This window comes from Hypomesus nipponensis, chromosome 22 (assembly GCF_054491055.1).
Source record: "Hypomesus nipponensis isolate SF chromosome 22, ASM5449105v1, whole genome shotgun sequence".
Taxonomy (NCBI): domain Eukaryota; kingdom Metazoa; phylum Chordata; class Actinopteri; order Osmeriformes; family Osmeridae; genus Hypomesus; species Hypomesus nipponensis.
The window spans coordinates 6,876,511-6,947,336 of record NC_140382.1 but is presented as its reverse complement, the minus strand read 5'-3'; the positions used below and the strand labels follow the sequence as shown (position 1 = coordinate 6,947,336).

General features: G+C 47.4%; 3 protein-coding genes across 11 annotated transcripts; 1 reads left to right on the top strand and 2 right to left on the bottom strand.

The window, feature by feature from the left end:
* The first annotated feature begins 22,879 nt into the window (after nt 1-22,879).
* Nucleotides 22,880-27,935, top strand: klf4 (Kruppel like factor 4). Of its 8 annotated transcripts, XM_084687545.1 has the most exons (6): nt 23,377-23,488; nt 23,655-24,007; nt 24,147-24,222; nt 24,532-25,375; nt 25,803-25,970; nt 26,813-27,935. In XM_084687545.1, the coding sequence occupies exons 4-6, from the start codon at nt 24,613-24,615 to the stop codon at nt 26,986-26,988; spliced, it is 1,107 nt and encodes a 368-aa protein (XP_084543671.1). In that variant the 5' UTR covers nt 23,377-23,488; nt 23,655-24,007; nt 24,147-24,222; nt 24,532-24,612; the 3' UTR covers nt 26,989-27,935. The 8 variants fall into 8 exon arrangements, with proteins under 8 accessions (XP_084543667.1, XP_084543666.1, XP_084543668.1 ...); XM_084687541.1 differs by lacking the exons at nt 23,655-24,007; nt 24,147-24,222 and adding an exon at nt 22,880-23,173; XM_084687540.1 differs by lacking the exons at nt 23,655-24,007; nt 24,147-24,222 and adding an exon at nt 22,880-23,231.
* A 1,808-nt stretch (nt 27,936-29,743) lies between these two features.
* On the bottom strand, nt 29,744-35,243 carry rad23b (RAD23 homolog B, nucleotide excision repair protein). The gene is made up of 10 exons (XM_084687414.1): nt 35,006-35,243; nt 34,017-34,098; nt 33,577-33,656; nt 32,586-32,770; nt 32,409-32,464; nt 32,153-32,280; nt 31,833-31,956; nt 31,593-31,720; nt 31,019-31,249; nt 29,744-30,394 (listed from the first exon to the last, which is right to left on the bottom strand). The coding sequence occupies exons 1-10, from the start codon at nt 35,069-35,071 to the stop codon at nt 30,281-30,283; spliced, it is 1,194 nt and encodes a 397-aa protein (XP_084543540.1). The 5' UTR covers nt 35,072-35,243; the 3' UTR covers nt 29,744-30,280.
* A 3,102-nt stretch (nt 35,244-38,345) lies between these two features.
* On the bottom strand, nt 38,346-69,679 carry znf462 (zinc finger protein 462). 2 transcript variants are annotated; one of them, XM_084686989.1, is made up of 13 exons: nt 69,553-69,679; nt 55,545-55,850; nt 50,155-55,340; nt 49,811-49,945; nt 47,566-47,960; nt 46,477-46,595; nt 44,930-45,130; nt 43,675-43,930; nt 43,359-43,495; nt 42,538-42,761; nt 42,071-42,332; nt 41,822-41,939; nt 38,346-41,560 (listed from the first exon to the last, which is right to left on the bottom strand). In XM_084686989.1, the coding sequence occupies exons 2-13, from the start codon at nt 55,810-55,812 to the stop codon at nt 41,344-41,346; spliced, it is 7,518 nt and encodes a 2,505-aa protein (XP_084543115.1). In that variant the 5' UTR covers nt 55,813-55,850; nt 69,553-69,679; the 3' UTR covers nt 38,346-41,343. The 2 variants fall into 2 exon arrangements, with proteins under 2 accessions (XP_084543115.1, XP_084543116.1); XM_084686990.1 differs by having other exon boundaries at nt 47,566-47,957.
* Between the last annotated feature and the right edge of the window lie 1,147 nt (nt 69,680-70,826).

The window sequence follows — 70,826 nt, the reverse complement described above, 5'->3', positions numbered from 1 at the left end:
CAAACTAGAAGTTTGACACACTAACAAACAATTTGCCAATATACTTAAAACTTAAAACCTAAATCTCTTTCTTGGTGTGTATTCTGGCTTCTTCTGTCTGTCTGTCTCACACACACACCCACACACACACACATAAAACACATGCCTTAGCCCATGCACCCCCTTTGTCCTATTCAAATAAATATGTAACAAGGTACCAATGAAAACAGAGGGCCTTATCTCCTCTATCAGACCAGCTCTATTTTTGTGTTCCTTGCAGTATATCACCACTGAGCTCATTCCTGTCACACACACAAGGAAACACACACAAGGAAACACTGGAGTGAATGCCTGATCACGATGCCTCAGCTCTCCTATACTCTGACTCACTATATCGCACATATGAAATAACAGGCCATATCAAAGGTTCTGACAGCCCTGCAATCCATCCCCCGGAACACCTGGACTGACGTTCGAACAGACAAAATGTCCCCTGATCTCTACTGGCCTGGGGGCAGAAAAATGACTGACCTGTTTGTTTTCTGTAAATGTCTACTGAACCACTGGACAAATGTCCAACATTTCCTAAACACTTTGTGTTTATCAGTGATCATACCATGAATGAGCACAGGAAATGGTCTTCTAATGACCACGAAGGCACTGTACCCTAACTGTGTACTAGGCTAGGCTAGCTGGCTAATGACTGGCCAGTGACAACAGGGCTTACGTGTCCGTTAGAAATGGACCTTAGCGAAGCACAGTGGAGGTGGGATGGGGGAGGCACAGGTACAGAGCTGTTCTGTCTGTCTTGACGTTTGCAAGCTCTTATAAACACACTCTGCCTCCTTGTCACCACCAAGAAGCTCATTAACCCTGATTCCCTTATCTGATTGCTCTGTACTAGCTCCACTTTCCTGATCCCAATTTCCTATCTGCAGAATCAGTTCTAAATGAAACATTTCAGGAGCTGTACTCACTGTACCCGTCTGGCTGGCAACAAGGGGTGATACGAATCAAACAGCCACTGGAACTACTTTTGGCAGGACTCGGATGAATGCTGCCTTATACTCTGATGGGACCTGTGAATAGATGAGTGGATGGATGAGTAGTTGGATGGATAGATAGATGGATGAGTGGATGAATGAGTGGATTGAAGGATGGATGGATATTTACCAATAACTGTTTCTGTAGTTAGAAATCAATAACATCCAACCACCAGCAGGAGCATGACCATCACACTGCAAAATATTGCAACTGGAGCGATTCAAAGGATTCATTTAGAGAATAAATATGGCTCAGTCATTCAGTCTCCTACATGTTTTTATGTATATAATTGATTCAATCTTGATGACAGTTATGACGTTTTGAAGCAGTGCTTATTTCTGACATAACACTACACCAAGTTCTTTTCCTGTTGGGACTGGGAGTGAACTGTCATCAGCTTCACACAGAGGATGAGAGGATGAGAACAAGGTGATGGTCTCTCTCAGGATGTGGTTTTGACAGGAATCTATGCAGCAGGATGCCAGATCAGCATTCTGGCTTTCCCCTCTTGCTCTCTGTGAGGCCACCACCTTCACTGTCCCTGTGCTCACCTGCCTCAATGTCCCTGTGGCATCCCCTCCCCACTGTCCCTGTGCACTCCCCCCCCCCCCCCCACACACACACACACACCTACATGGCAGGAAGAGAAGGAGCAGGAGGAGGAGTACCGGTAGGAGAAGGAGCAGGAGGTGGGAAACTGAAGATAATGAAGATGATGATGATGATGATGATGAAGTGGAGATGCAGTAATGGAATTCTTCATAGTGAAGTCTCCAGCAGCTGCTTACACACAGCACAGTGTGAGTCACAGGAGGGAGAGGCCTGCCCCAACACTGCTGCTGAGGGATTTGGGAAGGGGAAACAAAAGAAGTAGGTTTGACAGCCAATTACACAATCTAAACCGTGTTTGGATTGACGCAGTTAAAGTCATTTTTATCTGGTGTTGAGGAAAGGCATGCACGTGTGTGTGTGTTTGTGTGCGTGCGTGCTTACAGAGTTAGAACAGAGTGGAGAGAGAGAGAAGCCATAGCTTTGTTTTGGTATTTTTGTGGAGTCTGGGGAACAGTTTGAGGGCTATCTCATTACATGGATGAATTAAATATCCACCTCATAGAACACAGGTCATGCACCAGATGCACAACCAATTGCTAGAGGATCTCTTAATGGTTCTCTATGTAAGTTTCTCATGCTCTATCTCTCATGGGGCATTGTGTTGCTGGAACAAAAGACTGGGGCACACTGCACCATCATTTTCAAAATACTGTGTTGAGTAAGTAGTAAATATAGTTAACAAAAATCTAATGGCAAGGTTATAATCAGATCAAGAACAGTTCAAAAAGGTGACGCAATACATGCTTTTACTGGTATCTACGACTGTGTTTCAGGTGTGCGCTTCTCTCTGTATCCTGTTGTAGGTATAAGGAATTAGACAGTTGCGAGAGAAAACCCACACACATACACACCCAGACAGAGGCTATAACACACCTTAATATCCCTAACCAAGAGACATGTACTGTTCTCCTGAGAGGCCCCATCCAGACACAGGGATCCCATCCCTGAGGCAGGAGCTGAATTGAAGAGAGGAACAGGATCTTGAATCCTCCATGGTTAAGCGCTCCTGGTCCCTCCTCAAGAGTTAGAACACTATCCCAGCTCAGGAACAAAAGACCTATACAGGCCTGCTCTAAAAATAGTTTGTGTGTTTGTCTGTGTTTGTGTGTGTGTGTGCGTGTGTGTGTGTGTGTGGGTGTGTATCCATGTGTGACCTGCAGTGTTTCTTATCGCTTTGACAGAAGTGACATAGTAAACCCTGTTCTTGAAGGCATGGCACAGTGCTTGACTGTTCTACCACGTCATACTTGTCACACACACATGACCACACACACACACACACACACTACAACAGGTTCCTGCTACGTGTTTGCTTTTCACAGGAAGGAACTCCTGACTTATTTAAGACGAAAATACAAATAAAGGCTTGTGTGAATAAGTCCTTCATTGTTACCTGTGGGGCCTTTAAATAGCCCTGAAAACTGGTAACACACTGCAGAGACAATACAGCCAAGGCCTCCAACAGTCATTGAGTTTTCCAGTCAAACAGAGTTAGCGGGGGGGTGTGTGCATGTGTGTATGGCTCTCTGTGAAGTTCCATAATGTGCAGATTTAACCTCAACAAACGTCATCATATTTTCCATGGGCAAATGTCTACCCTGCACTGTATGGCTGGTGTATGTGTGTGTGTGTGTGTGTATGTGTGTGTGTGTGTGTGTGAGAGAGAGAGACAGTCCACTTTCACTTCTGTCTATGAACCTAGACCATGACAAGTAGGTCAAATACCTACAGAGACACACCTGCACTTCCATGAGTCACTAAGCCACCTGCATGGCAGCTGGGTTTGAGAACACAGAAGGTACAGAAATTATTACACACACACACACATTTAAACAAGGTGTTCATGCTCATGCACCAGCCACTAGGCTAATTGGTGCTTTCGTGGCTAACTACCCAGTCCAGGGTAATAGTGTCCCAACAGAGAACATTCTGAATACAGTCACTGATGAAGACAATCTCGGAAATTGTTTTCTTTCCACATTGGTGATGGTTAAGAAGTGGCTATTTTCTGTGTGTCCAGGCAAACACAGCGGGGTGTACACTGTGCACCGCGGTGAAGCCCAAACCTCACCGCTGCATGCAGAGCAGAAAGGAGCTGGACAGACTTTCTCCTGTAACTTTCCTTTGTCGAGACAGGAACCTGGAGCTGAGTCAGAGCAGTGTCATGCTGGCCTTAATGTTTCTAGTTTATTTACCAGGGCTCATCAAAACCACCTCTAGGCCAAAGTTAGCTGTTTAGCTCTTAGACATCTGCATTTTCTGGCCAGGAATATATTAAAAACAATACAGTGCAGCACAAACAATACAAAACAAACAATTTAAAACATTGAATTTAACAACATTTACAAACAGTACATCACACATGAAACATCATACAAAATATACAATACATGGTCTCCATGTTGGAAGATGAGTGCATGTTGGTTAACGCATGTGTGAGTACTCATACAACTATTCAAATATTGTAGAGATTTGATTTGTTTCTTATGTTACAAAAAATAGTGCTATTTCAATTGCTTTATGTGTGTGTGTGTGTGTGGGGGGGGGGGGGGGGTTAGGGCTACATTAAAGTTTGGGGTTTGGACTTAGGGAGCAGAGGTTAGGTTTAGGGTTTAGATTGGATTTTTGGGGTTAAAGTTAGAGTTAGGGTTAAGGGTTAGGGAAAACTGGATTTTGGCTGGGACTGAAATGTGAGTCCCCAGAAGAATTGCAGAGCACACTTGTGTGTGTTTGCAAAACAGATCGTGACTCGGCCAGAGGTTAGACCTAGCTGCACCCAGTTTCTTTGGTTATCACCATGATAGGGCGCAACCATACATAGCTCTTCCTGTTCCCATACAAGGAACATGTGTCTGATTGGCTGATGTGAGTGCACCTAGAGACAAATAGATTTGTAGATTTCAAACAGCGTTCTGCATAGGTACTAATACTGTTGGTTTTACATTTTAAATCAATTGACCAAATGAATACTGTAGCAACCCAGGGGACTTGAAGGCCCAATTCACAATGAAATAGGACTCGGAGACATTTAGCGTTGCCATAAATTTCCCTTTAATAACGGATGTCAGGGTAAGGTTAGTGGGACAAACTTTAAATCAGGATTCTTCCCGTCCGGGGTCTGTTTGCCTTCATGGGGTGTGGTCCTGTGGGGGTTAAAAGCAGAGTGAGAGGTCAGACTTTTCCAGCCAGTCTCTCTGCTGAACAACGCTCCTTCAGGGTTGTCTCTCTGGTTCTTTGTTCCTCCCTCTTTTTCCTCCATGTGGCCTTGGGCTGGCTCCCTTTATGCCCTCCCCTGGTCATCTGATGGGCTGCAGGTGTGACCAGTGCCATGTGGCAAGTGGCTGCAGCACTTCCACAGGCAGATGGACTCCCTCTATCACCTCCACCTAGTCTAAGCCTATGGACCCGCCCTCTGAGCTGGATTGGCTGGTCGGTTTCCCCTGGTTTGCTGCAAAACATACACACAGAATAAACTTGACTAGAGGTACACATATTTAACTTCTTTGTGATCTTCTCCTTTTACAGTTGTTATCAAGATACATTTTTCTTTGTCTCATTTCATTTGTAGTGAGCATCACTCACTCCCCTACACAACTGAATGGCTTACTCATGGTGAACTGCATTGCCTTGGCTGTCTGGCTGTCTGGTCTCTCAAAACATTCAAACTTGTCTGTTCTTCCAAACCCATTGAAAGAGGGCTGCCTCTGATAAGGACCCGTGCGTACTGTAATCAATGCCATTTTTATGCTGTGTCTCTGCAGGGGGTTTTTTCCAGGGAAACTCTCACCACACTGATGGTGAATTCGAATGAAGCATTTCTGTTTTAGATTACAGCTACATAGGCCCTGAAGCCATTATGGGCTTATTAATTGACATTGAAATTTGTTTTTTGGGGAGGTGTTTTGAAAGAGCAGTTTTAATCACAGTGGGGGTAAAAGGTTCTTTGATGTCCCTTCCAGAACATTCACAAATGAAGAGATTTTGCTGATGTGTGCAAAATATTTTCCCCAATGGTTGAAATTTCTTTGATGAGGGAAACCACATGAACCAAATATTTTGGCTAATTTGAATAACTTGTTTCACACATTTAATCCATATGTTTAATGAACCTATGATATGGGTCTGTTCATAAAGAGACTGGAAGAGATGGAAGGGAGAGAGGGGATGGTCAGAAAAAGGGAGGGAGAGAAGGAGAGAAAGGGAGATAAAGTGAGAGGGAGGGAGAGAGGGCGAGAGGAGGACATTGAAAGGAAAATTCTTGGAGTAAGGGAACTGTCGCACCTAGGCACTCAGAGAAGCCTGCTGGGATGCTTGGAGTTCATTGGTTTCACCTGTTGCTTGTTTGCTCCTTTTTATTTGGTTTTTAAAACTCTGTGTTCCCTAGTTTTGTTGCAAAGACTTACTCTTTTCTTAAAGTTTGTCTGAGCACTTGTACCCTGAGTCTAGTCCGTTCATTGTTACTGACCATTTGCCTGGCTTATGACTACTGCTATTGGATTCAATACTTTGCCCCGTTAGCTGATAATACGACCTTCTGCCTGTTTTCGGATCACAATTTTGGATGACCTCTATTAAATACCTGAATGCCGATCTCTGTCTTTTCCTGAACTACCCTGTTTCCTAATAAAACCCTCTGCACTTGGATCCCTCCTGAGTCTGGTCTGGTTTCAGGAACACTGACTTCTTGTGAGTGACATCTGCTGCAGTCTGACAGGTCTTTGACATCTTGTTGATCTTAATAGAGGACTGAGACTCGGGGAGCGTTTCCAGATGGTCCACCATGGATCCTTCCATCTCTACCTCTCTCCCTCCCTCTGTTTTAGTCATACTATTGAGCTGTGGCTTGATTAAGGTTACCAAGGTTACCACTGCAGGTCAATGGTGATTAGAGAGCACAGAGAATCGTGGCCAAGAAAGAAATCAAAAATTGAAACGTTTAACTTCCTGTACATCAGGAACTGTTCCCACGTCATACCCGATTGAAAGGAAGATGGAGAAAGAAGAAACAGAATTAAAGACACATTAAAAGAACAAGTTCTCCATTGATCTGGTAAGTGTCGTTTTCTCTGACCACGGTTTTCCAGAGTTCTCGGTGCGTTCCTCTCGGTACTTGGTGGCGTGCTTCTCATGGGTGTTTTCCCACGTTCTCCTCTCAGGACGGACGCCAGGTCTTTCCATCCAAACAGAAACATCCAAGAGCTGTACCTCACTGCAGAGCAGAGCTTAAACAAACAGCAGTGACATATCCAGCTCTGCCCCTCTCCTCCTCCACCACTCTCCCTTTACACGGAGGATTTATGAGGAGTTCCCGTTCGTCAGAGCGAGGGGAGTTCCTGCTTCGGCCCCGTCCTCGCCCCGGAGCCTGTTGATCATCCGCGCGGTGGTGAAGTCTGGGATTATTGCTCCTGACGTTGACATCTCTGGATGATTTCAGCTGATCTAGGCGTGGTTCCAGACAACCTCAGCACTGGTGACCCAAGGAGAGGGTCACACATACTGGGCTGGTCCCTGAGGAGCCGTGGGGAGGGGGGTGTCCACACCTTCCCTGGACGCACACACCAACACCCCCACCTAAATCTGATAACAATTACTACATGGAGTTTTGCAAATTATTCTACCTCCCCTTACTGGGGCCTACATCTGGAGTTCCTCAACAGAGAGAGAGAATGTATGTGTGTGTTTCGATGTGTGCATGTATTCTTTTTTTTCAAGGCCCTAAAAGATATATGTAAGGCCATAAAACCAGATGACAGACCACCACAACTGCTCTCTCATGAAGCCACCATCTTTAGAGCCAGTCACATATCAGCCAATCAACATGTCTTGTTTCCCAGTGATTAGACACACAACGAGCGAGTTGTGTGATTGTGTGTGACTCAATTGTTGTGTGATTGTGTGGGTGAGTCGTGATTCTGAGGACTAAGCTGTTGTGTGCCTGTGTGTGACAGAGTTGTGTGAAAGAGTGGGTGAGTAGTGATAGTCTGTGAGAACTGAGGTGACCCAACTATGGAGCTTGATGGTGTACATGAGCTATTAGCTGAGCTGCAGCCAAGCTGCTGTTGTGAATCACTACCCTGCTGATTGCTGGAATTACTCTGTTAAGGCACAGATTTCTGGATCCAGACACACATATACGACATCCATAAATGTACGCACGCACATATGTACGCACACAAACACTACACGCACACACACTATTGCAGGCACACAGCACACACACACACTGTACAGGATTGCAGGCACACTGTCAACAGACACACACATACGAGAATAAAGCCTATTCATACTCTTCATCTGTTCCTATAGGAACTACCCTAACACTGCTAAGATGTGGTCTCCATCCCAGAGAGCAAAATTATTCACCATGCCCCATAATGCAATGCAGTTTAATGTAGTTTGCGCCTGCCTGGCTAAAGCTTTATGGTGGACTTGTGAAACAGATTGTTTTAACGTTAAACTGCTCCAGAGATGTGGAGTTTTAATCAAAGTTTCTGTCTGTGGAACAATTGTCCCAGAGAATTTATACATTTTCCATGCATTTTCACAGTACAAAAAAAACAAACCCACACACAGGCCACTATAACATATTTTTAAACATGTATTATCTTCAATTGCCTTTGCTTAATGTTTTTTCACAAATGTTAAATAAAATAAGGTCTCATTTGTTAACTCATACATTAAGCTTTAAGGTCAATGTATCAGGTTACGTGTTTTGAATGAACACTAGAATTGGGTCAGATACTTATGGTATTTTGTGACAGAGCTGTGTAGAGGTGTGTTAGTGTAACCGGACAGGTTAAAAACGTTAGACCCTTGAATACACAACAATACCAACAATGTATTTATGAACACGGTTTTATTGGTATTAACAAAGTTTAAAACAGGAAACTGTCATCCTATAAAATACTAGCAGAGGAAATAACACAAGAAAACAACTCATCAATTCACAGTTAGAACAGGGTGGCCAGACTAGGCGCCGGCAGTGGAAATGGGTATTATCTGCAAACCTGTAAAGAGGGCTATAGTAATCTAACCGACCGTGTGGTAACCCTATAGTGGAAAACGTCAAGATGTGCAAAGTTTAAGCAGTGATCCCCACTGAGATCAGTCTGTGCAAAGCGTGTAAACAATGACACTGCAAACGTACGTGCAAAAACTGCAAACAATCTGGCACTATAATAGCATGTGCAATATGCAAACAGCTGGAGGCTAAATGAGCCAACAGGTAAGATCACCACCCAGTATGACAACACAGAGCCCCAGGTATGAAGATAATCGATATAAATATGGTGACACTGCGGGCAGCCAGTGGAAAGTCTAACCACAATTTAAAATACACAATTCCCTACTCTAACGGGGAACGGATTCGAAGGCCAATCACCGTTCGACAGTACTCACGGCCCAACCCACGGCCTAGCCAACCGAAGTCCAGGAGGAGGTTGAGGGACAGATGCGAGCCTGTCGGCCACGCCTACGAGGCACTGACGTTGTTCCCCCGTGCGTTAGCAGCCCAGCTCAGACTGGGGAAACAGGAAACTATAATCCACACCAACAATAGTTCGTCTCGGGGTAGTCGTCCACACTGCTGATGGCGTCTGCTTCTTCTGTGTGCTGGGGAAGTGCAGGAGGTGTATAATTAAACGCAACCAAATGTAACGATCACGGTTGCAGTTGTTCTTACACACATAAAGTAATAGCGGGGCTACTTCCCTTTATGGCGTGGAGTTGAGTGCGTTGAACAATCTGATGGGGCTTGGAGGCACCGTGCTGACCGATCATCCAGGACTCGGGGAAGAGGGCGGCTGGCTCCGGATCTCGCCTCCGTGTGTGGAAACCGTTGTCGTCCGTAGTCGGGTGCGAGCCCTGAGAGGAGATCTTGGTTTGTTCTTATGCCTTTACCCAGCCAATCCCGTAGGTGGTCAAATCAGCCCGCCGATAAGGAACACCTGTAGAGAGATGTCACGCAAACACCGACACAGCAAACATACAGAACGATATCGGCTGTCCCGCCCCCAAACATGTGTTCAAATGAATGACATTTGCTCCCGTTACAATTCCCCCCCACATTAACAGTGGTCGTCCCGAGCACTACTGTCTGGTTCAATCCTCAGGGCGGTACCGTGCTGGAGGTTGACCCCGATTGTGGCGAGCTGGGTACCTTGGTGGGGTACCCGTTGCGGTTCCTTGATGGTGTGTAGGGGTTGGGCCATGATCTACAGGTACATTAAGAGGAACTACTAGATCGTATACAGGGGCTTCGGGGGCCGGGGCGACTGGAGCAATGGCAGGAGGTGGCGTTGCTGTGGAGGCCGTTGGCGCTGCGGCCGGTCTCAGCGGTGCGGCTGTGGGTTCCTGCTGCTGTTGTGGCATCAGTTGGTGGCGTGCCAGTGGGATGTATGGCCAAACCGGTTCTGGTTGCCAGGTGTCGTTTCTATGTGGGTTCGCAGGGGTGTGGTTGGTTGGTGGTGGATCACCAGGACAGGATCTCAAGTTGTTACGATGGATTGTTCGAATAGGACCATCTTTACCCTCTGGCCGTATAGCAAATACTGGCCGGTCCTGGTAAGGCTGGGAGACGACTACAAAGGGTAATGGGAGCCACTGAGGGGCCAATTTACCTTGAGCCCGACGGCGAAAATTTCTGATTAGCACCCTCTCTCCAGGTAGCAGCGGCAAGGTACGGGCATTGCGGTCATACCGTTTTTGGTTCCAGTTTACACGACGCTCCGCATTTCCCCGTACTGCGTCATAAGCTTGTAGAAGTGAGTGATAGTGCGTTCGGACCCACCCGTCTAGATCAGCTCTTTGTTGAGGTGGTGCGACTTCATGTAGCATGTCCACTGGAAGCCTGGCGTGGCGGCCAAACACGACGTAGTGTGGTGTCATCCCGGTGCTAGCGTGGGAGGAATTGTTGTATGCTTGCAGGAGGGCTGGAAGATGAACTGGCCACTGGGCCTGGTGCTTAACCTCGATTGTGCTCAACAGGGACAGAAGTGTGCGGTTAAGCCTTTCGCAGGCCCCGTTGCCCTGTGGGTGGTACGGGGTAGTATGTACCTTCCTGCAGCCATACATGGCACATAGTTGTTGCATTAGGGCCGACTCGAATGCTCCCCCTCGGTCGGTGAGGATCCGTTCTGGGCAGCCAAATGGGAGGATGAGAGCAGTCCACAGTGCCTTCACCGTTGTAGCAGCCGTCTGATCCTTCGTGGGCACGGCCAGTGCGTAGCGTGAAAACAGATCCGTGATGACCAAAATATATTGGTAAGGGTCCGCGGGCCTTCCGAGTGATAAAAAGTCCAGGGCCACAGTTTCAAATGGAAAGCTGGACGGAATGGGGCACAGGGGGGCTTTTGGTTGTTGCCCCCGCTTTCCTACCACACAGGCGGTACATTCGGTGGTCCATGCCCGGGCACTTGCACTCATTCCCACCCAAAAGAACCTCCTCCTAAGCAAGGACATCATCTTGTCGCCGTGAGCGTGACCTGCCGCTCTGTGGTATTCCTCCCATATCGATCGAGCTTGGCCCTCTGGGATGACAATTTGTCTTACTGGGGCCCCAGTGTCAGGTTCAGTGACGTGCCTCACCAAGGCTCCATCTTGAAGCTCCAGATGGTCCCACTCTTGAAGCAGGCGACGGAGTTGTGGGGACAAGGCCGAACGGTTACCGGTGACTGGAGGTTCTGCCTCTAGCCTCCAGGCCTGGAGGAGTCGTAGGTCTGGATCCTCTATTTGACGCGTCGCCCATAGGTTTGAGCCAGGGCAGGGTTCTACTGACGTCGTGCACGCTGTGGCCTGTGTGGTGGTGCTGGTGGCTTCTCCTGGAAGTCGCGACAAGACATCTGCGTTTCGGTTGGCCGTCCCTGGTCGGTAGCGTACTTCGTACGAGTAGTTGGCCAGTTGGGCCACCCATCGTTGTTCGGTTGCCCCCAGTCGTGCGGTCTGCAGGTGGACTAGCGGGTTGTTGTCTGTGAACACAGTGACTTGGGCCCCCCACAAGTAGTCTTTGAATTTGTCTGTAATTGCCCACTTCAAGGCCAAGAGCTCCAGCTTGAAGGAGCTGTAATTTTTGTCGTTGCGCTCAGCCGGAGCGAGGCTACGGCTTGCGTATGCTATGACCCGCTCTTTTCCATCCTGGACTTGGGACAGGACCGCTCCTAGGCCATCCAGGCTGGCGTCTGTGTACAGCTTGAAAGGCAATTGGAAGTCCGCAAAAGCCAGTATGGGGGCACTAAGAAGAGCCTGTTTCAGGTTGTCAAAAGCAACTTGGCAGTCAGCTGTCCACTGGATTGGGGCAGAAGGTCTATTAGCCTGGCCCTGTAGGAGCTGGTGAAGTGGAGCGGCGACTTTGGAGAAAGCAGGGATAAATCGCCTGTAGTACCCCGCGAAGCCTAAAAATGACCTCACTTGCTTGACGGTCGTGGGCGCAGCCCAATCGCGGACAATGGCCGTCTTGTCTGGGTCGGTTGCCACACCCTGACTGCTAACCACATGCCCCAGGTAGACCACTTGCTTCTGGAACAGATGACACTTACGGGGTTGTAGTTTCAGGCCATGTTCTTGAAGGCGGGTAAATACCTGTTCTAGGTGTTGTAAGTGGGTGGGGAAGTCGGGCGAATAGACTATGACGTCATCGAGATAAATCAAGAGGTGATCGTACACTTGTGAGCCGAGGCAACGTTGCATTAATCTCTGAAACGTAGCTGGCGCATTGCAGAGTCCAAAAGGCATACGTTCAAAGTGGTAGAGGCCAAAGGGTGTAGTGAACGCAGTCTTCTCCTGGTCCTCTGGTGCGACATCCACTTGCCAGTATCCGCTCGCCAAGTCGAGCGTGGAGTACCATTTGGCTTGGGTTAGGCTCGTGAGGGACTCCTCAATGCGCGGCAGGGGAAAGGAGTCTTTGTGAGTCACGGAATTAAGCTTGCGGTAATCCACACAGAATCTCCACGACCCGTCTTTCTTTTTTGCCAGGACCACTGGAGCTGCCCACGGACTCGAACTTTCTTTCACCACCCCACTGTCAAGCATGCCCTGCAATAAGGCCCTCAACTCTGGGTAGAGGTTTGGAGCGACAGGGCGGTAGCGTTCTCTTATTGGGGGTGCTGTGCCAGTGGGTATCTGGTGGGTGACCACTGAGGTCCTTCCAAAATCTTCATCGTGTGCAGCGAATATGTGTGACCACTTCTGCAGGAGGGCCTTCAGTTGTGCTTGTTGATAGTCATTCAATTCCTCCCCACGTAGTGCCAGTGCCGGGTGCTCCTCGGTTGAAGTCTGCCCTACGTGCTGTACATCGACCTCAACTATCTGGGGACCAGTATTGCGCAGCACCAACTTCGACCGCCCTTGTACATCTCTGGGGTCAATCTGGGTCACTGTAGCCAGGGGGCGTCGTTGAGGTAGTTCCAGCGGGAAAGGATTAGGGTTGCAGATGCGCAGGGGGACCCTCCCACCACGGGTCCAGCTCAAAGATCTGGCCACTCTCCATTCGTGCCCATGGTCTTCTAGGTCTTCAACCAGGACCAGGCAATCCTGTAGGCCAGCTGCTTGTGGAACTTGGGCCCAGATAATAGTCTCTGTGGTAGGAGGTAACCTCACTGGGGACTGCCGCTGGAGTCTAGCCACCCCTTGTAGCTCCATCTGGCCCATCGATGTATCCGCTTTCTGGCAAGCGGCAAAAGCTGCATCCCAAGCCTTCTCTGCATGAGGAGAGAACACAGATTTAAATGCCGTCACTCCTGGGTGCCCCCTACGGAATACCTCTGTCCAACAATCCGCCACCACATTCATTCCAAGGAGGCCATATTCTGTGTTTATACAATCATCCCTCACAATAACCACACCCTTTTTCTTAATGTCTATTCCCCCAATACTAAAATCCAAGACAGCATAACCCACATAAGGAATACGAAGACCATTGGCCGCTTTCAAGGTTAGCCATGGTATACCACTGGGATCTTGTATGCACTCCCCCCCAAAATAGTGCTGGAACAGTGTTTGGCTGAACATGGTGACTTGGGAGCCAGTGTCAAGTATAAATGGAACCCGTTGCCCTTGAACAAACACTTCCACTTCAGGGCATTTGCCCACCATTGAGGGCCTTTGTGGGGGTACGATCTGGGGCCCCTCCCGGTTCACTCGCCCTGCTGTGACCGGGGATACCGAAAACCCGGCTGGTGCGGCCGTCGCCGTGGGCAAAACCTCTGAATATGCCCAGCCTCCCCGCAGTCGCGGCAAATGGCTCTCCCTTGGCCATCCCATTGGTAAGACGTATTATCCGGGGGGGCAGACCCTAGCCGCTGTCGTCTCGGGTCATGTTCTTGACGCCAAGCCTGTTGGGGGTTTGCACCCATGGCCGGCAGTGCTGTAGCACCGGTGGCTGGTATGATGTTTAAACGCCCTTGCAGCTGTTCGACGATGGATTTACTTAGGAGGCTCACCTGTTCTGTCAACTCTTGACGCAATTCGGCTCGGAGGGCTTCCTTCATTTGCTGCCAATCAGAGGTGACCGTTGAGGGCCTCTTGGATGTTGTGGCAACAGTTGGGCAAACTTGGGCTTCTTCAGTGTGGCCCAGTTCACGCTCCAATGCTTTTGCCTCTGCACAGACCTGGACAAATGTAAGCGTTGTGACCCTTCTGAGCTGTCTTTGCAGTTCTTGTTTGGCTAATCCCTGCCTCAGGCCCATGGAAAACTGGGTGCGCAGCAGTTCGTCATCCGAGCCCGCATCCTGGGGGTCTCTTGCTCTCCACCTGTGATGCAGCTCCCGCAGCCGAAGAGTGAACGTGCCCACATCCTCTCCAGGTTCTTGTTTACAGTTAAAGAACTGTACTCGCAGCAGGGCTACTGGTTGCTGGCCCCCATACAGCCTCGCCAGGGCGTCCAGAATCTTTACATCCGTATTTCGATCAGCCTCTGCCAACAGCGCCACCTCCCTTTTTGCATTCCCTTCCAATACGCTCAACAAAAAGTCTACCCGCTGTTCGTCATTTAGCCCCTGGGCCCGAATAAAAGCCTCAATTTGGGTTCGCCAATCTAGAAATTTGGATGGTTCTCCTTCCCCGCTATACTTTGGCACCCATGGCCCACTCATGAACCATGGCATCATTGTGGGCACTACTTGGGGTTGTGCCCCCGCTACCACTGGCTGCCCGCCATTATTCATATTGCTGTGTACGTCAAGGGTCCTGCCGACTACGCCAAATTTGTAACCGGACAGGTTAAAAACGTTAGACCCTTGAATACACAACAATACCAACAATGTATTTATGAACACGGTTTTATTGGTATTAACAAAGTTTAAAACAGGAAACTGTCATCCTATAAAATACTAGCAGAGGAAATAACACAAGAAAACAACTCATCAATTCACAGTTAGAACAGGGTGGCCAGACTAGGCGCCGGCAGTGGAAATGGGTATTATCTGCAAACCTGTAAAGAGGGCTATAGTAATCTAACCGACCGTGTGGTAACCCTATAGTGGAAAACGTCAAGATGTGCAAAGTTTAAGCAGTGATCCCCACTGAGATCAGTCTGTGCAAAGCGTGTAAACAATGACACTGCAAACGTACGTGCAAAAACTGCAAACAATCTGGCACTATAATAGCATGTGCAATATGCAAACAGCTGGAGGCTAAATGAGCCAACAGGTAAGATCACCACCCAGTATGACAACACAGAGCCCCAGGTATGAAGATAATCGATATAAATATGGTGACACTGCGGGCAGCCAGTGGAAAGTCTAACCACAATTTAAAATACACAATTCCCTACTCTAACGGGGAACGGATTCGAAGGCCAATCACCGTTCGACAGTACTCACGGCCCAACCCACGGCCTAGCCAACCGAAGTCCAGGAGGAGGTTGAGGGACAGATGCGAGCCTGTCGGCCACGCCTACGAGGCACTGACGTTGTTCCCCCGTGCGTTAGCAGCCCAGCTCAGACTGGGGAAACAGGAAACTATAATCCACACCAACAATAGTTCGTCTCGGGGTAGTCGTCCACACTGCTGATGGCGTCTGCTTCTTCTGTGTGCTGGGGAAGTGCAGGAGGTGTATAATTAAACGCAACCAAATGTAACGATCACGGTTGCAGTTGTTCTTACACACATAAAGTAATAGCGGGGCTACTTCCCTTTATGGCGTGGAGTTGAGTGCGTTGAACAATCTGATGGGGCTTGGAGGCACCGTGCTGACCGATCATCCAGGACTCGGGGAAGAGGGCGGCTGGCTCCGGATCTCGCCTCCGTGTGTGGAAACCGTTGTCGTCCGTAGTCGGGTGCGAGCCCTGAGAGGAGATCTTGGTTTGTTCTTATGCCTTTACCCAGCCAATCCCGTAGGTGGTCAAATCAGCCCGCCGATAAGGAACACCTGTAGAGAGATGTCACGCAAACACCGACACAGCAAACATACAGAACGATATCGGCTGTCCCGCCCCCAAACATGTGTTCAAATGAATGACATTTGCTCCCGTTACATTAGTGTCAATGGTAGAGCTATTACAAGCTAGATGTAGGAAGAGAGTGTATGAAAAAAGAAAACCTTTTTGGAGTTGATTCACTGGAGATTTCAACGTTTTTGAGAGTCTGTTCTCCGGCCGTCGTAATAGAGAGACTCTGGAGGAGGAACGTTATCCCCTCCGAACCTCATGTTTGTTCTCTCAGTCCAGAAGGACTCCAAGTTGCCTGAATTTGCACGTTATTTCATCATGTGGCTCAGAGACAGACAGGCGGATAGAGACAGAGAGAGAGGGTGTTCATGTGTGTATTTGTGTGTGAGAGACTTGTGTGCAGCTGTGAGTCTGAGGACTCTGTTCTCACAGTCAGACTAAACCCTGGTAAAGTTACTGGAGTGGGGAACCACCTGAACACAATCCAACTCTCTTCTGAAGATTAACCATCTCTCACAATCCTCAGATGAATCACCTCAAGTCCATAGGTTAACCACATTCCTTAAACGGATTGACTTAGATAAACGCATGTGTATGAGTGTACTGTATATGTATATAATGTGGTATATACAAAATTGTATGGAAAATAATTGTGTACTGTCAATACCTGTGGATAACCGTGAGCATGCTCGGACAGGCCATCAGGAGAGTCAGGAGATTTCCTGAACGGCCGGTCAAACGGTTGCGGCATAATGCAAAACAATATACATATATAATAATAATAATACACGGCTGTGGGCCTGTCTGCGTTTCAAAGTCCCGGGCCGTTTTTTCAGTCCCAGTCCAGACCTGACTGTGAGGTAAACATCCCTATGTTGTTCTGTGGGTCCATGTAGAAGTGTGTTTGGACGGGGACGGTGAGTTGGGTGTCTTAGTACCTCACTGTTCATGTGTACCTGCGATGTTAATGTGGCTCCTTCACCTCCTAACCTTCAGTAGAGCTCTATCCTGCACAGTGATGAAAGGAAACATTCTGCCTGAAAAAGAAGGGCCGTAAACTAAGTGACGACTCCAGGGCTACGTGTGTGTGTCTGTGGGTAGCTGTGTGTGTGTGTCTGTGTGTGTGTGTGTGTGTGTGTGTGTGTTTCCTTAAGACCGCCCTCATGTTTGCTCAAGACACAGTAAGATCCATGACCGGTCTTTGGATGCCCGTGTGTCCGGCTATGTGTTTGGTGCTGTGACCTGCATGGTCTCTTCTCTCTCTCCACTCAAACCAGTCCTCTCCTAACTCACTTGCTCTGAAAAGTCCTGTACGCAAGGAATGTTGTCATCAGTTTTTCCTCCATTCAATGTTCAAATTCATGTGTTGACAAGGTATTGGCTACAATAATCTAAACACAATTTCAGTATTGATCCTGTAATCTAAATGGGGTAGAGTTGAGAGTGACTTAGATCCAGCTTTCACACTCCGCTTCCAACAGTCTCTCTGTTTAAGAGATAAATGAACATGTGTTCAACATTAACAACAACTTTAATAACAAAATATTATGATCCATTCGTCATTAAATATTTCTCTGTGGGTGTATGTGTGTACTTGTATGTGTGTGTATGTCTGGAGAAGAGGGGCTTCCCATGACCTCAACCTGTGGCTGGCAACTAACATGGGTAACTCACACACACACACACACTGAGCCGGCCGGTGGGTAGTGAAGGAACCTCCCGGTACTCCAAAGCTTTTTAGAGGCTTCTAATCCTGGCGGGCCCGCTGACGTCACACACGCCCCTCGTCTGGTGATGAGTCGTACCCGCGCTCTCATTTCCTCCACGGCTCACGAACACCAATCTCCGCCCACCACCGTGTTTGTTTTGGTCCTGACGTCCAGACGGATGATTGGAACAGCCTGCCCAGTCTGAGGCTCAAGCCCACAGGCTGGGGGTTAACACTGGAGAGGAGGGAGGCAGGAGGAGGGGTAGAGAGGGAGGAAAGAGGGGGGTGGAGAGAGGGGTAGGGAGAGGACTATGTGTAAGGCAGAATGCCTGACAGCCCCCCCCCCCCCCTCCTCCTCAATGTGCTTCTCTGACTGGGCAGTTTGCCTGCCTGCCCATGTGACCAGGAAGTGTGGCTCCCATCCACTTCCCCTCCTGACTGAAGGGGAACATTGCAGCGCAGTGGGCTGGCTCCGGGCTCTGTTACGTCGTGGGTTAAAAATAACTGGCATATTTAAGGCTGTGGAGGAATCCCAGCGCAGACAGAGGCTGGACAGCCTGCCGCCCAGGAGGAGATCTCCTCTCTCTCTCTCTCTCTCTCTCTCTCTCTCTCTCTCTCTCTCTCTCTCTCTCTCTCTCTCTCCCTCTCTCTCCCTCTCTCCCTCTCTCTCTCTCTCTCTCTCTCTCTTTCCTCTGTCACTCGCTTGCTCAAACCTCGTTTTGCTCTCTTTTTCCTTTCTCTCTCCTTCTCTAAGCTCCCCTCTCTCAATCCCTTTCTTTTCTTTCCTTTCTCTCACGCACACTTTCTCTCTCTTTCCATACAAACAGAGTTCCACCGATGTGTGGAGTGTGGAGCGTCGTCAAAGCATGCATGTCGTGATCCCAGCTGGCCCAGACCCTGAACACACAGACCCCTCTGAGACACACAGCTCCTCAACCAGGCATGTCACACCACAGCCCACTCCAACCAGCCACCCATCCACCTTCTGTCTACCCACCCACCCACCCAACCAGCCAGCCGACCATCCAACTAGCCAGCCTGCCTGCCAGCCTGATGTCTGTTGTTTGTTGCTGTTTGCTGAACAGAAGCCGCTGAAACACAAGTGTGGTATTGTTTAGTGAGAGAAGCCCAATCCATCACCCTGGGGGTATATACTGCGTTGTCAGAGCACCTCTTTGCCTCTCGCACACACAGATTACTACTACTACGGACACATTACTCCCGAGCATCCACACTACACCCTAGCATCCACACTACACCCTAGCATCCACACTACACCCGAGCATCCACACTACACCCTAGCATCCACACTACACCCTAGCATCCACTGGGGCATCCCGATATACCGGTATTGACGATAACCGTGAGATTAAAAAAATGAAATATTGATATCATGTTAATAATACACATACCTAACACACATTCCGCCCCACATTGTCATAGCATATTTTAAGCGTAAGTATAATTCATTTGCAAAAAAAAGAGACAAAACACACAATAAACATAAAGTTGAATTTGACTGATAGCATTCTTATGTTGGTATTGGTTTTTCAAGGTCTAGTATTTTGTTTCCTGTCCTATGTCCTGTGTTCTGGCTGTCATTTGGTTATATTGGTTTCACCTGTTAATCGTTAGCGTGCCTATTTAAGTCGGGCCCTTTGTTTCATGTTGAGGTATTGTTTGTATTAGCGACATACTGAGCCAACAGATATTTAAATACTTGTATTAAATATGTGTATAGACCTTAGCCCTGTATTCTTTGACTTTGAATATTGCCTAGCTCTTTGGATTCATTTTTGCCTTGTGGATTACCGACCTGTTTCTGTTTGACTACGATTCTTGCCTTGTCCTTTTTGGGAGAAAAATAGACACATCCCCGTGTACTCTGTGCCTGGGTCTTCTTCCCTTTCTGGGATCGTGACAATTCTTTTACATATCTTTTTCAAATGTTCTACAGATATTGCGATAATATCGTTACTGTGAATTATTTGGGCCATGATAATCGTAGTAAAAATCTAATATCGTGACAGCCCTAGTATCCACACAATACCCTTGTATCCACATAACACCCTAGCATTCACACTACAACCTAGCATCCACACAATACCCCAGCATTCACAGGGTAAAGGGGTCAAGGATACCCAAGCAGCCAATGAATGGAGAGTCATGGAGAAACCAATAATGACACATTTGCAAATAACACTTCACAGGCCAGTGTAATAAATTATCTTTTAATGCACTTAGAGTAACAACTAACCAAACTAACCTCTCCAAAACAAACGTTTGATGACAGGGAAGTACCTCAGACAGCGAAGCAGATATCAACCGTGTTGAAGCTGAATTTACGTTTGACTGCCTTCCAGGGATGAACAAGGAGTGAAGCCACTTTTACACGCTCATAGAAAGTGGGTTACTCATACACAGATTCACACACAGTCGTCTGTTTATCCAACAGGGGGTGAAGAATATATTGTCCTATTAAATCGTTGACCTATTTCTGAGTGAGAATTTGATTTTGGATGGCGGAAGGTTGGATCAACTTAGCGCCAGGGACTTGGGGGTTCAATGAGTGTTGTATAGCAGCTGTCAAAGTTGAGTTGAGTCAAACTCAGAGTTGGGTTTTGAATATGAAACAAATGCTGTACCTTTTTTGGAGTCTTGTTAAATATGTCTGGCCTTTGACGATCGTAGCCATGGTTGTGAAGACAGGAACAGAAAGCTGTGGAGGACCTGCCACGAACAACACCTGAGCGTGCTCAGGAAGGGTTCTCCTTGTAAGGTAGCAGTGATGACATCACATCCTGTGTTCTCATCCAGCCATGGGACCGTTCCAGCAGGCCTGCCTGGCCTGGCGTGAAATCATCGTTACACTCAGTCACTCAACCACACCGGCAGAGATGAACTTGGAAAATTTGGAAATAAGTATGTTTCCCCCCTGACAGTAGTGAGCGAGGTGTGGTTAAACTGTTGTTATTGATTTTTACAATAACATTACCTCGGGTGTTTCTCCTGCCCACTCTGACGCATAAAGCCACCAAGTTGTTTTGATAGTGAAAACTTATCCAAGCCCTCATCTGCTGTCAAATTATTCCTCCAATTCATTAACTGCACCTGAAGAGCTGTGCGAGGTTCATCAATATTTAGTCACCAAAACACAGACTTGTCTTATAAATCACAGTGATATAACGCGGTGCGGGCAGCAGTTCAATAATGACTTCACTGAAAACCTGAAGCCAACCATTCTTAGGCCTCACAATGGACTCATCATCTTTCCCTCTTTTCTTTTTCCCCCTATCTACCTTTTCCCTTTCCTACCCCCCCCCCCCTCTCTCTCTCTTTCTCCAAAAGCTATCACTCTCAGATGTGAAAGTGAATCCTTCCTTTTCAGGTGCGTACACAAAGACATTGTCCTCCATCATAAAGAAAATAGCCATATTGGGATGGGCCTTTTGTAGTCCCTGATGCTAAAGGAAACTGGTCTTCAGGAAAGAGGCAGTCATGACAGACTCAACTGCAGTGGGAGCTTGATTTGCCTCACAACCCAGTACTTTTGGAGGCCTTGTCATGGGACATTTACTTTGCTTGTGTGTTTGTTTTCATTCTCTTTAATGTTACACCGCTTAGAGATATAAAGATGGTGACACCAAAGAGAAATCAAATTATGTGCAATTACACAATCGTCTTTAATGTGGATGCTTGCCTTCAGCGTGACAGTGCTTGATAGTGCTTGAGGCCTACTGCGAAAAGGTAATCTTACTGCGGCTTTACCTTATCTCTACTGGCCTCTCTTCTGGCCTCTCTACTGGCCTCCCTCCTGGCCTCTCTCCTGGCCTCTCTCCTGGCCTCTCTTCTGGCCTCTCTCCTGACCTCTCTCCTGGCCTCTCTGCTGGCCTCTCTCCTGGCCTCTCTCCTGACCTCTCTGCTGGCCTCTCTGCTGGCCTCTCTCCTGGCCTCTCTCCTGGCCTCTCTGCTGGCCTCTCTCCTGGCCTCTCTGCTGGCCTCTCTGCTGGCCTCTCTCCTGGCCTCTTTCCTGACCTCTCTCCTGGCCTCTCTTCTGGCCTCTCTCCTGACCTCTCTGCTGGCCTCTCTGCTGGCCTCTCTCCTGGCCTCTCTCCGAGGCGAGCCGCGGTGAGAGGGAGCGCCAGGTGTACGGCTGGCGAGGTGAGTGTTTAGCCCCCTCCTTGTTGACAGGGCTAACTATCTAGATCCTGATGTAACAGGATTGTCGGCTAGCATTTGTTTGTTCTGGATTCTGAGCAGTAGGAGCTGGTGTCAGCGTTTATGTTGGCTCCACACTCAGAGCAAACACTGATCAACCCACTTTAAAAAGAATGAAGAAAAAAAGATTCCCATGACTCCTGTGTTCCCATGGGATTCTCTGTTTTAAAAGGTTGGTTACAGTATGATTTCAAAGTATATCAATTGACATTTAAGACAAATTATTTTGAAATTGGCAATTTGAAATCCTACAACAAAATATAGTACCATATTACATTCATTGTCCTGGTATTGACCTGTACATCTGTCTACTATGTAACTACTTTGGTTTATATAAAGGATATTAACATCATATTTTCAATGAAAGTATTTTATTCAATAAGTGAAACCGCCATGTTGGTAGTGGCTTGCCTTTTCTCTGTGGTAGAGTTACATTTAAATCATTGCTTAACCTGTCATTGTACTATCATAAACATTTGCAAAGGCCTATAGCTACCAAGCTGTTAAAAGAAATTAGGCTGCGTAATCTTTTCAGGCAGGCACACACAATCATGTCAGATAAGCCTAAAGGTATTCCCCAGTCATGCTAGACTTTCCAGGCAGCCACTATCACTCCAGGGAACCCTTGGCCATAGACTATACTTACTGCTTTAGATTAAGAGTATTTTTTTTTTGTATGCACAAAATCTGAAGCTGTCACACAACATTTAACATGAATATGAAGCCACCGCGTGGATGAGCCTCCTGTTGCTATCGCTCTGTTTGGTAAACAGTAACAGAGGAGAGACAGCGTGCCTGTTTCTATCCCTCCCTCTTCTCTCGCTCACTCCCTCCCTCTCTCCCGTGAGCGAGCAAGCAAGCGTCAGAACTGCGCCTTTTTTTCTGTTATTCCTTAGGGTGCTGTTGTTGCTGAGCAACCAGAAGGCGTGTCCACTGGCGGATATAAGCAGTAGCTGGCTAGAATTCCCTGTTTCACCCTTTCTGTGTCATTTCAGTCTTGTACAAGTAGGGCACTGCATGGCAGCGGGGCGGATAGGGAGACGAGGGAACCCCCGTACGTTGCCTCACTCCTGATCAACTTACAACCTTACCAAGCTTGGTGTGCGTGAGTGTGTGTCTCGTATTTCGTTTGGTGCGCCCATCAACATGGCTTGGACTGAACTATAGCGCACATCCACGGACTACCAAAAAGGATACTAGAGTAGGCTACACTACCCATTAAAAACAATCGGTGTGTATTTTACTGAAAACACTGATCAAGACGAAAGAGCCAAATACTCACTGATGAGGTGCGAGGCTGTTCCGCCACTTTGAATCCTAGCGATTAGACTGTCACTGACAGACAGCGCTTGTGGAATTATCTACAACATATTAATCCAGAGGGAACTACCTTCAACAAGGATTTATTGTATTTTTTCGTATTTTTGTTTGCAGGCAGCCATCAAGTGACTTTGAAATGGCTCTAAGCGGCACCCTGTTACCTTCTATATCCACATTTGCCAGCGGCCCGACTGTCAAGAACAAATCCATGGGACCTGCAAATTTAGTGAGTATGGATAGGCTGTCTGAACTATTTATCTCACTAGAATGAGGATAGGCTGTGTTTCACAGTAGACCAAAATACAAAATAACGGTCTTCTATGGAAATTAATCTGCCTGTAAGATAAGGTGATCATCGCTCACAGTTATTTTAACAGTGCCGCACTTTTCAGGGGCGTTCACCCGCCCAGCCCCGAGCAGATTCCAGCATGGCCGGACGGAGGAGAGTATTGGATGGCTACACACTAGTAACCAGCATTGATTAATAGCTCAGCTTTGTTTTTTAGGCAATGTCAGTTGATCAAGCCATAATATTTTTATATTTGAGAAAATTATTCAAATTGATAGTCCTCATTTCAATTACGTGACCAGTACAACAACTGAAAGAATCACACAGAGTAAATATAGTAAACAAGACACATACAGTAAATATGAAACGTCACTTGATCTGTTTAAAGGGTAATTGTAATCTCCCATTTCAGTGACCCAGAGAACTGTTGGCTAATCTGTATTCAGCCCTAGGCAGGTATGTTTTGATCCAAGGACACACGCTACACACTCACATCAGCTCACTCAGAATCTCGCGGTCTCACTGACACTGCTCACTATCGTTACAATCAACTCAGATGTCTTTCTCCGTTTGTCTGTCTTACTGGGACCTGAAGGTATGTCTTCAAGACTGGTCCCAGGATGAGAAACACGACATGAATTTTCAAGCAGGATTCACGGAACAGCCTATCAGTAGGCCTATCAGAATAGATTGTATTGAAACTGCTTCCTCAGTTCTGGAGAATTCTGGAATCATCAAGACTCCAGTTCTATAATTGAGAATGACAGTCTGAAAATATAAACATTTGAAAACAGTTGTAAAATATTTTGTCTTTTTCTGTGAAATTGAATAAAAAGGTATTTGTATGTCCCGTTGTCATAAAGGGCTTTACAGTTAAAACAGATGTTATTGTTTGTGAACTATGTTTATTCTGAAATGGACCCTCTGCAAGATATATAACTGAGACTGATGTGCGTGTATGTGTGTCAACCTTCCTGCAGAGATGGAAAGAGGAGCTGGCTCATCTTAAGAGGCCCAGTGTTCCGACAGGCAGCAGTTGCACCGAACAGGACCTGGTCTCCATGATGATGGCCAAGAAAGACCCGGAAACTGACCTGGACCTGTTGGACTACGACTTCATCCTCTCCAACACCATGCTACAACAACAACAACAACAACAGCAACAACAACAGCAACAACAGGAAGCCATAGTGGGGGGACCCCAGGCCCTCCCCCCCTCCCCCAGCTCTTACTCCTCCTCCTACCCCCTGCCCTCCCCTCAGGATCCAGACCTCCTCTACACCATCCCCGACATCAGTGACGTCTCGCCCTCTGGGGGCTTCGTGGCCGAGCTGATGAGGCCGGAGCTGGACCCTGCCTACCTCCACGCCGCCACCAGCCTCCAAGGGAAGTTTGTGGTGAAGACCACCCTGGACATGGGGGACTATAGCCAGGGCGTGAGCGTGAGCAAGGCCGCCGGCACGCCGGCTACGGACTTGCCCTTTGTCTGTCCCCGGATCAAGCAGGAGACCCCCAGCACCTGCACCATCACCCAGCCCATGGACCTCCACCTGGGGCTGAACTCTCACTCACACTCCCAGCCTCGGGGCGGACCTAGGCCCCTCCTGGACCCTCACGGCTACTCACCATCAGGGCGGCCCTTGGGGGCCAACCGGCCAGCCACCTCCCCTTTGTCCACGGAGCACCCATTGGGCAGGGACCTCCAGCACCCCTCCAGCCAGGGGCTGAACCACCCCCAGTTGTCTCTGTCCACCTCGGGGTATCACCACCACCCATCCCCTGGCTACGCCCCCTTCCCCCAGCCTCCGTCCATGCAGTACCAAGGTCAGTCCCTCCCTCTAAGGCTGCTCTGACTCCATAACTGCAGGCCCCACTGCTAGGAAGCACCATGCCGTCCATCTAGGGTTAAAGAGATCAGGTGGGAGATCAGGAAGACATGTCTCATCAAGCCTAGCTGTGTGTTGGCCACAGTCTACAAACAGTCAGGCGCAGTAGAACGTGTGAGAAGTAACAGAACTATACTTCAGAGATATTGAGATGAAGGTTCATTTTGCACCCCGTTTTTGTTGTTGCACCCTCTTACTCTAAAGGGAGGATCGCTTTCTTTTTTTCGATCCATGGAAAAAAGATGAGACGTTCTTCCAGCTGAAGATAGAAGCCAGGGAGGCAGTGCGTGTGACATCTGACAGGACATGTGTAGCCTCTTCCTCATTGGTTCATTCAAATAAACTCCACCTGACTCCTCCCCCAGAACTGATGACCCCTGGACCAGAGTGTTTGCAGGAGGAGCCCAAGCCGAAGCGCGGCCGGCGCTCCTGGCCGAGGAAGCGCATCGCCACACACACGTGTGACTACGCAGGCTGTGGGAAGACCTACACCAAGAGCTCTCACCTCAAGGCTCACCACCGCACACACACAGGTCTGTACATCGCACACACACACACCTGTAGGGTGCACACACACAGGTCCGTACAGGACAGACACACACACACACCTGTACTGTGCACACAGACACACATACACACTTTATGTACATGTCGCCTGGCTTTACAATACATCCACTACTTGGTCTCCTCTGAACACAGGCACCTCAAAAACTATCCAAGTTTCAATTGATTTTAGTTAAACCTTTTGGTTTGTTTATGGTAGAAACATCTTAAAATATACATGCACATTCAGTAGTCGTCTTGAATCTGATAACGATATTTGGAAGACTGTGTGTTTGTAGGACACGTGTTTGTAGCTGGGGTAATCCATTTATTTGTTACATTGTATGGTTAGGACATCTACAGTGTGCTCTTTGGTTGTGTCAGTTCCATCAAGCTACATGACACACAATACTATAATGGTTGTATTTCCTTTCATTCGTAGATAAGCAGGGGTTCATGTGCTGTTCCGTGTTGTTAAAATCCAGTCATTTGCTACCTTTCTAGACTGGCAAGACCACTGGTCCTATGCCAGCAGTAACTTACAGTAGTGAGTCATCCTGTGCACATAGCAAGAGAGAGCGGGCTAGTTGGCAGGTGTCACCAACAGGCATTTAAACAACAGGTTGATACTGATCCCTGTTCAAATATGGCCACAGGCTGATCAGCTTTCTCTCCATGCACTGCAGGACAGGACAAACCTCTTTCTATGGTGGGAAGACAGGAGTTAGCTCTGTCCGTCTCCACCTCAGGGCGAAACCCTAACTGCTGTTTCTGGTGCTGTTTTGTCTGTCTGTCTGTGTGTGTGTGTTTTGTCGATGAATGCGTCTCGCAGGAGAGAAGCCTTATCACTGCGACTGGGAAGGTTGCGGCTGGAAGTTTGCCCGTTCGGACGAGCTGACGCGTCACTACAGGAAGCACACGGGCCATCGGCCCTTCCAGTGTCAGAAGTGCGACCGGGCCTTCTCTCGCTCAGACCACCTGGCGCTGCACATGAAGAGGCACTTATGAGACGAGCCGGACGCCGCCGACGAAAATACTTGGGAGCTATAGACTTATGATCCGAACCTGAACAAACCAAACTGTTTTTATAAAACCGTACTGCCTTCAGCCACTGTCAGGCTATAAGACAAGCTGTGTGGTTCATCACAGCAGCGAGAGCCCACTCAGAGCCGCCATCATGGACACCTCTGACTCCTCCTCCGACGGCTGTTCCTCCCCCAGCGTGTTGGGGGATCAGACCACACTCTTCAGTAACCTCGGCCACCTCTTATTCCTCTCTTGGGACCAAAACTGGAAGTAATTTTATTGACAAAACTTGGGAGGACCAGGTGCCAATGTATGACTGGAATTGTATTAGCTTCAGGGAGACGAGATACACAGAACACACACACCTAGCATCATCTCAGAGGCCTTCAATCTTATCAGCAACATTCCAATTGTTTGTTTCCCAGTCAACCAAAACACTGTTAAACATACTGTATTAGAAATGTAAGTTTATAACACCACTATAAAAGCCATGGACGTCAGGTACCAATTAATTTATATCTTACAAGATGGTGCTTTCTTACCCTAGTGTATTCAAAGGTACCAAAGATTAGAAATAAAATGAATGAATAGGTAAAACTTGTTTGAAGTGCCATATTTTTTGTCTGTTTAGTTTCTATGGAGACCTTTTTTTGAACAATTTGATGGAAAAATCAGGAAAATAATTCTCGGCATGTTAATGGTGATGGCAATCTACACTGCACTGTGGTCGCAAAGTGCAATAATTTATATGAGACATTCATATTTTTTTAAAGAAATTGGTAACTCTGAACAAAGTCTTTTTGTTTATAGTTAAAATATGTAATATAATCTTAAGTTTGTACAATTGTAAATAAAATGCTTTCTTATTGTTTTGTATTTTATGTATTTTACAATATAAAAAAAATAAATGTATTTGAAATGAGATTTTAGATTCTGTCCACTGTTGTGAATATTTGTTTCTGCATCACCATTCTGTGTTACAGTCCTGGATAATACTTTCAGACACTTCTCTCCACAGTAAAGATGATTTTACATGGTGATTTCTGCAGTCTTATCTCGTTCATCCTCCCGTCTTAATGTCACTCATCTGGATGCCTCCTATAATGATGACACCACCAGTTCTAAAACGCTCTTCATCCCTTGCCTGAAAAAAACATCCTTTATTCAGTCCACCTTTGCTTCAGTTTCATCATTTCCAGCATGGCTGAGTGCTTTGTAGACCAAACAGGGATGAGGGAGGAAAGACTCCATTTATTTAATTTATTGAAACGTATTAAATTTAAGTGTGTAGAATGCAGTCATTTATCCTATTACTAAAACACAATTCTTAAAAGTATTTTAGCCAAAAAGAAAAAAGGGGTGTTTTAATGTTCTTTGTCAGGATGCCATTCCAGGCCCTATGTATCTAGTGGATGTTGTTCTCTGCAGTCAACAGTTGCTCCTCACGCTCTTGTCACTGGTAAACACATTTAAAATTCATGAATAGCTTACAGCAGGCTCCCACAATGTCTGGCCTGAGCTGAGACTGCCGCAGGCTAGTGAAGACAATGCCACCGTTCCAAAGATAGGCCAAAAAATACACTTCTACCATGTCCTGTTTCCATGGCGTTCCCTATTCACCTGTCAGCGGGGAAGAATGAATAGGTAAGCCTAGCCTATTTGCTGGTATTCAACTCAGTTACAAAATCTGAGTTCAACTTTGAACCAGGTTGCTTGTGGTGAAGTTAGGACCATCAAGCTCGTCAGAATATAAGAAGAAGGGTGTTGAGATTGAGGAAATGATCATTCTTCCTCACTATTTAGGCATTGGTGTATAGCCTACATAAAGCTGTGATGTGCTAAACTACTTGTGGTTTAGCATAATCTCAGTGTGTGCACACTATCAATATTATTCAGTCCAACAAGGCCTCCAGGCTCTGTCACCTCTCATCTAATTCTATATGTGCTTCGTATGATTCAGCATTAGCCATAGCAAGCCAGCGTTAATTGTTATTGTGGTAGGAGTCCTGGTTCCATTACAAACATTAAAAAAATGTTTGTTGTTCAGTGGAATCCGACATCTGGGAGAATGCCAAACGACAGTCAAGTGGTTTCTATCGTTTTTATATACATTTGAGACTCGTTTGATGCCTATTATTACAGACAACCCTACCCCCCTAAATCTTGATGTCTAATACATGCAAGCATCAGTATCGAAATGATTTTTATTGCCGTACATAGATTTAGCATGCTTAACCGAATATCCCCTTGGTAAAACTTTTCAACAGTTTTGGAAAGCTAAAGAAAATGTACTATGTGGTCTGTGCTGCACTCTGCAGGACTACATAGTACATTACACTGTGATGTACATAGGAAGTACATTATGTTTATTCCTTTATTTCTGTCGGTTATCTATTAAACAGACAGGCAGGCACGCATGATTGGGCATTGCTCCGTCAGTTTAAAAGATTTTATTTTATCTGTATAAATGACAGTCGGTGAAAGTGATGGTGACTGTAAACTGTTATGAGCTAGGGTCTTCATGTACACATGCCCTTAGATGTCTGTCTGCTAGCATATGGGCCAGCTGCTTCTACTCACAATGCTGCAGTCTGTTCTGCTCCCTAGGAACATTTGTTCATTGGCTGGAATTCATGCACTTCACAAGTTGAATTTGGTTAATAAAAAATCGAAATAAATGTAAAAAAAACAAAACAAAGGATTACGCAAAACTAAAAAAGGCAAAATAACACAAGAGTTGCTTGTTTAAAATTCTTTACTGTCTTTTAAAACTGTATTTCTGCATGTCCTGGGAACCCTATGGTAGTCAGCTGAGACAGAAGACACACTCAATGCAACAATGACATCGATGTATGAATAATGACATCATAAACAAACTGCCCAATCACACGCCCATCCCTGTCCTGGCCCCTGCTTTCTACAATGGGACAGCCCTGGTCTGCGATCAACCATTTAAACCAATTTCCTCTTCCTAATGATCAAAAAATAATCACATTGGTCTCAGCTGAATACAAAAAGAGAAACAAATACAAAATAATAACAGGTTGGACACAAGTTGTGTCTGATGAACATAGTCATCTTTACTCCACCCCCACCCACTCCCCCTATATGACCAAGCTGATCCAGTGTCACCAGAGAAGATTTGTATTGGTAGTCAGATTTAGGAAACTTCACAAAACAAGGCCTGTGTTTTTATGTTTAAATCCAATGTGATGAATTGAAGAAAAAATTACGAAAAAAAAGAAAACGAAAAATGACTACGGCAGCTCCCTTCTTAATCGTCATCAAAGTTCTGTTGTAAAAGGAAGTTTGCGGCCAAGTTTTCATTCTTCTCGCAGGCGAAGTAGGCTTGTATAACAAGTCCTTCTGGGAACCCCAAGGCTTTTAGCTGCGGGAGAAGACAGACAGTCAGTGTCAGAAGACAGAGGAGATGTTCACCAGGAGAGAAGCGAAGTGAATCTTTGAGAATACATCAACCCACGTGTGGTCAACTAACAGATAGCTTCACTCCTAACCAGGCCCACAGAGGGAGCAGAGCTGTTAAGACTGGGAAACAGACTGGGAAACAGACTGGGAAACAGACTGGGAAACAGACTGGGAAACAGACTGGGAAACAGACTGGGAAACAGACTGGGAAACAGACTGGGAAACAGACTGGGAAACAGACTGGGAAACAGACTGGGAAACAGACTGGGAAACAGACTGGGAAACAGACTGGGAAACAGACTGGGAAACAGACTGGGAAACAGACTGGGAAACAGACTGGGAAACAGACTGGGAAACAGACTGGGAAACAGACTGGGAAACAGACTGGGAAACAGACTGGGAAACAGACTGGGAAACAGACTGGGAAACAGACTGGGAAACAGACTGGGAAACAGACTGGGAAACAGACTGGGAAACAGCTCTATCTTGGTTATCCAGTCTTACTGCTCCGTGGCGGCCCAGACTACTCGGCAGAAAATACTCCAGACACACTAACATGACAATCCCACCCTCTCAGTTTCCTCACCCTCTCAATGGCCTCCTTCTCCTGGGGTGTGACCTGGATGTAGTTCATGGGGTTGCCTCCTCCGGCCTCTGAGACTCCTCCTCCACCACCACCCCCACCCCCACCACCAACTCCTCCTCCTCCTCCTCCACCGCCACCACCCCCTCCTCCACCACCTCCTCCCTGGCCTCCTGCCTCTGGGGTAGGCTCATTAAGCATCTGGATGAAACGCTCCTGGTGCCGACTGATTTGCTGCAGGCAGAGGAGAGGGCAAACATCAAATTAAGACGGTAACCAAAACCACAGAGGGATTGGCATGGGGTGGGTGTAGCATGTTCCAAAGCAGCAGTGAGTCATCATGACTGCAGCAGTCTGCCATGCCAACCTTGGATGAGGGGCAGTGATGATGTCATGGGTCTTTCTACGTGTGTGTGTGTGTGTGTGTGTGTGTGTGTGTCATGGGGCAGTTGAGGTCACCATGGTACAAAATCCCAGCTCAGTGGGGCCCAGACGACCACACTGATTTGGGGGACGTCTACACGAGGCTTCCTTCACCCCTGCCCTACATGCCTCGATGCCCTTCGTCCAGCCATACCTGGAGCAGCTGAGGGTTCTCCCTGCCTATCTGCTGCAGTAGGGCAGGCAGCAGGCTGGGGTTCTGCTGGATGAGCTGCCTCATGATCAGGAACTGCGGCTGGTCGCTCAGGAACTCCAGGGGGTTGCCTAGAGACAGAGAGGGGGAGGGGGGGGTAAGTAAGAAAGGGCAGGAGTAGGTGGTGAAGAATAGAGAATACTGTCACGGTGGGGCTCAGTCCCAGTCCCAGCACCCCCTCACCTCCTGTGCTGGGGGCTGTACTGGAGGGGGAGGTGATGCTTCCGGCAGACAGCGCTGCGGTCCCTCCCCCGGGCGCTGCCACTGGCTCTGGCCCTGCGTGGCCCTCGCCCTCCGCGGGGATCCCCTGAACAACACAGGAACGCGACAACATGAGAACGACCAGAGCCCAAACACAACCTCCACCTATGGGGGTGGGGGGCATGTATGGCAAGGCTGCCCCGATGGCAAGAGGACAGGACTGGGGAGACGCAGTGTGACGGGGGGGGGGGGTGGGGGGGTGGATACGGCGTGGTTGCTGGGGCTGTGCGCGGCGTCCTCACCGTGAGCAGGTACTCCACAGCTCTGTCTGGGTTGTTGAAGCTGGCCCTGAGGGCCGCCACCACCTGCTCTCTCTCATAGCCCATCAGCATCATCTCAGTCACCATGTTCTCATAGGACTGGCCTGTCACTGGGAGGGGGCGCACACACACACACACACACAGTATTGTCATATTCCCAGTAGTTCAGAGACTCAGGAGACTGATCCAGGCCTGTGATCCTATCAAAAGAAAAGACACCAAATCTAAGACCAGTTACCCAGAGCAGATGTGGCCTCTTCGAATATGTTCACGTTTGTCAAGAGACCAGAGGAGCTGAAAAGGAAGAGCATCGACGAGATGACACACATCGTTCTCAGCATCAGCAGTCCAATCAGAGCAGGAATACTGCACACACGCACACACACACACACATACACACACACACACAGCCTACCTGGTGGGTGTGCTGGCGGGGGCAGTGGTGGCAGGGGCTTCCTCGGCTGGCTTGTCCTCCTTGGGGGCCCCCTCCGGAGTGTTGTCTGGGGCCGCCGAGGAGGCAGAGGGCGTTGTGGAAGTTGTAGTGCTGGAGGAGGAGGAGGAGGCAGCGACAGGCTGGGCAGCTGCTGGGGCCGCTTTAGGCTGCAGATAGTGGTGAGGGAGAAGGGGGGGGGTTGTTACTGACAGCAAAACACATACCTTTGACTGACAAACGAATTTCCACTTGTTCCGTGGCAGTGACAGGCTGTCATTTATCGCTTCCTAAACGCCTGGATCGATTATCAAAGCTCGGCGGTGTGCGGAGGCAGCATATTGAAAGTCTCTGTGCCACTGTGAGAGCTGCTGCTGACGCCTGGCCACTGTGGAGAGGAGAAGCAGCAACACTGTCCTCCTCAGTAACTCTGCTCAGCGGGGCTCGTCTGCTGCCTCCTGTGACAGCCTACCCAGTTGGATAATGTGACAAGTCAAAGAAATCTACGACAACCTCTCCCTGGCTTTCTCTTCCCCTCCTGGGAGAGAAGAGATGATCAACACCACACACACACATAGCAGCTGAGACACTGTCATAACACACACACAAACAAAACACAGGAGGGAGTCTCCCACTGACACAAACGTGTGCATACAAAATGTTACAGGTAGGGAGGGAGGGAGGGAGGGAAGGAGAGAGACACACACACACACACACGGGTCCATCCAATGACATAGAAAGTTAATTAACTCCATCTGTCGTCACCAGTGGTCGTCCCAGTATGCATGCCCCTCCCATGTGCATGGATGAATTAGACGGGTTTGCTTCTTGCAAATATGTTGTTGTATTCAAACCAATAGTTCTGGTGCCCTTGGCCCTAAGGTCACAGCAAGCTATTTCTAGTGCTCTGAAGGCCTAAGCACTGAGAGAACCAGTTTCTTTTTTTCTTCAGTCGAATAAACTCCTCATTCCTCACCTTGGCCACCATGACAACCACAAAATTCTTCTCGTCTATCTTGTACTCCTTGAGAGCTGTGTCATCATTTAAGATCTTGCCTGTGAAGACAACAGAGATTACATTTTACATCTACATGTATTCATTTAGCAGACACTTTTATCCAAAGCGACTTCCAAGAGAGAGCTTTAGAAAAGTGCATAGGTCACTGATCATAACATGAAGCATACATTAAGAATAACTAAATAAGTGCCAAGGGGAAGAACCATTATGGTGTTAATACTACTTCATATGAAGCTCACAAATCTAAAAGGGAATGTTTTCTGGGTGCAGTGAGATTGGTCTGTAGGCATATGGCTTAATAGGCTCTCCTGACACAAATCGGCATCTATGTTGTCAGAAGGGACTGGCATGTAATTTCGATCTTGTTTTCTTGTATATATTTTTTTACTTGACAATACCTGCATATATCAACTTTTGTCCTGCCACTGGAAAACCGTCCTTCCCTTTCTCATTCTCAATCTTCTCTTTCAAGGTTTTCACCTGTGGGGGGGAGGGGGTGGGGGACAGGAGGATACACTGGGATCAAGGTTCATTCTGAGAAACGTTTTAATAGCATACGATTTAGTTAGGTGAGATGCGATCATGCAAAATAAGTTAAATAGTTCATTAGACAACATGTGTGTACCACACATTCTGTAATTTAATTTAGTTTGTTCGCTTGCAAGCTAACTATGTCAGAAGTGCTTATCTGCATACTATTTTCTTAGCAAAATCTCTGAAAAGAATGCCGTTTTTTGTTTGCTACTTCTTCTTTTGGCTGAAAACCAGAACGACCCGTCGAAGTCAAAAGTACAGAATTTAGCTGGCTACATCACTAGCTGGAAGTAAAATAAGGACATGTTGTTCCCAAAAGTTCACATTAATTGACTATCTAGTGCTAAAATGCTGATTGGACTTATGGTCATTTGCTAGGTACTGACTAATTTTGACCAAAGTGATTAACGCTAATCAATGTACTTTACTCGGACAAAAGGCACCCCATGCCAAACCCAGATTGCGGCAGTAAAACTCGCATAGTCTACCTACTACTTAGTCTGGCATATGTCGCGTCAATACCTGAAATTAGCTAGCTACAATAGCTAAAACGTTCCATAATTAGCTAGCTAACAGCTAGAGCCATTAAGCTAGCTCACGAGTTACAGAAGTTGTTGGACAGCGTAAAGCATAGGCCAACTTGCGTGCTTTTATATTTACTGAACGATTTATTTAACACATAGAAACTACTTTATTGTTAACTTTTCTAGCTAACCAACACGCTGACGTTACTTTTGTTTGACAAAAAGCTAGCCAACGGTATATAGCTAACGATAGCATGCTAGCTTGCTGACCAACTTCTCGAAGCTCACCACCCGTTCAACTATAATGCATGGCTACAACTTGCTCTCACCGTCTCTTCTCCGTCAATGTCGATTTTAAACGTTTGTTGTTGGAGGGTTTTCAACGTAATCTGCATTTTGGCGACGTGCAATGTATCTAAGGGGTTGGAACTTGTTTCTCCCTCTATCCTATAGATAAATATACGGGAGTGGTAGCAAGAATTTTTGCTATTTTCGTTAGCTCGTCACAGACTGTCAGCCGCCATTACGCTTTCGCCTTTTTCTGCGCATAAACAAACCCAACTTCACCTAAAAAGACGCACGGGCATGCGCCAAGTGAGAAGGCGCAGACGAGATGGGAAATTGAGTGTACAGCCAAAGACGTGTAGGCTTTTCTCTCAAATTAGGGACAGTGACTAGCTCGGACGCTGAATTTGCTTTGTTAACATTTTAAATAAACTGTCATAACTGGTTAACCTGGATCATTGTGAAAGAGTAAACCATTATGTACATAGTCATTTTAAACATCCAGTGTGATGGTGCTTGTTTCAGAAGTCTGTTCAAGATTCTTACTTTTTTGCGTTAACCAAAGACTCCAGTGAGGCAACAAGCATTCTACAGAACAGAAGCTTTGTATTAATTCGGATGTGGCCCACAGCTCAGACTGACTGATGGAGAGAGATAGCGGGTTCCTGTGAAATTGGCACATATTCATGAAGCGTCTGAGGGCAAAGATGTCAGCGTGGGCAGGCCTCAGGCCAGGCCCATGGAGGAGCTTCCCTCCAAGGCTAGTGGAGAGGAAGGAAGACCTCTGACCTGGAAGGTCTGTCCAGTGACTGCAGTTATACAGGGCTGTTTCCTTGGGGACAGGGGCATCATTTTCAGCACATAGACCACACCTCTGGAAACAATTAAGACTATGACAGTTGAGTGCCTTACAGTTACATTGTTCATTGCTCTGCTTGGCACATAACTATATAATAAGAATTTATGAAAAATTGAAGCACTGCACTCTCCATGAGCTAGTCCTCTTACATTTTAAGTAATGTTTTGTAACAACTGATTTGAAATGTATAATGTGACAACACCAATGAAATATTTTACGTCCCAGAGTATGAGCACAACCTAGCACCTGCAATCCCTCTCCTTCAACACTGTGTTCTAAACCCAGGGTGGCGGTGTCACAGCTAGCCCAGCACAGCCTTGACTTTCAGAAGCCCCTGTCAAATCTGTGATAATATGATGCAGCTCAACAAGGTCACTTCCCTTGGCCTGCTACCCTCCTCTACTCTCTCTCCCTCCCCTCACTCTTCTAGACTCTCTCCTTGCCTGCTTCTCTGCTACCCCCCCCCCCCCCGCTCACCCCTATCCCCCCCTGTCTCTCACTCATACAAACACCCCCTCTCACTCCCTCTTTCATTCCATGTCTCTTTCCTTCTCGTTCTTTTTGGTCCAGTCATGACCTTGCCTTCACTCATCATGTATTCCATGTATTTCTCTGCTAGACTTCCAGCATGGCAGCTCCAGTAGCTCCAGTAGCTTCCGTCTCAAGGGATTGTCAGTCTGCCGTCGGCCCCTTCTGAAGTGCTGAGCCTGAGAGATTAGCACTGATCTCTCCCCCCACGTCTTGGAGATATTTTTAAAGATGATGTTAGACCTGTGAAATAAAGAGCATCCAATCCAGGCAGAGGAAACTAGAGCCAACCTTGACTTGGCTCTAGTAGGAGGCCAAAGGGAGACACAGTTGGAAGTGTTACAGACAAATGGCAAGTCACAAAGAAAGTACAGATGTACAGTATAAATAGATGGTGTGTACTGTTCATTACTGGTATGGATTTTGGGTTTACATGTAGTTTTATTTCATATTTTTTTGTAGGCTAGTGTGTGTGTGTGAGAGAGAGAGGGAGAAAGAGAGATGAGAGAGAGAGGAGAGAGAGAGACGCAAACACAGAGGCTTACTGTGGCTTGAAGGGTGGAACACAGACACAGGCCTCTGGGATCTCACACAGGCCTCACCCTGAAGCTATTTCCTGTGGACAAGCTGTTGTGACTATTATGGGATGACGGAAGGGCTCCACAGCAACAATCCGAGATGGCGACTTCAGCAAGAGAGAAGCAGCCATGGGAATAGGAAACAATTTTCCAAAGTAATCCTGAACACATTTATTCTAGTTAACAAAACCACCGCTATTCATCTCATTCATCACGTTAGCCTTCAGAGTTGGATGAACTTTATCCATAGCTGAATTGTCTTTATGTTAGAAAGATATTGGATCATTGTGTAGCTCAGTTTCACCAAATAATGGTGGACAGAGAAACTGTGTTCTGACATCATGTCCCCTCTCTGCCACAGTGCTGAAGGTCAAGTCTTTGTCCTTCCTCTGTCTACCTCTCAAGCCTGTGGAAAGATGCACAGAAGGGACGCGTGAGGGAGAGAGGGAGGGATGGGGGAGGAGTAAGGGAGGGAGGAGAAGTGAGGGAGGTGAGGAGGAGTGAGGGAGGTGAGGAGGAGTGAGGGAGGGAGGTGAGGAGGAGTGAGGGAGGTGAGGAGGAGTGAGGGAGGGAGGTGAGGAGGAGTGAGGGAGGTGAGGAGGAGTGAGGGAGGGAGGTGAGGAGGAGTGAGGGAGGTGAGGAGGAGTGAGGGAGGGAGGTGAGGAGGAGTGAGGGAGGTGAGGAGGAGTGCTGAACAACATACAGCCCGTCTTTGTCCTCGGGCGCCTCCCTGCCTAAACCTTTGGGTCCTTTGTCACATCCTTTTATCTGTGGTTGAGGTGAGCTCCTGAAAATGGCTCCCTGTGTCATCCTGTCCTTTGTCCTCCATCCACCAGGGAGAATCCCAGTGTTGCCGGACGATCGAAGATGAATAAAAGAGGTTTGATGAGACTGAAGATTAATGCCAACGTGTGACAACACGGCCACGGCCTCAAATGCAACCAACGGCCCCTTTAATCATCACCCACACTCCCAGAAAACCCTCAACCATTGAAAAATCACTCAAGAATAATTCACCTTATCATGTGAATGATTAGCTGTTGTGAGGGTGACATGGTATACATAAAGAAGATCCCAGGCTGGCAGCAATAACTCTGTGTTCCATCTGTACCAATCTCACCTGTCTGTCCTTGAGAAGATTTCATGTTTGCTATGCCTTGCATCCTGCTGCCCTTAAAGCTTCCCTATTTACAATTCATGACACCTGTCGTGACATGCATAATAAGCAGATATGACCAGAGCAGAGGTAGTATTTTGAGTGCCCCATCAAATGCAATGTCAAACCAACAGGGAAAAGCTGTTGAAGTTCCAAACTCTGGAGAAAAAAATGAATGTATAATTAAAAACGATACCGTGTATTCATTTTGAAGACACACATTGAATGCCTAGCTGCCTTACTGTAAGATAAACACTCAAACATTTATACCGTTATCTGATAACTTTATTAACAAGTTAAAAAAAGACAATGAATTACAATATTTACAGAATATCCAGAGATAAATGGAATAAAATTGTAAACAATCATTCTAGGCAACATCACAACCCACCATCAGGGATCAGTGTTCACGGGAGAAAAGGCAAGATGGAGAATCTATATCCAGCTATGGAGAGAACAGTCTGAAGAGAAGAGAACAGAATGGAACAAACTAAACATATATACATATATAAGTATCCAGTGTGTTGTCAGCAGGGGCTAAATTGGGGTGGGGGAAAGAGGGGGAGAGCAAACACCGTCCACCTTAGCAGGTGAGACCGCATACAGTGATCATTTTGTGGATTTCTAATGAAAAATTACCACGGGAAAAACAGCTAGTTTTGGAGGACACAACCACCACCAACATCACCTCCCAATCCACCCAACGGTTCAGAGTGGGCCTGCCTACTAACAAGCTCCCACATCAATGCTTCATAATAATAATAATAATAATATAACGTCCTTAACATTTCTCTAATGGTTTCACTGTCAAAAAGGCTAGGCTAGTCATTTCAAACGGAAAGCAGGGGGTTTAGAGATTCAGCACCAAATCACCCCCTATTTTATAAGTACAAAAGAAGAGGTGATATGGCATTACCAGACGTTGAACAACAGCTTAATAACATTGGATTAAGAGCTGAAGTGCTCTCATTGGTTCTCTTTTGATTTATTTCTTATTTTTGTTTTATCATGAGACCAACACCTAAAGGAAAAAAGGTTAAAGTATCCTTTCTGATACACCACAGTTTCAAACACTTGACAAGTAGTTGGTTTTTCTATACACAGCTGCAGACAGGCAGATTACCCATAGTGCACTTCAAGTGACTTGGGTTCTACCCATCCTTTCCTAAACATGGTTAACTGTTTTTCGGGTAAGACAATCATAGCCAACTCAATATTTTGGTTCTGAGAACTCAACTACCTTTTTGTGTTTCATTTTTGATGGCTTGTGAAAGACTGGCAGAATCACTCAGTACTGATAAATGATTCATATTGGTCTTTTTTAATCATTATATTTTGATGAAGCTTGTTTTAATTGCTATTTGTTTATCTAATAAGGCTTTGGGGTATTTGAGCAGCAACTTCCAACATTTACAATCTCTGCCTTATTTGCCAGCACAGCTCACGGCGTGGTCTAAAACAAACAGCCCACTTATAGGATCACACAGGGGGGCATCCTTACAGGAAAACACAAAACACATCATTTCACACTGGGGAAAGAAAAGACACCCCAAAGTCTTCAGTTTTCACATTGCAATCTCCTGCCCTAGCACACCTGTTGGTTCACACAAACATCAAACATCACAATTTCTCTGTCACTAATGTGAAACAGCCGCTTGGGTCACGCATACTGCTACAGTTGTTGACTTATTGAAGTTTTTAAGTTGCGTCGGATACCGAGGTTGCGTTCCAGAACACCTTGTTTAGCTTTTTACCTTGTAACTTTTTTCTGTTTTTCGAGTCACACATCACCCGGCCCAAGTGTGACGTCAGTGACATGGAACACAACCAGACTTATACAGTGACATGGAACACAACCAGACTCATACAGGTCGGTGACAACAGCAGCTCACAGATATACTGAATTCCCTTTGCTTCCTGTCCGGCATGTCTCCATGAGTGAAAGGTTTGGAGGACAAATCATGATATATAAATGTTATTGACTCATGTTGCTGGTTATCATGTTGAGGGAATAGTGAGCCAGCTGTTCAGTCTATGACTATATGAGGTTGGACAGCTTGAAAGCAACCATGAGTGGAAGTTCTGAGAGAGCCAATGGCTGAAAAAGGCATACAGGATTACTTCAAGAGAACTACACTATAGCAAACTTTGGGGCAAACATTTGTTCTAAAACAAATATATAGAAACAATAAAATTAATCATTAATAAAAGTTTGCAACATAGCTAGATAAATAAGGTGCGACTATTCCTCTAGGAATATTTATACTCAGGTAACACTAGGCTAACACAGAACAAGAAAAAGGTTGTTCAGGCCAAATCACAGAAAGCTTTTCACATTGGGCTCACTAGCCAGTGTAGAGGGGTGAGGTTAGCTTAGCTAGTCTAGTTTGCCTCTGCATGTGCTTTAGACTGCTACCATGACTACAGAGATCTGGGTCGACACTGCTGTATGACGCCAGCTTGAAGGACAGACTAGAGCACATTCAAATACAGAGCTGAGAGTTCCTGAAAGTGACGCATCTCTCAGAAGTACAGTAAGTCCACAGTAAGTGAATGGATGAGAAAGTATCTTAGCTGCTGGAGGGTTCTGAGGAGATTCACATCTAGGAAAGATGGGAACGTCGCATGGTGGCTTCTCTCACACCCTCTCTTTCTGTATTTCTCATCTCAATATAAACTCTTGTCTCAAAACTGGGATGAAACGCATGTTCCTGGGCCATCAGGGGTTACGTAGGGGTCATACGAGGTTGTATAGGGTTCATATGAGATAGGGCCTTAAATGCTTTGATGCCTTATATTCTCATGAGAAACCATGACTGGGATAATCAAGACTCAAAAGGTGCTTCAATCAATAATTGCCTTAAATCTTACTTTCAATTTAAAATAATAAACAAACATTTGAGAAAATAAATATCTTTAGGGTGGGGCTTTGACAGTGTAGGCCGCAAACATAAGCTTAAGGTCCACGTCTTTTGTTACTATTGGTTACCAATATACTGTTAACTTTTTCAGATCTGTCCTTCTAAGGGACCAGGATGCATTTTAAGGTTTAGCCATTTAAAAACATAGGATGTCACAACCTAGGATTTCTAATATGTAACACTTAAAATTTAACAAGACGATTCATGTTTGACGTTTAGTTTTCCTTTCTTTTAGTCGTCTTTAGCAGCTGAGTTTTGATACCCAACCCAACGTCAATCCAAACTGATTCATGGTTGCCTTGGCCAATGACGCGTTAGGCCACAGTAGTCCTTTTACGTTTTATTGGTCATTTTTGGTCTCAAGCATTTCTTTGTCTTTCTCGTTCAGATTGTTCAGGCTCTGTGATAGGTCTGTGGGGTGTCCTTCCCCGGATCCCATGCTGTTGCTGGATAGGTCCATGGTGCTGTCCGTCAGAGCAGCTGACCCAATAGGAGGTGGAGCTGAGGAGTGTATTGCTGGGGCAGAGCTGGGGTCTGCTTTGATGCAGTTAACAGTCCTGCAGAGGGGGGGGTAAGGTAGGCAGGGGGCATAAGTCAGGGATCCAAACAAACTTAGAAGAAATAACAGTGGGAGTGCTGGGATTGACAGAAAACGAGAGAGAGAAAGAGAGAAAGAGAGAAAGAAAGAGAAAGGGAGTTGGGCAGGGAGTGACAGAAATAGGAAGTGTAAGAAAGAGAGCGGGACCGAGTGACATAGAGATTAAACAGAGAGAGGAAGAGAGAGAGAGTGACACAGGAAGAGAAGGAGAGTGCCTCACATGCCGTGTCGAAGGACATGTCGTTCCCACTCTGTATTGTCAGTGAAGCAGCGACCACAGAACTCACAGGGCAGCTTCTTCTCCACACACTCTTGCCCACCACTGCTGCCGGGACACTCTGGGAAATAGAGTTCAATAGGACCCGTCAGCAGAGATAGGCCTAAACCTTCGAGACAAAGTAAACAGTCTCCGCCTCCGGCTCACATCAAACAACTTTGACACCCATCCATCACGTTGATCTTGAGCTACCTTGTGCCTCTAGCTTCTCCGCCTCTTCCTCGTCCTCCGCCTGCGTCTCTGGCTCCTCCTCTTCCTCCTCGGGCTCTTCCTCCATCTCCTCTCTCCCCTCTTCCTCCTCCTTCTCCGCTCCTTCCCTCTGCTGCGGGGCAGCAGCTCCTCCTTCCTCTTCCTCCTCTCTCTCCTCCTCTTCCTCTGCGCTGCTTCCCCGTTCCTTCATGGCCTCCAGCTGATCCAGGTTGACACGCCCCATCAGCTCAAAGTTCCGGGCCACCTGACCGACGACACAATCGACAACACGTTTGATAGATCCCAATCTCCCTCGAACCACCTCCTTCTGTCTCTTGCGTTTACAGCCCACATGTTCTGGGTGTTTAAATGTCTTTAAACATTCGCTTGACCCCACCCTTCGCCCACCCGCCGGCCAGGATTTGTAGTTCACAGCCTGCTGCCCTCTGGGACATATAGTCCTCACTAACCTTGTGTTCAAGACGTAGGTGCTCCTCCAGCTGGTTCCTCTGCCTGCAGTCATAGTAGCAAAGCTGGCACTGGTAGGGCTTCAGGTCGTCGTGCTTGTGCAGGTGCAGCTGCAGGGCGCGGTCGCTGGAGCAGGTGAAGGTACACTTGTGGCAGCGGAACACCAGCCCCTGTAGGTGACGGGACAGCTTGGAGCGACTCACCTCCAGGGGGGCTACGCGCTCCTCTGTGTGGGGGGGGGGGGGGGGGGGGAGGGATGGGAGGGAGGGAGGAGAGAATGAGGGCGAGCCAGAGAGACGGAGGAGTGAGGAGATCTCGAAATATGTGCACATATTATACTGCATACTGTGTGCACAGTAGCACAGCCTCCTCGACTGTGTCAACCTTACAGGACGATCCTGTCGTTAGATTAAACAAACAACGACTAGCTCAGTCCTTTACATGTGTAGAGACCATGACATGACTTGGAGAGCCCTCGGTACACAGGCACAGCCGTGTAAGGGATTCTGTCCACCAGGTCATACACACCTACACACCCTGTCAGAAGGGGTAGGATTATCGCTTCGGGAGCATGCGGTTAAGAAACCACTCAGGTACAACCAGTCTGTCGTGCCTGTTCTTTTATGTCTGTTTGTACGGTTGACTTTGCGGTGTATAGTTTTCAGTTTCGTCGTGTCCCGTGTGTGCGGCTATGAAGGCACCTTGATGGCTTCTGTGTTTGACGATGCGGTCCATCAAATTGCTGTGGGGTTTGGTGTGGTACAGGGTTAGGTGTTGGGGATCTCGTGTTGCGTGTAGTGGGGTGGTTTGGGCTGGCGAGTACCTTTGTGTAGGACGATGTGGTCGATCATATTGCTCTTGTGTTTGGTGTGGTACAGACAGAACGGACAGCGCAGGTCCTTGGGCCCCTCCTCCACCACACTGGTGTGCCCCGCCTCCACGTGGAGGGTGAAGGTCGACCTAGAAGACGCGTACACAGACACGCACACACAAAGAGAGAAAAGCACACCCCGTCACAGACAATAGAGAACAAACATACTGATGAGTCATGAGAGTAAATGACGTCATGTGCTCGTTTCGCATCCATCCAGCTCTCCACCTGCATGTCCTTCCCCACAATCGGTGGGCTGTCTGCTTACTTGTGGCAGGTGAAGTAGGAGCAGTCTTTGCACTTGAACAGCTTCTTGCCCCCGTGGCGGTCTCTGTAGTGCCGACGTAGGCTCTGCATATAGCCCGAGCTGAACTCACAGAACTCGCAGGTGAGGACCCCGCCGTCATGGCGACCCTCGGGCACAGGGGGGGCACCGGGGGAGCTGGAGGACACGTGACTGCGAGACGCCAGCTGGTAATGACTCAGCTGCTGTCGCACGTCTGCCGGTTCCAGATAAGATGGGTCTAGCGGGGCGATGAAAGAAAAGAAACATGATTACTTTGTGCTTTTTAAGGAAATATTTGTGGTCAATTTCATGCAGGAAAACAGCACGTTTTTTTTTGTTTTTTTTTAGGAATCCCAAACTTCAGCACTGTAGGTGTACAGTCAAGAAGCAGTGACTGTCACCCCTTCTCTCTTCCTCCCTTCCTTGTCCTCCTCTCACAGTATGATGATATCAGTGAAGCTCATCTTCTCATCCAATTGTCCTACTTTCCTCCACACCGATAAATAAACCAGTGTGATTGTGACAAACTGTCTCTATGCTGAAAAATGCTTCATACAGCATTGCTACAGCCAACCTTGCCACCCGAGAGGGAGCGAGAGAGAAAGAAAACGCTGAAGAAAAAGAAAATCGGTCTTTTTCAAATGACATTGAATGCATTTCTGACTTAGCAAAACGGGGTAGGAAAAAATCTAACGGGCACTGAACAATGCCAGACGTGATTCATAGCAGCCATTTTTTTCTCGGAAAGGAAGTGGAGTGTGCGCAGGTGAGGTGCGGAGAGATGCGTTGGGAACGTGGTCATTTATCTGGTTAAGTGGTTGTAGCAGGGCAAACCCTGCCCCAGGGTAATATAACAGCAGAGGTGGGACGAAGGGGGAGGGATCCTTAGAGGGTAATGGAGAAGAGACACAGGGACGGACACTCCTGTTACACACTGTACCTCCATGTTACAAAGAGGCTTCCGTGGCTGAGCAGAGTGCTCATGTGACACGCAACCCCGACATAGGCCTGCTAAGTGCACACGGGATTCCACAAAACCAGAGCTTTGAAGCACAAGGTTCTAGTTCTAGAACGCCGCTGCGAGCTCCCACATTCTGGAACAGAGGAGCCAGGAGACGACGTTCTAGAACTGAGGATTCGGTAGACTGCATCATTCTGGAACAGAGACGCCAGGAGACGCCAACGTTCCAGAACAAAGGAGGCGGTAGGTCTGATTGGGAGATGACGGGTTGCCCACCATCTGGATCTGTGGGCAGAGGGACCTGCTCGGGGTCTGTGTCCAGCCGGACGCCCCTCTGGGCGGCCTGGGCGGCCTGGGTGGCGGCCCTGATCTTGGGCAGGGTGAGGGCCTCGCCATGGTCCCTCAGGGAGTGGTCCTTCAGCTGACTAATGGTGGACGAGGAGAAGGTGCAGGACAAGCACTTGTAGGTATTTTCACCTGTAAGGAGAAGGAAGCAGAACAATCAGTATGGTAATAACCTTTATTAGCCATGATTAGTCTGGTATAATCAGAAACAATTTCAGAGTAGTGCCCTGAATCACAAGGTATATTTAAAGCACCAATACTAGACCAGGACACTAACCGAAGCGCCAATAGCAGACCAGGACACAAACCGAAGCACCAATAGCAGACCAGGACACCAACCAAAGCACCAATAATAGACAATGATACCGATAAGAGTACATGACACAGAACTTTCTTTTTAAATTCTCTCTTTGACAGTTCTCTATGATGGCCATTCACAGCCTGATCAAGGGTGAATTTCTCTCCTTAATATCAAGCCTGTACAGAGGAGGCACGGGCGTCCAGACAGACAGACCAGGGGAGCCTGAATAGAGAGGTGCTGACACCTATTTTCTGCTGCTCTACCCTTGAATGGCTCTGGCACCCTACTGAGAGAAACTGCGTCCACATGCCACTGGCCATAGGCTTCATATAGCATACCACTACCTCACTTACAAATACCATCCTGGAAGGGAATGAAGGGTGCAATCATCCAATGCCTGCGATGAGATGTCTTTGATGAGATTGGATTTACAACAGGAGTTACATGATGTTTTGACAATGAAAATGTGTGGGAGGGGGAACAAAGAGCAGCAGACAATGCAGGCCCATTTTCCTTCGAGACGTAATCAAATAGCAAATGGATTCTGGTCGAGTCGATTATCTGAGGTAATTGTTGGATCTGAATCATTTTTCTTCTGCTCTCAAACCAGGACAGAGATAGTATTCTTGACAGGTTTTTAAATGGTCCTCCTGCATTGTCATTTCTTATGATTGACTCTCTAGTCTATACCTAAAAAAATTATTAAATAAAAAAGTGCATCACTGCCCCCAAGGAATCCATTTCTGCTGTCTGGTTCCTTCAAAACACAAAATATCTCTAAGAAGACAAATGAGCTCACACTGAGACTGAGTCGTCCACTAAAAGCCTGTCTGGATTGTAGATTTTCCCTTAGCGCCCATGATCCAAAACATATAACAGGAAATCTAGTCAACTCAAACTTCTATATCACAACAGTGAGTTTACCAACCACTTCTCCTGAAATCCACATTGGCCACTGCTGATCAGACATGGGTGAAAATATTCACCCTCCAGCATGCCAGATGGACAAGCGGTGTACTTTTGATACTTTTCCAAAGGTTCCATTGCACTGGGCAGTGGGCAAGCTAAATCAAGCTCACCTGAAAGTACTTGGCAGGCAACAAAAGATAATACTGAACACCCAGGTCTGGTGCTAGCTGAGCTAGCTGTGAGGAGAGAGAGCGGCGTTGGGTCGTACCTGCGTGGGCTTTGTGCAGGTGGCTCTTGAGGCGGCTCAGGTACGCTGATTTAAAGGGACAGAGCTTGCATCTGAATGGCTTGTGGTGACCATGGTGAGACTGCACGTGCCTGTCCAGGCTGGAGAGACGGGCAGGGCGAGAGTTGGTTAGTGTGTGTACAACGCGTATGTAGAAAGACAGGGAGAGAGAGAGAGAGAGAGAGAGAGAGAGAGAGAGAGAGAGAGAGAGAGAGAGATGAAGAATGGAAAAAGAACAGAAGCACAAATCAAAGAGAGAAAGGGTAGAGTATATGCACAGAATTCACACATTTACACTGAAACTTATCTTATGATTCGTGAATGAGCCATGGGAATCGGGAGCCCCAAACTGTTTACTGTGATAACTCCATCATCGCATTCCCAGTCACTCTCTAGTCATGTACTTTCTGTCTGCCTACACTGGTCTGGAAGTGAACTCATCTACCCAGAAGCCCCTGGTGAGCTGTGCCCGGGGAACGAGGCAGTGTATTCATCTGTAGACTCTGGGTGTCATGGGAACGTTTGGCTTTCTGGGTCAGGGCACATTCAGTAGTCAGGATTACACCAGGGACATGCAGAGATGAGGTCCTCTGTCTATTTACCTCATCCTGTCTCTACCAGTCTCACTGTCTCTCTATCTCATTCTCTCTTTTCCTTCCTGCCTCTCTGTTTCCAATGCGGAAAAACAAATCATTCTATCAACATTTCCCGTAGTCTACACTAAAGCTTAGTCTTAATCTGAAATTAATTTATGTGATTTAGTTAGGAGACCAATTGAACACACAGCGTTGTTAACACCACTGCTTAGTGCCAAGACCCTGGAACACCTGAGCATTAAGTTGAATCAATTCACAAGGCATGTCCATGTGTACTCTGAGTCTTGACTTAGCTCCAACGCAAACAAACTACCAGCTCTAAACATACAGCTGCGAGTGAGTGGACCCTGAGTCACAGGAGTCCTACTCTGTGGACCGAGCAAGGAGCTACTGTTCTGTCGTACTACGCCATGTCATCCGTCAGTTGTCATGTGGGTCCGTCTGTCTGTCTGTCTGTTTGTCTGTCTCTGCTTACTTGTGTCTGAAGGGCGAGGCAAACTGGCAGTACTGGCAGCTGTACTTGTCCTCCCGGGAGAAGAGAGCCATGGCCGAGTGGCTCCTCTCGTGGGAACGCAGCCCCTGCATGGACATGAACACCCGGTCGCACTGCGAGCAGGGGTGCCCCCCCGCCACCAGCCTCTCCCTTCCCTGGCCAGCGGGGGGCGTCGCTACACCCGCCAGCATCGACACCGCCTCCTCCTCCTCCGCCGTCTCCATGGCAACAGGCCCACCACCGGGGACGGGGACCATGGCTGTCATGCTCATATCCATGGAGCCGATCTCCGCGGCAGCTACCTCGTCCTCCTCCCCCAAATCCCCATTGGTCAGGACCTCTGGCGCGAGGGACAACGGCACCTCTGTCACTTCCTGCTGTGAAGAGGAAGTGAAATGATTAGGAGGAAGTCATTTCTGACAGGTTGCCCTGTCGTTACCTTCAAACCCTTCTTCCCTGGCTCTGCTCCCTCCATGGCTCTGCACCCGCCCCCTCAATGCCCTTACAGTGTCCCTGCCCTCTTTCTGCCTCCTTTCTAGCCCTGCCCTGCCCCTCCCAGCTCCTGCCCCCTCTATGCCCTCTCCCTGCTATCTGCCTTTGTTTCCCTGATTCTGGGGAGGCTCAGAGCTCTTTATCCAGAGAGCCAGCCTGCCTTTTTATGGACCGCAGGAAGCACAGAGGCTCCTGCAGCAGGACCTGACCCTAACCTTCACAGCCTCATAAATAAGACAAACTCAGAGCCTGGCAGCCTTTCTGCCTGTCTTTCTGTCTGTCTGTCTGTCTGTCTGTCTGTCTGTCTGTCTGCCTGTCTGTTTGTCTGTCTGTCTGACTGTCTGACTGTCTGACTGTCTGACTGTCTGACTGTCTGACTGTCTGACTGTCTGTCTGCATGCCTGTGCATCTGCCTGCCTGCCTGCCGAGTCAGCTTCTTTCTCACACATTTGCAGGAATACAAGGACAGATGCAAGAACATTGCAGGTCCTTCATGACAAAATGCCAAGTGCTAAAGGAAACAGGACAACAACATACTGCAGTGAATGAGCAGTTTTACGGACGACTGCTCCATTTTTCAGAAGCGGTTTCAGTTATCTGATCTCCAGTCATGGACATGTGCTTTACTCTCAATCTGTTCTCCCCTTCTTTCCCTTTCCCCTCCCGCCCCACACTTACTCTTTATTTCATGTTCTCTTTCCTTCCTCGCCTCTCCCTCTTCCCTTCATGCCATCTCCAGTGCAACCTAAGAAAGGCCCTGACTGGCCTACAATCCAAGGCCTTCATTTGGATTGCTCCCAGTCCTCTGGCCTGCATCCTACTGCCAAGTCCCTGGCAGCCTCCTCTGAATACCAATGTCCAAACGTTTACCAGCACACTTCCCTCAAACCTATATAGCTTCTCCCCTTTCTTCTGCTCCCCTCCACCTCCCCTTATGCTCAACCCACTCCCTCACTCCCCCCCTCCCCCCTCCCAGGCCCCCAAGCTCCGTAAGTCACCGCATACCACTGCCCAGCCTGTCCACCCCACCATAGAACTACCTCACTTGTTTTCTCCCAGTGGGAAGTTGACATACTGTCTACCGACTCGAGGGCCTCCACTAGCGGTAAGCGCAAATGGAAACAGAACCGTAGGCCAGTAAAACAGACCATCTGCACAGAGCAGAGGAGCCTGCAGTAGGTGGTGGGTGGGAGTCCAGAGAGAGAACCAGTGAGAACGGAGAACAAAGTAGTCATAGAAGCAAGGAAGTTTGGGGAGGCCTACTCCTTTATAAAGCAGCTTTAGTTGCAACGTCTGGAACAGGACATCCTCACTAATCCGTCTGTCTGTCCGGCGTGTCTAAAATGAGTCATGGAATAAAACCTCAGGAGGTCAACTCAGGAGACCCCCCCCCCTCCTGCAGAGGCCAAACTTAAACATGGTAGCTAAATATAAATCCGAGACACTAAATCATGTAATAGCACTTATGGGTCGAGAATATGAACTCAGCAGAGCTGGGAGACTTGTGTTTTTCAATCAACAGAATGAGGATAAAGGCAAACTTGGGGTGCACTTGATGCGTCTCACTCCTCGAGGGAAAAAGGTCAGACATCGAGGCAAATCAAGTGCACCTCTTTTACTTTCAAATACTGCCGAAGAGTGGATCTCTGTAATTGACCCCCCCCCCGGTTGGATAAGCAAACTTAAGTACAAGGCCGAGCTCCTTAAGTACAAGAACAAAGATGTGTGCTCTGACCTTGACGTGGCCCTCCTTGACCTCCCCGTACTGCACGTGTTTCCTCAGGTGGTTGCAGATGGCCCTCAAGGTGGGATGCACCTCCACACAGAAGTTACACCTGAATCCTATGGGGGCCTTGTTTAAGGGGTTGTCCTATAGAGAGCGAGGGACACGGGTGGGGGAAAAAGTAAGCAGGATTTCATTGAACGGACCAATGAGAAGGAAATCTTCCTTCGATCGCTTGAGCTGGTGACCACTATTAACACTATGAAGGGTAAATGCATGTGTAGTACATCGGAATCACCCTGAGCAGTAAAACCAGAGGGAGCTACAGTATCTACTGTGTTTTCATCTCGTCTCACCTTCTCAGGCTTGGACTCAGGCGGCTCTGCAGCCTTCTGCTTGCTGAGGAGCTGCCTCCGCCTCTCCTGCCTCATAGCCCTCTTCTGGAACTCCTCATTGTGGTTCATCAGGTGTTTCCCGAGGTCCATCAGACCCAGGAACTTCATCTCACAGTGGGCACACTGATAGAGCTCTGCCCCGTCCTCCTCAAGAGCAGCCTGTATCACAAAGTCCCTCTTCAGATCCTTGCCGTGGTGGTCGTTGTAATGTTCAGAAAGCAGCTCGGTGGTGCTGAAGGATTGCCTGAAGCACTTTAGGCATTTAAATGGCAGCCATTCAGCTTCTTCTTCAGGCATCAGTTCCGGCTGGACCTCCATCACTCCTTCTTTGTCGTCCTCCCCGACAGCGTGGACCTTCTCTGGTTCTTTGGCGTAGATGACCGTGAAATAGCGTCCCAGCTTGCTGGAGTGCTGTTTCTTGGGAAAGACCCCCGGGTGGCGTTTGATGTAGTGTGACACGATGCTCTTCCTGCTGAATGCCTGGAAGCCACAGAGCGAGCACTTCCTCCTCTCCACAGCCAACCGTAGGTCCTCGTTCAGCTCTACACCGTCCCCGTCTGATGAAACGGGCAAAACCACTTTGCTGGGCTTGTCTCCCATGGTCTTGGAGGCGGCCAGGCAGTGAGTATAGTATGCGTCAATATCATGGCGTTTCTGGTAGTGTGCCGCCAGGCCTTTGCGGATGGGGTTGGTATAGGAGCACAAAGCGCACTTGAATACGTTGTTCTTGCCTTCGGGTTGAGCGCGGACATTGTTGTGTTTGATGCGGTAGTGTCTGGCGATGCCTTTGCGGGTCGAGCAGAAGTACTTGCAGAGCTGGCATTTAAAGATGGCGTGCTTCTCTGTCTTGTTGATAGGGAACTGGGACAGTGCCAAGTCATAGTCACTGATCTCCTGCACGTCAGACACCCCTGTTACGCTGGTAGCACTGCATTCGGCCACAGGCTCCTCCCTGTTGGCTGAGAAGTTAGCAAGAGAGGGAGTGAACATGTCTGAGGCTGGCTGATTGTGATACTTCTCGTAGTGGATCTTCAGTTTTTCCAGGGTTCCATGTGTGTAGGGACACATTTTGCACCGGTACGCCCCGTAACCCTGCCTTTGTGTTTTACACTTGTCATCCCCTTCGCTGATGTCTTTGATGTGCTCTATGTCGTCGGCAAAGTCCTCGGCGGTGACCTTCACCAGCGGGTGCCTCTTTTGGTAATGGGTGAGGACCCCATGGATTCGAGAGTTCACATACGGACAGTGGCGGCATTTGTAGACGGAACTGGGGTTGATGTCCGCCTCCTGAGCAAAGTCGGCGGCTTTCACCTTCATTCCGGGGTGTTTCTTCCCATAGTGAGTCAACAGCCCATGGAGGCTGTTGTACTCGGACAAACACACGGTGCACTGGTATGGGTTGTTAGAGATGCTGGAGAGACGAGGGTGGGGTTGGTGCTGGTGTTGATGAAGGTCTTGAGGCGTCGTGCTGATATCCAACGCCCCGTCTTCCTGGAGCGTCTGATAAACAAAAGTGGTTGCGTGTCCCTTGGTGATTGGCTGGTGCTGTTTGTCGGGTGACCTATTGGTCTTGATGATATCCAGTAGTATCGACTCGTCTGTCTTTATGGCCCAGGGGTGAACAGCCTGGTAGTGGTTGGTGATGTCCCAGATGGAGCAGGCCTCGAAGGCACAATCTCTGCAGCGGTAGTGCTTTGACTCCTGGTTCACTCCGGCTTGGGCAGCAGTGGAGTCCGGGCCGGCCCACAGCTTGCTGGCCATGTAGGTGTAGTCCACGTTGTGCTCCGGGTGCCGTCTCTGGTAATGCAGGAGCAGGCCGTTGGGCTCGGCATGGGAGTAGATGCACCACTCACAGTGGTAGCCTGCCTCGAGGATACCGTCCTGGTAGGCCCAGTGTAGTATGGTCATAGCGGTGGCCTTCACGGTAGGGTGGTCCTTCTTCAGGTGCTTCTTGAGAGCGTAGACGTACGGAGAGGAGTAGGAGCAGTGTTTGCATTTCAGGGAGCGGAGGCTTCCGGATGTTTCGGGATCGGTCGGGATGGGCGTTGCAGCGGGAGTGCTGCCAGACTGGACCATCTGGGCGCGCTCGCGCTGACTGCGGACCACTGCCGTGTGACGACGGACTAGGTCAGCATTGGCCTTGGTGTCCCGGTGCTTCTTCTGGTAGTGGATGAGAACTCCTTTGACGGTGCGGTTCCCGTAGTCACAGTGCTGGCAGAAGAACAGCATCTCGGCCTCTCCTTTCTCCGCACCCAATCTGGAGTGTGAGCTCCCATCGTGTCCGTTGTTGTTGATCTGTTTTAGGAAATGCTTGGGAGGGGCAATCTGTAACTCATCCATTAATTTCATCAGACCCGGGGTGGGTGAAGCATGTTTAATATACTTTGCTGTCACCTTAATCTCTGGGTGTCTCTTTTGATAGTGAACCAGCACGCCCACTACTGACCGGTTACTATAGACACAATGTTTACAGTAGTATACTTCATCCTCTGAGCCAAACGGGGAGGAGGTCGATTTTGAAGGTGAGGCTATGCTGACATTGAAGGAGGAGTTTGTGGCCGGCTGAGGCCTATCAACAGAGATCACCCTCATCGTTTTCTGTATACGAAAATATGAAGCCTTCTGTTCCGGGTGTTTCTTCTGGTAGTGCACGAGAACAGAGTGCATATTGGGGCTGGCAAACGAGCACACTTCACAATCGTAGACTACCACGTTACCGCCCATCGCCTCCTTAAGGAGCTCAGCCTCTGAGCTTGACTCCTGTGTCTTGGAGGCGTTCTTCAGAGCGGGGCTGGTCGAGGAGCGGGGAGTGGAGGAAGGCGAGGAGAGGCTCTTGGGTCCAGAGTTCAGGATTTCCCTCAGAGTTTGCGACTCGGCACTCTTGTGCGGCTGCTCAACCACGTAGCTGGAGAAGATCATGGCGTTGTTGATCTTCACTGTGGGATGCATTCTTTGGTAGTGGGGCATCAGGCTCCTGACGTTGGGACTGGTGTATGAGCAGAAGCGACACATGTAGATCAGGTCTGGCTGGTTGAAGTTCAGCACATTGCTGGCCTCGGGGTGGTGATCCATGTAGTGCTGGTGGAGGTCGTTGTAGTTGTTGTATTCTATGTAGCACTCCAGGCATCGGAAGACAGCACTCTGATCCTCAGGGTCGAGGATGTATCTGAAGCTAAACTTGATGTAGGGGTGCATCCTCTGGTAGTGTGTGCTGACACTGCGAGCTGACTTGTTGTGGTAGTCACAGTGTTTGCAGTAGAAGCGTGCTGTCCCCGTCTCCTCTGTGAACTCCAGGTTCTCTTGAAAGGTGTCTCGGCTGTCCTGGCTGCTGTGGTCCTGGATGTCTTTGGGGTTGTTGTCCTCCTCATCAGACATAGTAAGCGCAACGGGGAGGCTCCTGGTGCTCAGTTTAGACTTGGGGTGACTTTTCCTTTTCCCTACTCTGCCCGTCACTCGGCTGGCGGTTGGCTCGTAAACGTTTTGGGAGTTGTATAGGTGGTGTTTGCCTTCATGGTCATTGTCTTCTTTATCTCCGTCAGCATGATTCTCTGAGGCCCCATCTTCCTCCTCCATGTCCTCCAGGTTGATGACCATGTCCTGTTGGCTCTGGCTGATTTTACTCTGGAGGTTGTTGGCTATCTCGTCTATTCTGGTCCTCTTCTTGACCGGAGACAGATCCAGCGGTAGATCGTTGATGGACTTCCTTGCTGTTTTCCCTGTAAGCGTCTTTTTAGAGGATAATCCCAGGATTGAGGTTTGCGTTTTCTGTACAAAGCTTGGTGGCGGGTCCACGTCTGGGTCTGCCTGCTCATCGAGGGAAGGGTCCAGGCTGGTGGGCTGGACGTCCACGTCGTCACAGTAGGAGTGTTTGTGTTGCTGATGGACCCGTAGCCCTTTCAGAGTGGTGGTGGAGAAGCTACAGAGGGTGCATTGGTGAGGGTTCTGCTGGTTGGCATCATTGACCACACTAGACTTTTTCCCATTGATCTTAGTAGCTATGCTCCCCCCATTCACAGGGTCCAAGGTGTCGTTTTGTGGGTCGGGGCTTTCACTGGTCAGGTCCATGGTGTCCCAGTCAGAAGAGCAATGATTCTGCTTGTGGGTACCTAGCTTCAGGGGGCTGGTGCAGATGAAGGGGCACTCGTCACACTTATACACGGTGGTCTTCCCAGACAGGTGTATGTTCTCAATGTGCCGGGAGATGCTTCTTCGATGCATGGTGAGGAAGGAGCAGAAGGGGCACTGGAACCTGTTCATGTAGCGTCTAAACGGGATCCCTTTTGTCTCCAGCATCTTGTTATCCTCTTCAGACAGAAGCTGCTTAACCGAATCCCCCGCAGAGGGGTCACTGAGGTCATCCATGTCTTCCAGGTCATCCCCAGAGCTGCTCCCTCCAGAGTCATCCTCGTTGAGCATGCTGGAGTCCAAGTCCATGGCTGAGCTGGAGATGTCTGACACGGCGAAGGTGGACCTTTCAGAGAGGATGGAGGACCCTGTGCTGTTGGGGACCACTGCCTGGATCTGCGAATACTGAAACGCAGAAATGCCGGCCACCATCTTCAGAGGGGTGACAGCTGAGGAGCTGTCATTTCCACTCGCGCCATTGGTGGCCATGTTGGAGCAGGGCGGGCTTCTGGGAGAGGAGGGTGAATCCGACTTAGAAGACCCCGCACTTCCCTCCCCCTCTGATTGCTGAATGGTGGAGACAATCTTCACCATGTCACTGTGTTTGTCCATGACGTGGTCTGTCCAGCGGTCCTTGCTCAGAGCCTGGTAGTCACACCACTCACAGCAAAAGGTCGTCTTAGACTTCATCGTGACCGAGCAGGATTCGTCCAGGTCTTCGGGAGACTCCGGGTGCTCCTCCTTATGATGCATCCTTTGGTGTTTCAGAATCCTGGCTTTGCGGGGAGATTTGTACGTGCAATAGTGGCAGGAGTAGACCATGGAAAGGTCGTTGTGTGTTATGATGCTAAAACACGGCGGCTCTGGGGCTTGGGAGTCCCCGTCGCCCTCAACAACGCCGTGCACCTTTCTGGTGTGGGCTGTCAGGAAGGATTTTGATCTGAAGTAACGGACACAGAATTTGCACTGGAAAAATGGAATCAAGGAATTAGCTGTTGGTATGGGTTTTTGGTGTCCCGATTCTGGAAAACAAAACAAAATGACCAATCAGTTTTTATCATGCTTTCTATTAATTGTATATTGTGTGTGCGTGTCTTTGTGTATTTGCATGTTCTTGTGTGTTTGTAGGGTTTGATTGTGTCTCTGTGTAGTCCCCAATTAGTATAAATGACCATGTTTCAGTGCTCAATTACACACTTTAAACTGTGCATACAATATGTCTTTACCCTTCTCTGTTTTTTGAGGTTCATATTCTTCGTCCAAAGCCAAAGTATCCTCTTCCTCAACCTCCTCTACATCCTCCTCTTCTTCCTCCTCCTCGTCCTCCTTCTGGTTGGGGGAGTTCAGGGAGTCTGACCTGGACTGTTCTGGACTCCCATTATCCCCCACATCAGTAGGCTGCAGGAAGGCAGTGTGTACTTCCTGGATGTGGGTCTTCAGGTCATCGTGGGACTCGGCCCGGAAATCACAGCCATCACACTGCAGCTCCTCCATCACTGAGCGGACTCCAGTCCCTGGAGAATCAGGGAGACCTGCAGAGGACAGCAGAGAAGGTTAGCAGGGAAACCAGCGCTCTGGCAGCAGGGTCTTCTTATGGACAAGGCAGAATTCAAACTGCCCATCAAATATAAATAACATGCCCTGTCTTAACCTACTAAACTAAAGGCCAGCAAAAGTACGTTGCGGTGGAATTTCGATCATTTCAGTTTGACTTTTAACTTCAAATTCAGTAGACTGCAATTTTTACAGAGATTTAAGTAGCTGACCCCATTAACCCAAGACAGGTCCGAAAGATCTCACAAAACATGTCACGGCCAGTACAGAGATTTCTACAGATGCCAATATTGCTCAGAACTCTAAGAAGATCTCCTTTTCTTTTCTTTTTTTCTGTTGCGATGGTTCCAAGAACAATGGCGAGGGCCGAGGAGGGATTACAGCTTGATTTGTTCCCTGTTTATTACCTTGGGATAAGCCCCAGCTGCAGCCCAGCAGCACACCAGAGCCTAGTCTCATATTTACATCATCCTGCCTCATCTGATGGCATCAAGCCCTATCAAATAAGATTGAAAGAATCCACCGAGGGAGATGAGGCTTTGCCTGAGCTAGCCTGCGGTCTGGGTGTGGTGGGGTTGCCATGCAAACGCAGCTGATAGAGTGGCCAATGACAACTGCTTCTTCACAGCTGATGTGAACTATGAACTTACACAACATTCTAAACCAACGGCTCCTTAGTTACACCAACCAACTGTCAACTTGTAATATTTTCTCTTTGTTTCAAATGGGAGGCCTGCTAAGTAGGCCTCACTACTCTTTATGGTTGTGAGTCAAACATTCATTCTAGAGCGTCTAGCCCCATGGGAGTTACTGTATTTCCTCTTTGTGGTAACACACAGCCTAAATATGTTAGTCCTTGGTTTCCTCAAATGTTCTCATAAATAGGGCTGTTCAACAGATCAATGCATGGCTGGGGCTTTCAGAATGCCCAAACTGCTGCCAATCTTAATCAGCCATCACAGCCTACATTCATAGTGTTAGTGAAGGGAAAATACATATTTCAGGGTGCTAATGAAACCGCCAGAGCCAGCGATTAGTATTGAGGAAATACACAACGGAGTGTCACTGTGACAGATTTTTCATCAAGTGTTTTTTTTCTTCCTCTCAAGTCCATTTTCTTTGAGCCGTGACACACAGAGGCACATTCCCCATTAAAATATTGCCAAACGCATCTGTATTCCAACAGGCCATGGCTTGATGAGCACTTTCTAGAGGCTAAATGAAATATAATACAGCAAAGAAAAAAACAACATTTTACAAATATTCCATCTTCTTGCCACAGGTGGTCAGGCAAGGACATGAATATTTTGCCTGTATTCAAAGCGGATTAATGCTCAACACTAGCAGCAGTATAGCCCTTTGATATGTGCATAGTTCTGTTGAATCATTTGGTTTAGTAAGGAAAACACATTTTATTTTTTTTGTAAGATAAGAGGTGATATTTCATGTGACAAAAATCGTAAGACGAGAACTACCGCACAACTGTAATCTAATGTGCCTCACAATCAACCAACATCCCTGGGAGCAGAGGAAAGATTCCCCCCAGTTTTGTGTTTACATATGACACTCCTGCGTTTGTGCCTAACGCTGTTCTGAAATACTCACATTTACAGCCAACAAACCAGAGGAACAAAGGACAAGCCTTTTCACCTTGGCAACAGAAAGAGCTACAAAATACTCTAAAATAACATTTAAAAAATACAATCAAAACTAAAATACTGCCTGCCATCTAACTCTCAGCCAGCCAACCAAGCCACAATCTAAACATTTTACCAGTCTGCCAACCAACCATCTCACCAAACAGCCAAGCAATAATCTAACTAGTCAGCCTGCTGACCATCTGACCAGCCTGCCAGCCAGCCAGCCGACCATCTAGCCATCCAGCCAAGGTGCATCAGAACAGACGCTGCCAGTGTGTGCCTGAGCAGGACAGCCTGGCCAGGGAGCTCTTTGTTATTCAGGGTCAGGTTACAGCTTCATGAGAGGCCCCACCCAGGTCACATTTGGCAGCACACCGGAGATCGGAACAAAGTTACCCTCTAAGGCCATGTTCCTTGACATGGATACCAAGAGGATCCTTGGTCTACGGAAAGGGGAGGAAAAAAAAAAAAAACCTTGGATGGAACAGAACTCTGGCGAACGGCACAAGCATCCAGCCAATCTCCCTTGGTGTCTGTCTGTCTTCTTGTCTGTGTGTGGAATAGCTGTTGCGGTGCCAGGCATGAAGAGCAGTGGCTGTGTGAGACAGTGCAGTGCTTTCATCAGCTGGGCGGCCAGGGCTCTGACAGCCTCTGAGCCCTGCAGATCCTCTGAGCTTCAAGGGCAGCCATTTTAGGAGGCAGCTATGTGTGCTTAGGTGTTCAGCCAGTGCACAACATGGACCCACGATCTGATCCTCCTCCTACTCCTCCTCCTGCTGCTGCAGCCTGCAGCCCTGTCACTGGAGAGCTGCTGACAGAAATCTATCTGCCAGATGCACTGCGCCCAAGCCCTCTGCCCGCATAGCTCAGCAGAAAACACCTCACACACTTGCCAGCCTGCCTGCCTATAGCTGGAGTGAAGACCCTTCGTTTCTGAGGAACATTATCTCCCACAGCATACAAAGGGAACACTGAACCATTTCGAGAAGGTCTTAGTGACGCCAGGCAAGCTATCTGACGACTTCTTCAAAGGCAGGAGTGAAATAAATAGCCTACATTTTGGGAACCGTCAGCTAAGCTCCACAAGGGGGTCTAAAAATGCAAAGCATGTCGGAACCTTTTTTTTTTCAGAGCTCAAAAAACATCTGCAGCCTTGGGCTGGAGGGGTGGACGAGGAGGGGAGCAGGACCTAGGAGCTAGGAGGGGGAGACTGAGGGGAGAGAGAGGAGGAAGGGAGGGAGGGAGGAAGGGAGGCCAGAGGGAAAGCATGGCAGCATGACCCAGCCACCTGGGAGACCTTCCCCAGAGCACAGAGGACAAAGCCATCTGACTGGGCTCCCCAGATTCCAAAGTCTACTGACATTTGTTAATCACCAACCGGTCTCTCTGCATCGGCGATCGCTGCCAGCAGTCACACCCTCTACTCAAACTGCCCGACAGCAGCTGCTTGCTCTGAAAGAGGGCCTTTGAATAAGCCAGCATTAAGCTGATTAGGTGTACAGAGGTTTTGTCCTTAACCGTTGGGCCACCATCTCATACAGTAGACAGAAGAGCGAGGCCAGCCGGCAGATTAGGCTACATTATGCGACAATGATAGACAACAAGTCAACGATTGATCTGATAACAGACTAACAGACACATATCCCTGTCTTGTAAATATGCAGCATCCTCAATTATTAATGACTGATTGATTGAAATACGCCGGCCTCATTTTAAAAACGATTGTGGTGGAGATAACATAAATTGATTTGATAGATAGAAAGAAAGAGAGAAACGGCACCTCAGGAAACAAATCAATACATTATTCCTTGTTTCACACAATGGGGTTTAGAAAACGAGCACAAAAGGAGCTCAAAGCCAAAGTTTAGACTCTTAACTGACAGGGACGCCTCTACAGGCAGATGGAGATAGAGAGAGAAAGAGAGAGGGGGGAAGAGAGGGAGGAGAAAGATCCTATTGTCTCTTGAGGAAGAGAGGATAGGTTGCGTCAGCGTGTCTGGAGAATGCTGGCCTCTTGCACAAACAGAAGATAAAGTAGCAGGAGATCAAGATGGACGTTCCATCCTCTCCTTTTCAGCCACTTCCTTTCTGTCAACACTGACAATCACACACATCTCACATTCCTGCACACTGTTAATGTACATGGTGTCTACTTCTAAAGTTGGTGTTGAATATTGTATTGAGTCAATACATTGTATATAATGGCTTACTGTATTCCTATTGCTCATCAAAACATGCTCTTTGCAAAGGTTGAACCAAGCGTGCCTCAGGACTGTATACCATGTTGACTTATAAACAACGTTCTCTGAACACACTTCCTGAAAACTAGGAAACCATGACAACAGTATACCTGGTATGTTGGTGTTCCAAACCCTCCTGTTCCCCTGTAAAAGAGAGCTACCATACATGATGATGAATTTCACTTCAGGTTTAACCCCTGAGTGTTACCAGAACATCAACACATGAGTGTGGGGAATGCAAGCAAACTATGCACATCAAGAATGTGTTATGATTCCAGGAAGCAGGGTTTGAGGGATACACCTGGCTGCTGACAAGGCAACAGGCAACATTGTGTGCTTCAGCAAGCCTTTAAATGCTAGCTAGCTCCAGACCAGAGAGCTTTAGCTGGACTAGAGCAACTAGCTTGGTCCAGACTATCGTTTCACCTTGAGGCAATGTTGCTTGTTCAACTGGTACAACACTATGCAAGTAGTATTAGCCACTGCTGAGCCATGAGAACTATTAGTTAAAGGTTTCTAAATATGTGCTGTCTGAAAACATCAGATAGATTCCATCATTCACCCGGGACATGAAACCATCTGTCTGATTTGTTAGCACAATAACTAACAACACCATCACATGAAAGGTCATATTGACAGGAAACTTACAGCAGCGTTACGTTTCAGAAATTCAGCTATTTAGGTACAAAGCAGCATAGGGCCTCAGTGACAGCTCTGCCTCGCCTAACAGACCAGTTCTCTGCGGTGTGTGTCCAAGCAGCCTCTGAGGTGAGAAGGCAGGTCTCTGGAAGCTACAGCGGACTGACCCAATCTAGCAAAAAACAGATCCAGGGGCAACAGGTAACTGTGCAGTGACAATGTGTGACGTCTTTTGGACTGCTCCACTCACTGTGTTGATATCATTAGAGGTGTGCCTCTCTTTTATTACTCCTGTCGAACTCTTCCATCTGTGCTCCAGTCTCTACCCTAAGCCAGAGGGCAGGGAAATAAGACGATTAAAGCTGTGTGTGTAGTATGGTCATATTCTGGAAGCAATAGGACACACGCATAAAAATCTGTGTGAATACACACTTGAACAGACATGTTCATACGCACACAAAAAATGCAATGAAAAGAATACTGAGAGACATCTAAGACAGAAGACCTCCCAAATCACTTATCACGGTGTGGAGTGCTTGATATGTCACCAGGCTTCCCAACCCTGGGAGGTCCTCAGAAGAATCTCCTGACGCACGCTTTGGGAGTTATTTTGGGTTCAAATTAGGAATGGTGCCCCCATGGCGCACACAAAGCTAAATGCAAGCTAACCAAAATAACCATCTGTAGTTGAAACCCACGGTTAGCTGGCTGGCAGTGGAGTTTCTATCTGTGTCAGTGTGTCTGGTTTAGGGCGGCTGTCTGGTTCATAGGGAGGAGAAAGCTTGTCAGACTGTGACCTCTCTGACCTTCCTCCGAAGGACGGACTGACAGGCACATTCTCCACTGTCCTCTCTGCGTCTCTCAGGGAGACACGCTGACAGGTACTGCGCCAACAACAGCAGAGGCATGGTTGACCCTCCCCCAACCCCCCCCCCCCCCCCTTTTTGGCCACCGTGTTCTTAAGAGGCAGCGAACGATGAACATTGAAATCATAATGGCTGGTTTATTGATGCGAACCGTACCCATGGTAAACAAATACATTCTCTGAAGAGTGCTTCGCATAAACCATGTTGGCCTATTGAAAATAACTGTTCTATAATAATGGAGTGTACTAAAGACTGTGGAGACGATTAACTCCTGGTCGTCACACTGATGACTGATAACACTTCCTCAAATGAGGATGATGAAATTATCATTTGACACTGCTCACTGGAAAAAGTCCCAATACATAAGAGCTGATATCGATTCCACCTGACAGATCAATGGGCTGGGCTATTCTAAATATGGAAGGATCAATGGCATGTTCCATAAAACTACCTTACCACAACATTTGGGCCTCTACCGCTGAGAGACGGGACGACAAAGGGATTTCACAGACATTTCAGATACTTTAGACTCACTTCGCATGACTCATTTAGAGGAACTGCAAAAACGGACTCGTTTTCTGTCACAAAAGGTGACACTCCAACTTGACCTTCACGGCAATCTGTGACATTTTGGTGTCTCACGCACAAATATAAAGAGTCCAAAAGAGTCAAAACTAGAAACAACCAAAATAGTGGGATACTACACAAGAACATGTAGAGACTAGCAAAGGCAACAGTTGCCTTGTCACCATGGTGATGTGTTTTTAACCTCTTACCAAAATCTCAACCTTAGCTTGGATGAGAACACATCCTCTCACAGTCAAACTAATCGTCTCACAGCGAGACATGTACAAAGTACAACATTATAATTACATACTACAGGAACCCCTGAAGAAACAGTGTCTAAAAATCTGACAGCAGTAATCTTCTCCACCACACAAAAAAACTGGGCTTTTATTTGGCATCAACTCTGTTTCAGGAAGCATATGGCCTGGCAAACTAGGTCAACCATTAACCAACTAGCATGGAGCTTCTCACAGAGCAATCTGCTGAAGGCGCTGAAACCAGCAGCAGCTCCTCTCTTCTGTCTGCCTGTCTGACCTTCACTGGTGACAGGCTGAGGAGGTAAACAGGAAAAGGAACCAGCGCACCCCAGTTACCACAAGGCATTCTGGGAAAATGAGTCCAGCAGGTTTCTTGTAAATGTACTCTCTGATACAACATAGAGCTGCATGTGGCTTCCTTTCCGCACTGTTGAGCAACTGTTGAGGTTCACGTCTGTCTCACCTGAACAGCACAGGACAATAACGACACAGCGAGAGAAAGAAAAAGAGGGAGAGGGGGACAGAGAGAAAATTTTGATCTTTGAACCTCAAAGTGTCCTGCTGACGGAGAGCTTGAAGCCAGACTTGACTTGGAAAAAAATACCATTAGTGTGTGAAGCAGTAGCGTCTGTAGTAGCTACACTATGCTAATCCCGGGGAAGAGATGATAATTTGCTATTTGATGTCTGGGAATCCATACTGCAAGGTCAGGCTGCGCTCATGTCAGCCCTGTGGCAGATGGTTACCTGACATTACCCAGGCAGCCTTTAATACTTAATATCTCTTCCCCACCCCCACCTCGTCTCTTAGCAGACCTGGCAACAAGACCAGACCAGATACAACCGTCTCCTTCCTCCATCAAAGAGAACTTCCTGCTAACTGCTTGTTCGTTCCAGCAAATCAAAAGCAGTGTTATGGCCCAGTACAGGCAACCGTGCTCCGAGGGGGAGCGTTTGTGTATTTCAGAAAGCTCTGATTGTTCCTACTCCTTCAAAAACAGGAGAGCTCTGTTGTGACACAGAGCACTCAAGAGCAACGTCCTCTTGCACAAGGAGGCAACAGAGGAGCAGACCAGGAAGAGAGCTCCACCAGTGACATGCCTGTGCTTTCATCTACAGCATGTTGTCATGGTGCAACCCAGGGTGTCGCCTTCGCAGGACTCTCATGCACGTTCTATATGTCGTTAAGGCATACGACACTGAATATTCAGTGATCTTTTCAGGTAAAAAAAAAAAAGATTACTTTGATATGGCCTTCAAGTCAAACATGAATTCAGCTTCTGGCAACAAAAACAACCGACATAAATCAAATGTAAAACAACCAACAACAGAAAACTCCCTGTGGTTGTGGGTTTGGTAGGACTTTCAAGGTTAGATAAGGGTTGGAAACCTGAAATTCAGGGAGAGGGTTCACTGTCTACTCTTCACAGCATTGCTCAACCTGTTTCAGCCAAGTCACCTCACTTGACTGCTCTCTCTCTCTGTCTCTGTCTCTCTCTCTGTCTCTCTCTCTTTGTCTCTCTCTCTTTCTCTCTCTCTGAGCTGACAGAATTATCTTCTGCATCGCAGCAGAAGCTGAGGCCAGTGCAACACAGACAGTACTTCGTTTCACACAGAGCAGCAGCCAGAGGAAGAAGAGAGGACAGTGACACACAGTCAGGAGGATCATCGGCATGGTCATCCACCATTTTGTGATCCTCAAGGTCTGAGAGAGACTGGGCACTCCCGTCCCCCGGTCCCCCTCCCTACCCTGATAGCCTGGCTACTCTGCTATCTGGTTACACAGATGGGACTGTTTAGCTTAAAAGCAGCAGACCTTGCTAGCTAGCTGGGCCTGTTTCCTTTCTGGTTCCCCTGCTGTCATGGCTGCCAGGGAAAGCAGAAGTGAGATGGTTTCTGTGGACGGATGGCCGCCAGGCCTCTCTTCTGTCTCCTGTGCTGCAGCTGACGTTCTAGAAAGATCTAAGGAACATGTGTCCTAATATGGAGTTGCTGCTCAGGCTGCCTGGGAGGAACTCACAGCACAGGTTTAGCCGTGGTTTTGAAGAAACCATGCTAGGCTTTGAAGCCAAAACCCAAAACAAACACCTATCTGCTGTTGGTGGTGATCACATGCTCTAGGTACACTTCCTGCATTTGCTGGTTTTCTGTGTGAGGTGATACACAGCAGGGAACAGCAAACTTGTCTTCCGCTCAACAAGCCAAAATACTTAACCTAGGACCAAAAGGACCTTCTGACAATCCAATGACAGTCTTACAAGAACATTGTCTCAAGCCACCATCATTACATCCACTGGTTCTATTTTCTGATAGACACAGGAAGGAAGGGGTCCTCAGGAAGGAGTCTCAGCAACAAGGTTAATTAAATATGCCATCCCAAAAAATGATTAAGTGCACAAATTAATTGCAAGCCTTGGGCAAGATTATTTTTACAATTTTATTTTATGGATGGAAAAAAAATGACAAATGGAGGTATTTGGATTTCTCCTGAGGCTCACCCTCCCTTGAGCTGAGAAGAAACCCAGAGAAGAAGACTCTTTGGTGTTTCTATAGTAACAGGTGATCACACAAGGACTTTATTCTATTCTACTGTAGTTTGTGTTCTCCTGTATTCTGGTCCAGAGAGACCCTAACTGTAGCCTGGCAAGGAGCTGGCACAGTATTAATCTGTGAAAATCCAGGTAACAACATACTAATGTGGATTCCCCCAGTGCGACTCAAATGCTGGGTCAAGGCCTATTGACTGAAGCTACAGAAACGCAATGTTTCCAAGGACAGGTCTCGGAGAGAGACCAGGAAGTGCTTTTCCACAAAGACAATTACAACAATTAGATGTACATTCTACTCGCCATCTCTGTGAGGTCACCATTTCCTGGTTTTTGCAAACCTAATTGGCCATTGGTTTGGTCAGATTTGACCAGACCTGGGGGAAAAAACCCATAACATATTCAACATGTGTGCTAATTACACAAGGGTTCCTATACTGCTGGACTCACACAGGCATAACAGCTCATTCAAACCAAACACGGAAGCTTCTCCATTCACTTCAGATATAGGTCAGAAGTTGTAGAAAAAATCCCAAACACACCTTTTATCACAGGCCTGCATTTGGACTGAACCAATTCAAGAGGATAAACTATGTATGACAGCTATCTCATGGGTAGGAATAGAGCAGATTTGTCATAATGACGTCCTTTGGATTTTTGCCAGAAGACAACAAATTACTGTCTTTGCAGCTTCCCTGACCAAGCAGAGACTATAGCTTCAGAGAGGCTGGGGTTACAAGCTGGACTGGAGGGCTTGGACAGGTCACGGAGGGAGGGAAGGAGGGAAAGACAGAGAGAGAGTTAAAGAGAGAGAGGGGGGGGACAGAGAAACACCTTGGGTCTGCTCTTACACACTGGTAAAAAAAAAGAAAAGTAATTTAATATTCAGACTTTAAGCCTAACAACCTAACAACAAACAAAGGTGATTTTATTATACTTTGATACGCGTTGCATTTGGGCACCCCTTCAGAGAGGCAAAAACCTCATATCACACTGATCTTCAAATCTCACTCTCAGTTTCATGTGGCATGTAGTGAAACTGAGCGTAAGCTTGCGACATCCCTATGTTTTACCAGGTTCGTTTCTGACCAAAACCTTTTGAGGCAATACGGTCCATACAACAAGTCTGTGACGGAAAGATGAGCGACCCATCAATATTAACTTACAGCCAGCAAGACCTCCTTTCCAAGCCCTTCAATATTTAATGGTCCTTGGACTGGTCTGTGTGCCTCTGAGGCCAGGCCTGTGGAGAGTCCTGCCACAACACCACTCCTGTTCCTGCTCAATGAAGGCCTTGTCCATAGCCACCAGACTAGACCAAGGAACGGGCGTCTCCGAAGAATCCGTTTTTTTTCCACAGTGGCCTGGCGGCCCATTGAGCAGGTTCAGAGAATCCAGACCAGGGTTGGGTTGAGGGGAAGAAGGAGTATGGATCAGACTGATCAGACAAATAAGATCTCCAGAAAGACAACTTTGTGAGAACTTTGTGCCAGAGCATTTTGAGATTCAATTTAACGTGAGCATTTAATATAGCTAATCAACAGACAAAAACCACAAAATTAATTTGCTTTAATAAGGGCAAGGATATATGAAAGCCAGCTCATGAAGACAGGGAGAGAAAGTGAATGAGTGAGTAAGAGAGACATTGCCACCATGGTGGATCTTGGAAATAGACCAAACTCCAGAACTAGAAAGTCAGATACCCTTTTTCCTCCCTATTATTATCTTTCTTCTTTAAGTTAAACTATAATACTATTACCTCAAGAGTGCAAATATATGGCTGCAGCAAAACAACAGAAGAATGGTGGACAGAGTAGCTAGGCAGCCTAGCAGCCACCCAATATTGACATAAAGAACTTGCCTAAAATAGGACTGTAGTGTCTATGTGTGTGTACCAGTAGAGGCTACATCTAAGAAGCCCATGCACCATGTCCAGAAAGTGCTCACTGGAGCATTGCAATTGTCTTTTGTGTGTTTCTCCAGCCACTGTCTACCACAGCCTAAGGTACACTTCCAGAGGAGCAGTGAAGTGCAGTGTGTGTGTGTGTGTGTGTGTGTGTGTGTGTGTGTGTGTGTGTGTGTGTGTGTGTGTGTGTGTGTACTATATGTGTGTGTGTACTATATGTGTGAGAGAGAGCTTCATAACCACTTCCTCCCCGTCCAAACATCAGTAAACTTGCATATCCTTCTAGTTGTCTAATCCCAACCCCCTACCGCCCTAAATTCAAAATGGATTCCTCTTGATGTAATCCTCAAATACCTTCCAAAAACCCTGTTATGTCATATTTTTTACAAAGCATCCAAGCAGTTTCCATTTATGATATTCAAACATGAATGAAATATCTACTATCAATATCTATTCATAAGGTAAATGTCATCTAGTACCATTAGGAGATAGTTTTCTGGGTCCTGTTTCTACAAGAGGGTCCAAATATTTGGTCACTCTTACAGTTAGGGAGCTGTCATATCTGTGCTATGGTCTTGCATCTAGCTTCTAGGACCTGGGTCGTATCTCCTCTGCTCTGGTTGACTTAATTGTAAACACCTGAAGTTCTGTATCGTTTAAAAGGGTAACTGGGATCCATTCCATTCATTTACAAATCTGGATTCAGTCGTCTAATGAATGGAACGGCATTGCTGGATAGTATCCCCCATGCCACACACTGAACTAGAAACGACCTTTGACCCTGGCCCTGCACTTGACTAGTCATGTGGAATGCATGTGAGCTACAACCTACCAGGAAAAACATTTGATGAAAACACATTGGGTTAACTCACCCTATGAATTACTGTACTATTACCATGCTATAACACACCTACCAAGTAGATGATATCTAAAAAAGTCCCATCCATAATGGAGGTCGAGGAACTATGAAGTCTCGACATCTGAAGATGACATATGTAGCAAAGCTGAGCTGATGCTGAGGAGGTATCTAATGGCCTCATTCCTCTGGTGTTTCCACCTCAAAGTTCTCAGAAGCGTCTTCGTTCTGAGAACCTGTTTGTCCTGACAGGAGATAAGGAGCTCCAGCCACCATTTTGATCACTCCTCCTCCACCACCTCCTCCTCCACCACCTCCTCCTCCTACTGCTCCAAGCCACAGTTGTCGCAGTCAGAGTGTGTCTAGCTCAGTCTCCTTGTCAGCAAGATTGCACAGTGGTTGGAGGAACTGCAGAGCCACGCACTTATACACACCTCTGTTTCCTCACTGATATGCCTCTAGATGGACCACACTTCTACATCAGATTCATCATTATGTAAATGTACTTGTTATTTAATCTTACTATTCAACACTCAAGTGTTTAGCCTATCCAGTATATTCTTAACTCTTTATTTTATGTATTCATAAAAATTCATCATTTGTAATCAACCTAAATACTGTAATCAATCAAAAATAGGAACATGTAGGCTATTTAACAAGTATGCCTGTCAGTCATATCATCAATAATGTGTAGCCATTTATAAATGTACCCTAAAAGTGAACAAATCATCTAATTTAAAGGCATTAAATGAAATTATCATTAGAATCTTTCAAATAATGTTTGACCTCCACATAGAGACCCATTGATTCTAAATCTCGAATAATAATTGAACATGATAAACTTAGGTGGAGAAACTCAATAATATCTCAATAACTTCATGAGGAACTTCTTGCAACAGTTTGCTTCTCTAAGAGTTAGTAGTATGTGAAGCACTTTGTTCAACACAACTGACCAGAGGGCTAAAATACTGCATTATTCAGCATTAAGATTCCCATCTCATTCATAAGTCAGACCCTCTGAAGCAACATTATTGTCCACTGAGAACCAACCACATCCTGCAGCGTTAGACCAACAACAAAATCCCACGAAAAAGTTTTTTTTTAATTAGTTGCAATATTATATTATAGAAAAGTGCTAGATCAAAGAAGCATTTGATGACATTTAGGCCGTCACCTCCACCGTATTTTCGTAAAGAATCTACACCACAAAAATAACTAACCACGCTTTGAAAGCCACTCGTCCATGTAGACTTTCAAACTAATCCAAGATAAGCCGTCTGATATTCGGAATGACGAGAGTCCACCTTTGTTCTGGCGTGAGGACTCCAGTCTGACTTCAGGCTCTCCTAGGAGCTTCATCTGCCTTCCTCCATTTTATGGTGAAGCCCCACAATGACATACCTGACTTGAGAGCACTGACAGCAATACGCATCCAAAACAGCCAGGACGAGCAGACGTACAGAATCAACCATACACCAAAAAATAAAGTAAAACTGAAATGAATTGTATCTCCATCCACCTAAATAGGTCCGATCACACGGAGAACACCATTAAATCCAAGGATATACGGTTTTAATTGAGGGAAGCCGTTGGGAGCGCACGCTGGACATCGCTTTTTAGTGGGTGTCTGGACGTGGACCAGAGGCGATGCCAGCCAGGCTGTCGCTAATGGAGGCTCAGCTCCCTCAGCGCTGGCTGGGGAGTGCAGAGCAATCCGTGCAATGGCTTCTCTCTTTGGAGCCACAGCAACCCACAACAACACGGCAGAAGGACAGACGTTAATTCCCTGACCAGACACGCTAGAATAAACTCACCCTGGTGCCGAGACTGGCAACACACACAACCTTCTAACCATGTAACCGCTTCCTTCTGGATACTTTGAAGAATTAAAGAAGCGACAGATACTGTAGCTACGCGAATGGAAGCTTGGTAGAATACTGTTGGGTCGCGAGAAGACCCAGTCGACTTTGACTACACGGGTGCCAGCGACGCTTATACTCGCACGAGTCACCACGGCAGCTCCTAAACTAAGGCAAGGGGATAAGCTCTTTCCAGGTCACTCACGAGGCGCTCTCCAAATTCCATCTAGCACAACGACGTTCTCGTAGATATCGAAACCCCTAAGCCGTGATCTTCACAATGAGGAAATTACGGTAAAACTCACAGGTAAGCTACGTCTTCTCCAGAAGAAGCGATCTTCCCAAAAGTTGTCCTGTCCAGTATTTCATGCGTGTTCCCGGTCTAGTAGTGGATGATCGCCATCTTTCCTGCTTCTGCTTTGCTGCAGCTGCAGATGACCTGAGATCCGTCTGTCTCTGAATAATGAGCAACCACACAGTCAAGGAAGACAATCTGCAAAGCAGGCTACACAAAGAAGTTTGGGAGACTAGCAAGCACCAGAGGGTGCACAAGAGTTTTCGATGAGACGACACGGCATCAGGATGGTCAACGTGTGTATCCTGGAAGCAGAACATCCTTCATGTAGGCACATTTACAACACGACCCAGCAAGCGTCTCAATGGCCGTCCTTAACAGATATACGTGCATGTACTGTAAGAGAATAAAACTATACAGTAGCCTATCCAAACGCCCCCGACGTTATCGGGGTTAACTGCAGTTCACTATGTTATGGACTCGGCTTTGGTCCTGATGCTGAGTGACATACCAAACAGAAAAAGCTACCAGACAAAAAGACAGACAAGCTGTTAGACAGATCGACAGACAAACTAGGCTAATATAAAAAATTAAATGAGGGAGCTGTCAAATGTGATTTGCTCTCACGTGTGTGTATTATTGATGTGTTATAGGCACTGATGAACTCAAATGACTTCAACTGATGACGATGGGCTAGGCTAAGCTAGGCTATACCCAAGGAGCTCCATGTTATGATAGATTTGCGGTTCTGACCAACAGCCGTGCTACCACTGTGTCACTGCCTCTGGTCCACAAGCTCAAGAACAAAGACAGCAGCCCAGGACAAAAGAGAAGGAAGCTGTCCTGATGCATCTAAAGCAGAGGAGAAAGGGGAGGGGATAGGGGGAGGAGGTTAGGAGAAGGAGAGAGGGAAGGAGAAGAGGGGCAAGGATGACTGACTTGAGATCCATCGGCAGATCAAGGAACTTAATGGAATTTAAGTGCACTTGTCCTTACCCATGACCCCGGCTGATCCGCTGTGTTGTTAAGTGTGTGTTAGACTGTATGAACAAGTAGAATATGTTGTCTGGGTTTTCTAATGCTGTGTTGAGTGTTCCAGGATACCTTGAGCTCCTGCGATATTTGTCTGCTTCTGACTGATATGAACGGGGCCGTATAGAAGACACATCTGGGATTAGAAACACATTAAGGAGCACATGCTACACATGACTAATGAATGTATGCCCCTTCCTCAAAGTTGTGATAAACTGTTTCTTCATGTAAGTTACTGTAACAAGTTGTGTT

Bases quoted from the DNA above. Each gene is read 5' to 3' on its own strand.
- klf4 (XM_084687540.1), top strand. The intron at 25,376-25,802 runs GTCAGTCCCTCC...CTCCTCCCCCAG, and splicing joins TCCGTCCATGCAGTACCAAG to AACTGATGACCCCTGGACCA. The intron at 25,971-26,812 runs GTCTGTACATCG...TGCGTCTCGCAG, and splicing joins TCACCACCGCACACACACAG to GAGAGAAGCCTTATCACTGC.
- znf462 (XM_084686989.1), bottom strand. From the start codon at position 55,812: ATGGAGGAGCTGCAGTGTGATGGCTGTGATTTCCGGGCCGAGTCCCAC. The intron at 49,946-50,154 runs GTGAGACGAGAT...CGCTCTCTATAG, and splicing joins CTGAGTCCAAGCCTGAGAAG to GACAACCCCTTAAACAAGGC. The intron at 41,561-41,821 runs GTGAGGCACTCT...CCCCCTCTGCAG, and splicing joins CATGTCCTTCGACACGGCAT to GACTGTTAACTGCATCAAAG.
- rad23b (XM_084687414.1), bottom strand. From the start codon at position 35,071: ATGCAGATTACGTTGAAAACCCTCCAACAACAAACGTTTAAAATCGAC. The intron at 33,657-34,016 runs GTATTGTCAAGT...TTGTCTTCACAG, and splicing joins ACAAAAGTTGATATATGCAG to GCAAGATCTTAAATGATGAC. The intron at 32,281-32,408 runs GTAACTGGTCTT...GCCCCCTCCCAG, and splicing joins AGAGGCCACATCTGCTCTGG to TGACAGGCCAGTCCTATGAG.